Consider the following 60,948-nt stretch of genomic DNA (forward strand, 5'->3'; position numbering starts at 1 on the left):
CTGAATCCCATAAAAGACATCAGTGGGAAACTCTGACAGGCTTTCAAGATTCTGTTCTTGTACCCCACAAGGGGTGCATCGTAGCGCTCCAACAGGCTCTGTGGTGTCCAATTCCTGAAAGGCTTGCCTGAAAGGGCTGATGCTCTGCAAGTGCAGAGAGCCTTACAGGAAGCCGACGATTTGGCTCCTTGGCAATCGGTTTCCGGCCGGGATACAGGATGGAAATTGCATTGGTTGCACTTATGGATGACTTATGGAAAGACTAGGATTGGGGGAGTGCAACCCTCCTTGATCTTTCAGAGGCTTTCAGTTCCCCTGACCATGGCCTTCTTCTCTAACATGTCTGAGAGAATGCACTGTTTTGCAGTGGTTCTCCTCCTTCCTGAGGTCGTGATGGTGGAAGAGAGATCTGTGCAGAGATATCTATTCTGTGCATGCTCCAGGGATCTCTCCACTTACTGCTGCTTTTCAAGATCTACATGGAACTGCTGGAGGAGGTCATCCGTTGGCCTAGATTCTGGCATCCTCAATATGCTGGTGATACCCAGTTATTTTTCACATCCCCAGGCCAAACAGGTGATGTGGTGGAAGTGCTGAGCTAGCGGCTGTTGGAGTCTGAATGGGAAGGGAACAGACTGAGTGAATCTCTGCAAAATGGAGTTGTTTTAGGTTTGTGGACCTTGAGATTCCAGGGAAATTTTATTTTTGTCTTTGAACAGAGATGTACCAATGAATGACCCACAATTTGAGGTCTCTCTTAGACTCACTGAGAGGCCCTGCTCACAGTCACTCATTACCTAATCACAACAACGCAGTTCTCAATATAAGACAGGTTGTAGGAAGAAGGAAGGGGAAATTCATCTGAAGCGTCTCCTCTGTCTTTGGAGACATAGGCTAAAGAAAACTGGGAGACATATTGGTTGGAACTGGAATAAGCTTCTCAACGTGAGTGCAGCCTTCAAGCTATTACTTTTATTTGGTTATTTTAAAATCAAATTATAGCTCTTCCAGTGACCATCCTGGAATCATCTTCTTGATTCTCTCCATCCACTTTCTCTCCTGCCTTCCTCTTCATCTCCTCCTTCATCCATGCTAGGCACAATTCTTGCCTGCTAGTTACATGGCTGGAGGTCAGGACCAATGGGGGGAAGATGAATGACAGAGGGAGAATGCATGGCCTTCGTATACAACCGATGTGAGCTGACCTCCCGTCCCCCCTTCAGGGCATTTGCCCTATGTTTACAAACGGTGCTTTATAGCTTCCTGAGATATGCTCCTTGCTTTCCAGGCCTCCTAATCATCACAATCCAATCTTTGAGTTTGCCCCAAGCATTCACTGAGTGTCTGTACCTGTGCAGAGTGCAAACCTTGTGAGATTGAGATTGACCTGATAGCAGAGCTGCCGCTTCTTCCCTGGCTGTGCACCCAGGGGAAACTGACTGGGAATGACAAGGATTAAAAAGATAATTGGGCGAGGGGAGAAGGATTGGATGCTGAGGAAACCTGTACGTTGACAAGAATGACTGAAGCGTGCCTTCTTTTACCTCACAACTTTGAAAAATGAGAGCCACCATTGCATGCAAATAAGGAAAATATTCCAACAGGGGTAGAAGGAAAGGGCCCCTCTAAAGTACTGGCTGTCTAAGAAAGGGGGGGGGCATCTCCGGAACATCGCAGTTTGTAGATCTTCCTATTATTAATGTCTAGGAACTGTTTGTTATCTTGTGAAGATTGAGACACTCTCTGTGGAGGATGAAAACTCGCTTTCCTCAGCAACAGCCGCTCTGAGGGATCGCTAGAGATTTGAGGAGGCCTCAAAAACGAGCAAAGTCCTATCAGAAATGGCAGGGTGGTACGAAAAGAATAAGGATCGTCTCTTTGAAACACGGCTTGTGCCTTCCAGTTGTTTCCAGACTCAGGCCTGAAGCGTTGGAAGATGGAGGCCAGAAGGGACACAGGGAGGGAAGTGACAGGTTAGGAAAATCAAGGTTTGTACTGATTTTCATTTAGTATTTATGCAGCATTTATTGTATTGTTATTTATTTATACAGTATTTATACAATTTAGCCCCTTCATGGATCACTGCCTTGTTGTGGCGAAGGGGCTTGTGTAACTCAGTGAAGCCATGAGCTATACCGTGCAGGGCCACCCAAGACGGACAGGTCATGACAGAGAGTTCTGACAAAATGTGGTCCACTGCAGAAGGAAATGGCAACCCACTCCAGTATCCTTGCCAAGAAAACCCCATGGACAATGTTAAAAGGCTAAAAGATACGATGCCGGAAGATGAGCCCCTCAGGTCGGAAGGTGTCCAATATGCTACTGGGGAAGAGCGGAGGGCATTTCCAAGTAGCTCCAGAAAGAGTGAAGCGGCTGGGCCAAAGCTGAAAGGACGTTCAGCTGTGGATGTATCTGGAAGCGAAAAGAAGGTCCGATGCTGTAAAGAACAATATTGTATAGGTACCTGGAATGTAAGATCTATGAACCAAGGCAAGCTGGATGTGGTCAAACATGAGATGACAAGATTGAACGTCGACATCTTGGGAATCAGCGAATTGAAATGGACGGGAATGGGTGAATTTAATTCAGGTGACCATTATATCTACTACTGTGGCCAAGAAACCCTTAGAAGAAATGGAGTTGCACTCATACTCAATAAGAGAGTGGGAAAGGCAGTAATGGGGTACAATCTCAAAAACGACAGAATGATCTCAGTGCATATCCAAGGCAAACCATTCAACATCACAGTAATCCAAGTCTATGCCCCAACCACTGATGCCGAAGAAGCTGAAGTTGACCGGTTCTATGAAGACCTACAACACCTTCTAGAACTAGCACCAAAAAAAGATGTCCTTTTCATCATAGGGGATTGGAATGCTAAAGTAGGAAGTCAAGGAGTAATCGGAATAACAGGCAAGTTTGGCCTTGGAGCACAAAATGAAGCAGGGCAAAGGCTAATAGAGTTCTGTCAAGAGAACAAGCTAGTCATAGCAAACACTCTTTTCCAACAACACAAGAGACGACTCTACACATGGACATCACCAGATGGTCAATACCGAAACCAGATTGATTATATACTTTGCAGCCAAAGATGGAGAAGCTCTATACAGACAGCAAAAACAAGACCAGGAGCTGACTGTGGCTCAGATCATGAGCTTCTTACTGCAAAATTTAGGCTTAAATTGAAGAATGTAGGGAAAACCACTAGACCACTCAGGTATGACTTAGATTATATTCCTTGTGAGTACACAGTGAAGGTGATGAATAGATTTAGAGGATTAGATTTGGTAGACAGAGTGCCTGAAGAACTATGGACGGAGGTCTGTTACATTGTACAGGAGGCAGCAACTAAAACCATCCCAAGGAAAAAGAAATGCAAGAAAGCAAAATGGCTGTCTGATGAGGCATTACAAATAGCTGTGGAAAGAAGGAATGTGAAAAGCAAGGGTGAAAGGGAAAGATATAAGCAACTGAATGCAGATTTCCAGAGAATAGCAAGGAGAGATAAGAAGGCCTTCTTAAATGAACAGTGCAAAGAAATTGAGGAAAACAATAGAACGGGGAAGACTAGAGATCTCTTCAAGAAAATTGGAGATATCAAAGGAACGTTTAGTGCAAAGATGGGCATGATAAAGGACAAAAAAGGCAGGGACCTAACAGAAGCAGAAGAGATTAAGAAGAGGTGGCAAGAATACACAGAAGAACTATACAAGAAAGATCTTAATGTCCCTGATGTCCATGCTGGTGTGGTCACTGACCTTGAGCCAGACATCCTAGAGAGTGAAGTCAAGTGGGCCTTAGGAAGCATTGCTAACAACAAAGCTAGTGGAGATGACAGTATTCCAGCTGAGTTATTTAAAATACTAAAAGATGATGCTGTTAAAGTGCTGCACTCAATATGCCAGCAAGTTTGGAAAACGCAACAGTGGCCACGGGATTGGAAAAGGTCAGTTTACGTTCCAATTCCAAAGAAGGGCAACGCCAAAGAATGCTCAAACTATCGCACAATTGCACTCATTTCACATGCTAGCAAGGTTATGCTCAAAATCCTACAAGCTAGGCTTCAGCAGTACGTGAACCGAGAACTACCGGATGTACAAGCTGGGTTTCGAAGAGGCAGAGGAACTAGAGATCAAATTGCCAACATTCGCTGGATCATGGAGAAAGCACGAGAGTTCCAGAAAAACATCTACTTCTGCTTCATTGACTATGCAAAAGCCTTCGATTGTGTGGATCACAACAAACTGTGGCAAATTCTTAAAGAGATGGGGGTACCAGACCATCTTACCTGTCTCCTGAGAAATCTGTATGCGGACCAAGAAGCAACAGTTAGAACCAGTCACGGAACAACCAATTGGTTCAAAATAAGGAAAGGAGTACGACAAGGCTGTATACTGTCACCCTGCTTATTTAACCTATATGCAGAGTACATCATGAGAAATGCCAGGTTGGAAGAATCACAAGCCGGAATTAAGATTGCAGGGAGAATCATCAATAACCTGAGATATGGAGACGATACCACCCTAATGGCAGAAAGGGAAGAAGAACTAAAGGGTCTCTTGATGAGGGTGAAGGAGTAGTGCAAAAGCTGGCTTGAAACTCAACATTAAAAAAACTAAGATCATGGCATCTGGACCCATCAATTCCTGGCAAATAGAAGGGGTAGAAATGGAAGCAGTAACAGACTTCATTTATTTGGGCTCCAAGATCACCGTAGACGGAGAATGCAGCCATGAAATTAAAAGACACTTGCTCCTTGGGAGGAAAGCTATGGCAAACCTAGATAGCATATTAAAAAGCAGAGATGTCACCTTGCCGACAAGGATCCGCATAGTCAAAGCTATGGTTTATCCAGTAGTAATGTATGGCTGTGAGAGCTGGACCATAAAGAAGGCTGAGCGCCGAAGAATTGATGCCTTTGAACTGTGGTGCTGGAGAAGACTCTTAAGAGTCCCCTGGACTGCTAGGAGGTCAAACCAGTCAATCTTAAAGGAAATCAATCCTGATTGCTCATTGGAAGGATTGATAATGAAGCTCAAGCTCAGATACTTTGGTCACCTAATGCGAAGAGAGGACTCTTTGGAAAAGACCCTGATGCTGGGAAAGATTGAAGGCAAAAGGAGAAGAGGACGGCAGAGGATGAGATGGTTAGATAGCATCACTGAAGCAATGAGCATGAAACTGAGCAAACTCAGGGAGGCAGTGAAGGACAGGAAGGCCTGGCGCAATATGGTTCATGGGGTCACGAAGAGTTGGACACGACTTAACGACTGAACAACAACAATATACAATTTATACAGCTGCCCTTTTCAAATTCATGACTCTGGGCAGCTAATAAATGTTTGAAACACCAAGTAGCAGCCCATAACAATAATCCTGAAGATCCTGAAGAAAATTAAATTTCAAAAGAAAACAAGTCCAAAATTGAAGGAAAAGCTCAAAACTCATAGACATTCTAGAAATTTTACCTTAAAACAAGGTGCTGAGGTGGAGAAATTAAGAGTTATGTGATTCGAGAAAAGATGGAATTAGAAAATGAAGGCAAATAATGAAAAGTTAATATAATGCTGAAACACCATGAAGAGGAGGAGGAGGAGGAGGAGGAGGAGGAGGAGGAGGAGGAGAATTTGTTTTACTTAGGGGTTGAGTAAGGAATATGCCTCAGGAAATATGAGTAGGAAGCTTAAGACCTTTGGAGAATTTAAGGCAACCAGAATATCTTTACATTATGGATAAACATGAATAAAAAATTGTTTTAAAATTGTTCTAGCCACTCCACTGGTTTGAAGAGGTTCCTCTGCATCTGGAAGTGACAATGCAAGAAAAAAGAGATTTAGGTGGGAGAAACAAAGAATTTAAATGGGGGGGGGGGGGAGAAGCAGTTAAAAAGCCATTTGAATAGAACGCAGTTAACTGCTCACTCTTGCAGAAACCTTTTCAGCCCATTTCTTTTACCTATCAAGGTTCCTCAGCTTCAAACCAGCATGAGCCTCTGAAACCCTGAAGTATGGCCCTCCCCAAATCCTTGCAATTTTTTAGTCATTTTTATTACAACCAAGGAGAAAGAGAATTTAATGCATGTCTGAAAAATAAGCACACAACTGATGTTTAATTAATTTTATTTAAGTCAGATTTAGACTTTTTCCTAGCCCTTGTCACACCACAAGAACGCAAAAGTGGCCCTAATGCTTAAAAAAAAGTCTTTTCCACATGCATTTGGGGGGCTTCTCATCATTCTGGCTCCTTTTGTGAGAGGAATTCTTCATCTTGAAGCTCTTTCCATACATCCTACATTGATATGTATGTGACGATTCTCTCACATAATGAGAGGCCTTTGATGGAAAAATGTTCCATGCTTCTGCATTTATACTGGTTGACTCAGGTCTCAGTTCTACACCATAGAAATAAGTCTGATTATTCTTTGGTATCTTCACATCACAGAGGTGGTTCCCTTTCTCATTTCTGTCTGTTTGGTCAGGAGGAACTCAAGTCATTTCCTGAAGTAGCTTTTCTTAATTTCATATTATTTTATTTTGGTCCCCCTTGATTTCCTTTTTTTTTTTTTTAATATTTTTTTATTTTTACAACAAACACAAAACATACATGAACAAACAAAAACATAGAAAGGCATAAAAAAAGCATCTTCCATTTTATACCGTGTGTCAACCAGTTACCAACTCGTTGGTGCCCCTTTCATAATCTTAAATTCTCATATCATCTATTCAAAATATACTTGTATACTTATCAATTAACAATTATTAATCATTCATAGCTAATCTATAGAATCATTTTTTACAAGAAATTTTAACTTTCAATAGGATTAGTAATACATTTTCATCTATCGATTATATGTGTATATATATAATAATTAATATCAAATTTCTATTATAAAATTTCCTAATCCATTACATTACTATATTTTCTCAGTGTCATATAAAATTACTTATCTTCTTACTCTAATTTCAAATCTCAGTTTAACTCATCTCTGCACATTCCATAATTTTCAATAACTTCCTCCTGCATAAGTGCTTTTTAATTTTTCCAATTCTTAAAAGTTACAGTTCTAACCAATATCAGTTACAATATCAGTTACAGTTCTAACCGGGTTACAGTTCTAACCAGATTCTTCACTACATGTTTCAACAAAAATGTCTCTAGTTTAAAATCTGTATGTTACTATATTCAACCATGTATAAATTTTAGTCTAATCTCTTGAAACATTTACAATCAAATACAATTTTTAACTATATATCTCAGATTTATACTTTTATTCCAGCGCTTGCATAATTTTGAGTTCACCCTTTTCATTCAATATCCCAAAATATCTAGCTGTTTATTCCTTTTTCTATATTATTGGATAAGAGAAAGCAATAATAAATGTCCTTTCAAACATTCTGCTTTTTGAAGCTTCTGTCAGTTCCATCATTGTTGTATTCCCCTCGTTTTTTATTTAAACATCTGAAGTAGTTTCTTTCAATATTGTTTTACTTCTTCCTTTTTGTGCATTCTCTTAGTACGATTTTCCATTATAATCTTGTATAATCTTTTTCTCACCCTCAGTGCCAAGAACAAGTCTGTCCCTCTTCATTTATCAGTTGATTAACCCTTTTAATTCTCAGTTTATAAGCCTCAAAATAATTCTGTTTAATGTTTCTGATTTCTTGTGCTATTTCTTCCTTTTCCATTGATCCCGTTTTATGTTTAATTAAGTCCATTTTAGCTTTAATATCTTTTTTTCTTTTTTTTTTGCGGGAATTTCTGCAGCTCTTCTTCCAGTTTTTTATAGTCATCCTCAATAGTTTAAAGATCTTTTTCTGCATTGTGTTTCTCGTATAATTTATTATCTTGATAAACCTTTATTGAGTCAAAGGATTCTTTATCTTTGTTCTTGCCAAAAATAAAAAAAAAAAAAGCAAGAGGAGAAAAAAAAAAAAGAAGAGGAGGGAAAAGACTAAGTCTCTTTAAAAAAAATCCAACTGAGGGGGGAATGGAGAGCAAAGCAGAGCTTCTAGCAGAAAGAAGAGCTACTGCCACTAATCAGGGCTCTTGTGACTAGCTCAAACTTTCCATCTTGATATTTTCAAAATCGCTTTCAACTCCGCTTTCTTGTTTATAGTTACGGATGGCACCTGTATAAACATGCACATCCCACTATCTTTTTAGAAAGCACAGGGTCCTTGAGCATGCGTCACAATAGAAGAAAAAAAGCACTATGTCGAGCCTCTGGATGGCAGTGCAACTTTCATTTACTTTCTCTTAACTCCACTTTCCCCATTTCAAAATCAAAAAGTATAAATTTCTTATAACGATAAAGAAATCTTAGTCAAAAAAAAAGGCTTAAGATAAAGAGTTATTGAGTATTAAAAAGAAAAGGCCAATCCAGTTAAAAATATATTTTTTTAAGAGAAAAACATCTTGCCAATTCCACTAAAAAGGGAAAGTTGAAAAGAAAAAAAATTTCCCCCTTTTTTATAAGGCTCAATCTCGCCGCTTAATCCACTTTTCTTCACTTTTAAAAATCTCTTTAAGTTACTTAAGGTGTTCTCTAAGAATAGTTGAATAGTAAAAGTCCATCTCACCCAGTTGACACCCCTCTCTTCCTTCTTCCTTTGGAGCTGTCCCGGCTTTCGCAGCCATTTTCGCTGCCTCTCCTCCGCCGGCTTCAAGAGCTTCTCCCGGGATCAATCTGGGACTTGCGGCGTCCCTGAGATCCGCGGGACGCGCCCTTTGCGATCGCCATCTCTACGGGACGGCTTAGGTCCATCGGGACCGTCCAGGGGAGGAGATATCGGCTGCGGTCCTGGGAGCCCAGGATCGCCCGCCGTATCGCCGCGACGCCAGCTCCGCCCTCGGTCCCCCTTGATTTCCAAAGGTCTCCCTTCTGGCTTGATCCTTTGTAATGTCAGTTTGTAATGTTATTTTGATTCTCATTCTCCTGAGTAGCCCTAACTTGGGATGAAAGAAAGAAAGAGGGAGGGAGGGAGAAAGCGATTCATGAGAAATGTAAAGCACAAATCCAATTAGTTGTCACTTTTAATTCAATATCACAATTAGTCAATGGGACGATTCAATATCACATTCCATCTTTCTCTGTACAGTCTGATGGAACTTGAGTTCCCTTTGGATTATAATATTGCTTCAGACTGCAGAATCTCTCTGCTGCACCATTTCCAACTTTTTGGGAAGACAGAGAAGTGTAGGGTCCTTTGATAAACTGTGAGTGTAAGGAATGAGAAAGGGAGGGGGAAACAATTGTAAGAAGACCAGGCAAAAGAAGGAAAGCTTAAATTACGGGAAGTGATTGTGGATCAGTTGAATTTCTTGCTGCATATCTGCTATAGTGAAAGAAACACGAATGAAGCTTTGTCTTGAAGAGATGAAACAGGGAGATGCAGCACATTCTACAGCCTGAGGAAGCAGCACCTGTTAAATCTCTGCCTGTCCACATTTTTATTTATTTATTTATTTATTTATTGGATTTCTCCCCCGCCCATCTCCCCCATAATAGGGGACTCTGGTTCCCTTCCAGAACCAGGATCAACCAGAAACTGGTGTGAAAAGGAAATCAAATCTTCCCCCCCATGTCAGCAGGAAGTCCAAGCTTCCCATTTGTCTCACCCTACCATTCTTTATCTGAACAGCAATCAAGGCATATTATTAAATTATAGTAAGAATGGGCTCCCCTAAAACGATTAAGAAAGAAGCAGGAAGAATCAGGAGTCCTCTACCTCAGCCCAAAATTAAATAACTAAAGACCTGGCAGGAAGGGCCAACATTCCTTGAAGCCTTAACCAAATCATAAAACGATGTGTTCTCTGAAGGGATCTATGTGCCGATTAGACCATGCCAGGTAAGGGAACCACAGGAAACCCCAGCGCAGGAGGGCGCCTGCCCTCAGAAGGCTCCCTTCTAAAGATCCAACCAATCTCACCTCTCCCGGAATCCCGGCTAATCACTGTTTCCAAGAATTCCTCGAGGGCCGGGCATTACTTCGCGCCTTTCCAGGAACAAGAGGATCTGCCCTATAAAGGAACTCCTGGGGAAACCCTAGTATGGCTGCCCCATAGCTGATCCTCTTGGGTATCTGGCTCTCGGAAAATCAACTCTTCTCTCTGCTTCAAGCAACCGCCTGTGTGCTTATACCCGGCTGGGAGACGAACCTTGTAAGGTTTCTTTCTAACACTGGGATAAACATAAACTTAATAAAAAATAAATTTCTCTTATTGGTGTGCAATAGCATTGGCAATCTAAAATAGCAGTACATTCAAAAATCAAGTTCATAATTAAAATGGCCCATTTATTGTAATTGGTAAATTAATTTCCCTTGGGCTGCCGGTTGTGAGGGTCAGAAAAACAAAATCTTCCTTTCCCTGTTCAGTGTACACAAATAGAAAATGTATAGATGTAAACAACTAAATCTAGAATTTACATGGATTCTCACCCAAAGAGATCAGTGTATGTGAAACTAGGTCCTTCCTCCTCCTGAAGCACTTTCCATGCGCCACACATTTATACGGTTTCTTCTTTGTGTGGATCTTTTTATGGGAAGTAAGATCACTACTAGTAGTAAAGCTCTTTCCACACTCCATCCCATGGAGTGATTCATCCCGTGTGGATCCTTTCATAGGAAGTAAGATTACTGTTTTGAGTAAAAGTATTCCAAACTTCATGCATTTATATGGTTTCTCCCGTGTGGATCCTGTTATGGGAATTCAGATGACCCTTGTGAGTAAAGCTTTTTCCACACACCATGCACTTATATAGCTTCTCCCCTGTGTAGATCCTTTTATGTCTCATCAGGGATGTATTTTCACAAAAGCTCTTTGCACACTCAGTGCATTTATATGGTTTCTCCCCTGTGTGGATCCTATTATGGTAAGTAAGGGAATAACGATGACTGAAGCTTTCCACACTCCATATGGCTTCTCTCTAGCGGGAATCCTCTTACGGGAAATAAGTTGACTGCTTGTCCTGAACCTCTTTCCGCACTCCATGCATTTATGTGGCTTCTCCCCTGTGTGGACCCTTTTGTGTGAATTCAAATTATCCTTCTTTATGTTTCATAAGGGATCCATTTTCACAGAAGCTATCCGCCCTCCATGCATTTCTATGGCTTCTCCCCTGTGTGGATCCTTTTATGAGAAGTAAGATTACTGTTTTGAGTAAAAGTCTTTCCACAGTCCATGCATTTATATGGTTTCTCCCCTGTGTGGGTCCTTTTATGGGAAGTAAGTTCACTCCTAGTACGAAAGCTCTTTCCACACTCTGTGCACTTATATGGCTTCTCCCCTGTGTGGATCCTATTATGGTAAGTAAGGGAATTACTATGACTGAAGCTCTTTCCACACTCCATGCACTTAAATGGCTTCTCCCCTGTGTGTATTCTTTTATGGGAAGTAAGTTCACTCCTAGTACGAAAGCTCTTTCCACACTCCATGCATTTATATGGCTTCTCCCCTGTGTGGATCCTTTTATGGGAAGTAAGTTCACTCCTAGTATGAAACCTCTTTCCACACTCCATGCACTTATATGGTTTCTCCCCTGTGTGGATCCTATTATGGGAAGTAAGGGAATTACTACGACTGAAGCTCTTTCCACACACCATGCATTTATATGGCTTCTCTCCTGTGTGGATCCTTTTATGGGAAGTAAGTTCACTCCTAGTATGAAACCTCTTTCCACACTCCATGCATTTATATGGTTTCTCCCCTGTATGGATCCTGTTATGGTATGTAAGGGAATAACTATGAGTGAAGCTCTTTCCACAGTCCATGCATTTATATAGTTTCTCCCCTGTATGGATCCTTTTATGGGAAGTAAGTTCACTCCTAGTACGAAAGCTCTTTCCACACTCCATGCATTTACATGGCTTCTCCCCTGTGTGGATGCTTTTATGGGAATTCAGATTTTCCTTCTGAGCAAAGCTCTTTCCACACTCCATGCACTTATATGGCTTCTCCCCTGTGTGGGTCCTTTTATGGGAAGTAAGTTCACTCCTAGTACCAAAGCTCTTTCCACACTCCATGCATTTATATGGTTTCTCCCCTGTGTGGATCCGTTTATGGTAAGTAAGGGAATAACGATGAGTGAAGCTCTTTCCGCACTCCATGCATTTATATGGCTTCTCTCTTGTATGAATCCTTTTATGGGCAATAAGTTGACTGCTTGTCCTGAAGCTCTTTCCACACTCCATGCATATATATGGCTTCTCCCCTGTGTGGCCCCTTTTATGTGAATTCAGATTATCCTTATGAGCAAAGCTCTTTCCACACTCCATGCACTTATATGGCTTCTCCCCTGTGTGGATCCTTTTATGTCTCACAAGGGATGTATTTTCATAGAAGCCCTTTGCACACTCAGTGCATTTATATGGTTTCTCCCCTGTGTGGATCCTTTTATGGGAAGTAAGCTGGGTTCTGGTTGTAAAGCTCTTTCCACACTCCATGCATTTATATGGTTTCTCTCCTGTGTGGATCCTTTTATGAGACATAAGGGACCCATTTTCACAGGAAAGAGTGAAAGTCCAATTGGGTTTTTTTCCATTGCCTCTGCATATATAATCTTCTCCTTTGGTTTGGGTTGGAGAGTGTTCATTTACCACTAATTTGTCTTTTAATAGTCTTACACTTTTTCCCATATACTTTTTCTTTATTTTTCCTTGTTGGGCAAGAAAGCCTTGCGTCTCAGCATCCATGGAAGATGAGCTTTCCTGATTCCAACTATTTGACTGGTTTCCCTCATGCCTTTCTAGTTGCATCTCCAGTTCCTTGTCCCTTCCGCCTCCATCCCTGATCATTTGGAATTTTTCACTGGGATCTTTATTCTCACAGCGATGACCACCTGCAAAGGAAAAGAGAAATGAAAATTATAGCAAGGTTGGGAGAAAAGATCAAACTGTAGGATTTGCATGTTTGCATGGTTACAATGGCAGGGTATAGAATGGATAATTTCTATCTTCATGAGCCACAAAAGCTTTGAAAATATCTAAAGTATCCACTTTATTTACAGTTATCCCTATATAGTCAACCTTACCCAGAGTCAGTGTTGAGTTCAGGAAGAATCCGGGGAAACATCCAAGGAGGCATTAGGAGAAAACCTAACATTTATTGGAGGGGGGTCAATAACAGGAACGACCAGTGAGAACTAAATCAATTTTGAAATTCGTCCTTTTCTTCCTACCCAAACTACCTTCCATTTGCTATTCATTTTTGAAATGACAAAATCACATGGTTGCAGAGAAAAAAATTCTAGAGCTCTTCTCTTAACCCTAAATAGCACGTTTGCAATGGAAAAACAGCATCATTTTGCCCTTAACCCCAAGGCTCAGGATAGAAATCAAAAGGAAGACAAGTCATTAACCCAACAGCCTGAATAAATGAGAACCCTTCAGAGGACAGGGAAGCATCTGGGCTCAAATAAGTGTGATGGAGTTGAGCGTCTCCTCAAGCCAAGGAGTGAGTTTCTCACTGATACTTTTAAACAGAAATGGAAAAATTCACCAGATGAGAAATGCATCTAAGCAGAGAGCCAATGACCACTTTCCTTCCTCGGAGCAGGAGAAGGTCAGATCTTTTACTTCTCCCCCCAAAGAGATGGTTGGAGACTTTTTGAATAATTGATAGGTGATGGGATCTAGCTACAAATATCTTCCCAAACTCTCTGATGGGAGAGAAGCAAACCCTTACCCAGAGAGGCCACATTCCTACAATTTTCCACCATGACTTCCCAATGTAGTGCTTTTTGGTGAGGATCCAGCTGAGACCACTCCTCCTCAGAGAAATACACAGCCACCTCCTCGAAGGACACAAGACCCTCCTGAACAAGGAAAAAAAAAAAGAACAAAACAGGCCAGGAGGATTTTCAAGATCTGTCCTATTCTTCACAAATTCCCAGAGCAACGAAAAGATATGCACTAAGTTAAATGGCTATGCTTGGTGGGATTCCAAGGTTTAGGTGAGAAAATCGAAAGAGCCAAAAGCTTTTGACTGAAGAAGTATTTCTGGCAGGCTTGATCAACTTGATTGCTTCTGTAGGACATTCAGTGCCATTCAGTGAAAGCAGCCCCAATTTCCTTCTGGACTGATCCATCAGTTGATCCATTCACCCATCTTGAAAGGACTCTCACCTTCTTGAGAGAAGGAACTGGCAGATGGGCTACAGCAACCCCACCTATCAGTGTCTCCAATCCTTCCTGTATTTGCAGAACGGAATGGGGGGGGGATTCTTTATAGCATTTCAGCAAAGGGCTTACGGTGTCCCCAGAAGGACCGATCATGCCCATGCTCAACAACTTCATGAAAGTGCTGGGAGAGCACAGCCACGGATTTGGGTGGGGGGCCATCAATATCCAGAGGCACACAAGCTGGGTTCTTCTCCTCAAGGATTGCAAGAAAGGTGCTAGTAGTCCGAGCCATTGGCTGAATGGGAGACAAGATAGCGGAGGCAATTTTTTGGGAAGGACATTTCTCAGCCTTTGCCAAGCTGGATTCCTTGGCCTCCAAATCCATTCACAAATCAGAGGATTAGAAATTACTTTGCAAGTCAAAGGAGCCTTGATTATATTCTTTTTCAGTACAATTTCTACTTAGAGACTTTTCTCTCTAGCCACTTTCATTGGATTTTAATAACCTGGCTTATGTCTCAATCGGATGTGCTTATATTCCTTACCACTGGTTGGAAACTAGGCTTTTTAAAAATGGCAATGTGCCAATCTGCGTATTTAGTTATTTTTGAGCAGCCTTGCATCATTCCAAGTCAAAGACTTGAAAAAAAAGAAAAGAATGGGTGTCTGTTTAGTGACTGCTATGGCTGTAATAATATTATTCCTATCTCTTGAGGGACTTTTTAACAAATTAGTTATTGTAAAAATATAGTAGGAAGAGTAACTAGCAGAAGGAGAGTTATATACTGGTCTTAATATTTCCTAAGAAGAATCTCAGGGGAGAAATTACAAACCATTGTATCTGAACCACAGACATCAGGGGAAGCTAGGTTGACTGGGAGTAATGTGAATCTGCTATTCCACATTCCATGTTGCTCAAGGAAAAGAAAACACCCAGGCCCACAAAAGGGGGAAAAATGGAAGGAGAGAGTGCTATGTACACCAGCTTGACTGCCTGAAGGAAAGGGAGAATAGAAATCTAATAGATAAATTTCCTGCTCTTACTTCAGCTGGAGGTTCAGCCCCTGTTTCAGCTCCACCAGAAAGAGCAGACAACTTGGTTCGAGTCTTCCCTGTGAGGGAGAGAGAATTTTAAAGTGCAGAATTAACAAAATAGGAGGAGGCATTCTAAAGAAGAGAAGACATAGAGGAGACAGCTGGGATATCTATGGGGAATGGGAGGGCCTTCGATTACCTCTGAAGGTGACCTGACTTGGATCTTCCTGAGAGATCCTCCTGAAAAACAGCTCCTGAGGGGAACTGGATGGATTCCTCCTTCCCTCAGGATCTCTGATGTCCACAGCGAAGGACTTGAAATAGGAGGCAGGAGAAAAGAAGAATTAACAGACATCACATAACATGAAGTGGATTCTTGTTCTCTGAACACAACTTCAAAGTGTCCATCAGGGAGGCTGGAAAGTAATAAAGGAACGGCTCTCCCAAATCTTTCTTCTAGAATGGATAACGGAACAATGTCCTACAAGAAATAGTGAAACATCTCCACGTATTAGGAATGCCAGAGAACTCTAGTTGGGAGGGGTTAAGAATTGAAATTCATTGTTTATTCCATTCAGACCCCTTCTGGGCTCCTAAAATGAACGTCTCTCACCTGTAACTCGACCTGCTCCTTCTGCTCTTCTGCCTGGCTCAGGAGGAAGCCTTCCACCAGGGCCACTGCCTGGGAGCTGGTCTCTGCTCCACACTCCCGCACCCAGCTTGCCATCTGCAGGGGCAGAAGGGTCAGGAACTGCTCTAGAACAACCAGGTCCAGCATCTGCGCTTTTGTGTGCTTTTCTGGTCTCAACCATTGACAGCAAAAGTAGTGGAGACGGCTGCAAAGTCCTCGGGGACCCTCAGCCTCCTGGTCTTGGATGCTCCTGAACCTCTGGGGCTGAACTTCTGAATGGCTGACTTCCTCCTCCACGATCCTCTGCCTAGTTCTTGTGCAGACCACCCCACAACTCCCAGGCTGAACAGCAAAAGGGCCTTCCCCAGTTCCCTCACTTGCTAAGGGTTGTGTCTCCATTCTTTCTCTGTCCTGTAAGGCAACTCCAAAGGGGTCCGAGGAATCTTGTGGCTCTCCAAATGCCTTTTCATTCACAGGACTGTTCCTGTAGCCCAGGAATAACCAAAGCTGGCCATTCAGCCCTCTTTGCCCAAGAGAGAATTTTGTCTGTTCGCAAGGACCTACAAAAGGCTTCCAGGTTCTGTGTCTGAGATGGAAAAGAAAAGACATTCCAAGAATTAGAAAGTGATGGCTTTCACCATTGAACAACACTCATCCCCATGGAAGGCACTATTTTTCTGAGCTGGTATAGGATGGCAGTGGCACTGAGCAGATAAGTCCTATGTTTATTTGTGGGTGTTGCAACATAGGGGGTTTACATCACTCAAGTGATGAATACCCAATAAATGCATTTTGGAGCATTTTCTATTTCTTTTTCTCAGGAGGAAGGGTTTTTTAAAATCCTGTATCTACATTTTGCTACAAGCAGAATTCATACAACATGTGTGCCAAACCCCAAAAAGGTTAACAAACCATGAAAGTTCAGTTCAGGTAAAATGCAATGCCAGTGAAATGAGCCTGGCTTGGGATGTTCTACTTCCCTTTCTCCAGGGTTTGCTTTTAAGAGCCAAGTCACACCAGGACACGCAGGCAGGTTCAGACAACATGCCCTAAGCCCAAACACATCCCCCAACCAAAGGGGCAGAGTCCACACAAAGCACAGGGCGTGAAGGAACGAAGCTTAAGAGGATCTCCTGGTTCACTCACCCTCCTAAGACCTGTCGAACTGCAGGGGATCCAGCCCAATTTCAGCCTCATCAGCGCGTGGTGAGAATGCAGCACAATCTCTAGCCCTCCTTCCTTGCAGGGCTTTTCTTCTTCCCTGCTGGAGATTTGCAATGCAAACTCTCCCTGTAACCCCACTCAGAGGCTTCGCCCAGGAAATGGGGTGCGAAGGGCTCCCCCAGATCCCCTCCTCCTCCCAGGGGATCCTGGATTTTTTCCTGGGGGCAGCACGGCTGGTCTGGAGCTCTGCTTCCCCCCTGCCTGTTACGTGCATGGAAAGGGGTTGCAGGGGAACATGGGATTCAGGCTCAGCCACCCCCAGCACCTAGAAGATTGAACTCGCATGAGGACTTGGCCTGCGTCTCTCCCTTCTCCAGCCCCGGAACCCTCTGCCTCCCTTTCCATGGGAAGAGGCCCCTGCTCACCCAGGCCCTCCTTTGGATCTCTTCCCTGCAAGACTTTCCGGCAGCCTTTTTACCTCAAAGGGTTAAACAGAGAGCCCAAGTTCCTAGAGAGGCAAGACATACGAATGTCCCTCCTCTGGACAGCCAGCAGTGGCCGTCGCCCTCCAGTGGCCGAATGCTGACGTGCATGGTGTTCCCCTCTGCAGACGGCGCCCCCTGGTGGATGCTGTGTGCAATGGAAGACCTCATGCAAAGAGGCGAGAAAGGCTGTTATTTCCATGGGATCAGAAGGATGGGGGCTGTGGTGTCCCCCCTGAGCAGGAAGCCTTCTCGGTCCAGCTGCTTTTGACAACTTTAGAACATCTCCATTTTAAGAGAGGTTCTGGAGAAAGTTGCATCCCCAGGTAGAGGGGGCAGATGTAGAAAAGCAGCAGACAGGAAATGGAATTCAGCATTTTGCTTGCTTAAGAGAGTAAAAATAATCCTGTCTTGATTCTGAATCCCATAAAAGACATCAGTGGGAAACTCTGACAGGCTTTCAAGATTCTGTTCTTGAACCCCACAAGGGGTACATTGTAGTGCTCCAACAGGCTCTGTGGTGTCCAATTCCTGACCTGGCTTGCCTGAAAGGGCTGATGCTCTGCAACTGCAGAGAGCCTTAGAGGAAGCCGACGATTTGGCTCCTTGGCAATCGGTTTCCGGCTGGGATACAGGATGGGAATTGCCTTGGTTGCACTTTATGGATGACTTATGGAGAGACCAGGATTGGGGGAGTGCAGTCCTCAAAGATCTCTCAGTGGCTTTCGGTACCCCTGACCGTGGCCTTCTTCTGCAACGTGTCCGAGGGAATGCCCTGCTTTGCAGTGGTTCTCCTTCTTCCAGAGGTCCTGATGGTGGAAGTCTTCCCTCTCCTTCAAGCAACCACCTGTGTGTTTATTCCCGGCTCAGAGGTGAATCTCGTAAGCTTTCTTTCTAACAATTTGGCAAGCCACCCAGGAGCCCGAGACTAACCGGGTCAACGGACCGAGCGTGGGAACTTCACCCGGCCGGCACCGGACCATTTGTCCGCAGGGTGCCGTCCCAGACTCTGCCCGCTTCGACACTGGTAGTAAAAGTAGTTTTGGTTTTGAGCCAAAGCGTGGCTTGAACCTCCTGAGAACCTCTCTTGTCTCTATGGGGACAGCTTTGGATCTCTCAAGGTTAGTGACAAAGGCCTCCAGGCTGACAAAGTTCAGGAAGGAAACAGGATTCAGAAATCCTGTTTGCATTCTAAGACCCTTAATGTTTCAATACAGATATATGTGTGTGTATGTATGTGTAAATACTAAATATGAAATATATGTGTAGGTAATATATAAAATCTTCTGGCATAGCTAATACTCTAGTTGAAAACGTAAGGCTGCTCTTTTCCTTAACTCTGGCCTTCTGATTTATGTCTCCTCTCTGCCCCTGGTTCCTCCACAAATTCCTACTGAACCAAGCTGTGGGCGGGGGGAGGAAAAAGCACCACCAAGTATAGCAATGATCAATAAAATCTGAATGATGACTGGAATTCTATACTTGGTGGTGTGCATTCCGACATGCCACATACTGTATTTAATTTTTTTTTAAGTCCTTTCGTAGAGACCTCCTCTTGTATTTGATTTCTATGTATTTCTCTTTTGGAACAGACTTTTCTCCTTTTCATTTCTCTTCTTGAGGCATGTTTCCTCGTGTATGGTTTGGAAAGCCAAGTCACAACATTACCGGGTGAAGCAAAGCCATACATACTTGAGCCACTGGGGTGGTGTGGGGGTAGGAGACCTAACTGTGTTCCCCCCCTCCAACAGATCTGAGATTCTGGGGCCTTTTCATAGAGCTCTGGGTCAGAGGAGAGGAAATCTGCTCTCCGTGGAAAGGCCCAGGAGAGCTCCAGTGGTCAGGAAGTGGCAACCTTGAGTAGAGGAAGACGGAAGTCTGTGTGGACTGCTTTGAACTGCTGGGAGTGGGTCTCCGTGAAGGCGGAAGGGCTGGGCGATGTGCGAAACAAGCACCACAAATCTCTCTGGGTCAGTCAGAAGTAAAGTTTTATTGGAAGCGTTTGCAAAGGCTGGTGGGCTTCATTGCAAATAAGAACCCACACCCACATACACACTCCGGCCTAATTATATACATTCCCGATCGCAAGTCCCTCCCCTTTTCCCCATTGGCTAAGGTACTCAGGGTGTACAGTCTCTCCGGCCGCTCTATGATTTCTTGGTCCCTCCCACCTCATCCATTGCAAGTCTATGGTAATTTGCTCAAGGTTTCAGCTAATTGCATTATACTGATAAAGACTGCCCCAGGTTAAATTAGTTTTTATTTACATTGTCCCACACAAGGAGACAACTTCCTCTCCATCTGCCACTATTTGATAACCATAACACTTAACACTACTTCCTTCTCTCTCACACAGCTGCACTCTTAGCATGCTCAAGCTACTATTTCTTTGTCAATAATAACATATTTTGTCCATCTCTCACAGCGAGGTTGCAGAAGAGGGAGCGCGAAGGGGCGAGGTGGTCTTTTGAAGGGCATCAGACGATGCACCATGGATAGAAGCAAAACAAGCACATTGTATGTCGTAAGACGGTTTGTGAGGAGTTAGCGTGTTGGGAGTGGGGAAGATGAAGATGGACGTCTGCTTACTGGCAACTCTGTCTGAGGGGCTGATCTCAAGGTGGGAAGGCAGTTGATCTAAATGCAGAGTTGCAAAAAGCAGCTATAAGCTCTTTGAACGGCCCACCGGAAACGCTACCACGAATTGGCCCAGGAAGAAGTGAAGGAGTGCATGTTCCTCTGTTTCCCGTTTTTTTCTTCCTGGTGCAGGAGAACATCTGGCCAGAAGTGAGGGTAGGGCTAAAGGTCTGAAGGCTCAAATACTATTCTAATGGCAAACATCTTTGCAACATGCTCCAGTATTTTGTAGTTTATACATGCTGTTACAAAATAACTCCAGCTCCGTGGCATATGTTTTATTTGAGAAACATCAGGGGGAAACCCCAGTCCAATGTTTTTCAGGAGAATGTTATGAAAAGTCTCCTGCCCGTCTTATGGCTTTGGAGCATTATTTCCCTGAAGACAGAAGCCCCGAAGCAATCTTTTCCTTCCAGTCTATCACAGGAGAAGCTGGGGGGTGGGGGGCGGAGCTTGCTTCCCCTCTAATGTAAAAAAGGTGATTGCAGTAAATGGGCAATTTAAGTGTTTCTTTTTTAGGATAAAGATCTGCATTTCAAATGTTTTCTTTTGCAAATTTATTTTCTTCCAATTGCTACTGTTAGGAAAAAGTGGTCACTTCTCTCAAGAAGACCTGAATTGCTGGGCTGCCCCCAAGAGTGCTTTGCATTTCCACCTTTATCAGCAATCTCACTCTCTGCTTTGCAACAAAAATCCAGCCTTGGCCTCAAGGGGGTCTTCCTGTGTTTTACTTTTCAACTAAATGGGTTATGAGTGTCAGGTTCGGTCAGCACGGGGCTTCAGGGAAGCTCGCAGCCAGACCACGCGGAATCCACCGGCGGTAGCTAGCGGGGAAAAGAGGAACTGAAAGCGCCGCTAATTAACGGGCCACCTGCGCCCAGCCAAACCGGAAAACCGCAGCGGAAGCTTTTAACTATAAACTGATAACGGCGCGAGTCAGCAAGGAACGGGGCCGCAGGCAGCGAAACAAGATCGCAACGCAGCACAGAACCCGCGGCCTTGCACGTAAGGGGAGGAACCAACCCAGCCGGAGGGGGACTGGCAATCAAGGACAATAGACCCTGACCGATCCTGCCATCATGAACAATCAAGGGGGATTATTGGGGGCCAATAATCCGCAGCTGCAACCTGATCGCGGGGCGGGAAAAAAGCGCAGGAAGGGGGGAATATAACAAGTGATGCAATTGTACCAAGCCAGTCCTGGCTTTACTTGTGACTACTACGTTACGCATGAGTAAACCTTCTTTGTGAACCACACGTGTCACGAGAGTTTCTCTGTCGAACGGGGCAAACCTTACAATGAGGAGAGGTTTACTAGGTTTCATGTTTCTCCCTCAATATGGATATTATGAAAAAAAGGGAAACAACATTTAGGACAATCTTTGATAGAGCCTCCATGGACTGGTATAGTCTATCTGAAAACAAAACAAAATCTTTTTAACAACTTTTGGCTCTGGAAGCAATCAAGGCACTCTATACATTACTATGTCAATGTAGATTCCTTCTCTCCAGCTTTTCATGTTCTCATTCTAGAAAATTGTTGTTGTTGTTGTTTAGTCGTTAAGTCGTGTCCGACTCTCCGTGACCCCATGAACCATACTGCGCCAGGCCTTCCGGTCCTTCACTGCCTCCCTGAGTTTGCTCAGTTTCATGCTCATTGCTTCAGTGATGCTATCTAACCATCTCATCCTCTGCCGTCCTCTTCTCCTTTTGCCTTCAATCTTTCCCAGCATCAGGGTCTTTTCCAAAGAGTCCTCTCTTCGCATTAGGTGACCAAAGTATCTGAGCTTGAGCTTCATTATCGATCCTTCCAATGAGCAATCAGGGTTGATTTCCTTTAAGATTGACTGGTTTGACCTCCTAGCAGTCCAGGGGACTCTCAAGAGTCTTCTCCAGCACCACAGTTCAAAGGCATCAATTCTTCGGCGCTCCGCCTTCTTTATGGTCCAGCTCTCACAGCCATACATTACTACTGGAAAAACCATAGCTTTGACTATGCGGATCTTTGTCGGCAAGGTGACGTCTCTGCTTTTTAATATGCTATCTAGGCTTGCCATAGCTTTCCTCCCAAGGAGCAAGCGTCTTTTAATTTCATGGCTGCAGTCTCCATCTGCGGTGATCTTGGAGCCCAAATAAATGAAGTCTGTTACTGCTTCCATTTCTACCCCTTCTATTTGCCAGGAATTGATGGGTCCAGATGCCATGATCTTAGTTTTTTTAATGTTGAGTTTCAAACCAGCTTTCGCACTCTCCTCTTTCACCCTCATCAAGAGGCTCTTTAGTTCTTCTTCACTTTCTGCCATTAGGGTGGTATCGTCTGCATATCTGAGGTTGTTGATGATTCTCCCTGCAATCTTAATTCCGGCTTGTGATTCTTCCAGCCTGGCATTTCTCATGATGTACTCTGCATATAGGTTAAATAAGCAGGGTGACAGTATACAGCCTTGTCGTACACCTTTCCCTATTTTGAACCAATCGGTTGTTCCGTGACTGGTTCTAACTGTTGCTTCTTGGCCTGCATACAGATTTCTCAGGAGACAGGTAAGGTGGTCTGGTATTCCCATCTCTTTAAGAATTTGCCACAGTTTGTTGTGATCCACACAATCAAAGGCTTTTGCATAGTCAATGAAGCAGAAGTAGATATTTTTCTGGAACTCTCGTGCTTTCTCCATGATCCAGCGAATGTTGGCGATTTGATCTCTAGTTCCTCTGCCTCTTGAAACCCAGCTTGTACATCCGGTAGTTCTCGGTTCATGTATTGCTGAAGCCTAGCTTGTAGGATTTTGAGCATAACCTTGCTAGCATGTGAAATGAGTGCAATTGTGCGATAGTTTGAGCATTCTTTGGCATTGCCCTTCTTTGGAATTGGAACGTAAACTGACCTTTTCCAATCCCGTGGCCACTGTTGCGTTTTCCAAACTTGCTGGCATATTGAGTGCAGCACTTTAACACCATCGTCTTTTAGTATTTTAAATAACTCAGCTGGAATACTGTCATCTCCACTAGCTTTGTTGTTAGCAATGCTTCCTAAGGACCAATTGACTTCACTCTCTAGGATGTCTGGCTCAAGGTCAGCGATCACACAAGCGTGGACATCAGGGACATTAAGATCTTTCTTGTATAGTTCTTCTGTGTATTCTTGCCACCTCTTCTTAATCTCTTCTGCTTCTGTTAGGTCCCTGCCTTTTTTGTCCTTTATCATGCCCATCTTTGCACTAAACGTTCCTTTCATATCTCCAATTTTCTTGAAGAGATCTCTAGTCTTCCCCATTCTATTGTTTTCCTCAATTTCTTTGCATTGTTCATTTAAGAAAGCTTTCTTATCTCTCCTTGCTATTCTCTGGAAATCTGCATTCAGTTGCTTATATCTTTCCCTTTCACCCTTGCTTTTCGCATTCCTTCTTTCCACAGCTATTTGTAAAGCCTCATCAGACAGCCATTTTGCTTTCTTGCATTTCTTTTTCTTTGGGATGGTTTTAGTTGCTGCCTCCTGTACAATGTTACGGACCTCCGTCCATAGTTCTTCAGGCACTCTGTCTACCAAATCTAATCCTCTAAATCTATTCATCACCTTCACTGTGTACTCACAAGGAATATGATCTAAGTCATACCTGAGTGGTCTAGTGGTTTTCCCTACATTCTTTCAATTTAAGCCTAAATTTTGCAGTAAGAAGCTCATGATCTGAGCCACAGTCAGCTCCTGGTCTTGTTTTTGCTGTCTGTATAGAGCTTCTCCATCTTTGGCTGCAAAGTATATAATCAATCTGGTTTCGGTATTGACCATCTGGTGATGTCCATGTGTAGAGTCGTCTCTTGTGTTGTTGGAAAAGAGTGTTTGCTATGACTAGCTTGTTCTCTTGACAGAACTCTATTAGCCTTTGCCCTGCTTCATTTTGTACTCCAAGGCCAAACTTGCCTGTTATTCCGATTACTCCTTGACTTCCTACTTTAGCATTCCAATCCCCTATGATGAAAAGGACATCTTTTTTGGTGCTAGTTCTAGAAGATGTTGTAGGTCTTCATAGAAGCGGTCAACCTCAGCTTCTTCAGCATCAGTGGTTGGGGCATAGACTTGGATGACTGTGATATTGAATGGTTTGCCTTGGATACGCACTGAGATCATTCTGTCGTTTTTGAGGTTGTACCCCATTACTGCCTTTCCCACTCTCTTATTGACTATGATTGCAACTCCATTTCTTCTAAGGGTTTCTTGCCCACAGTAGTAGATATAATGGTCACCCGAATTAAATTCACCCATTCCCGTCCATTTCAGTTCGCTGATTCCCAAGATGTCGATGTTCAGTCTTGTCATCTCATGCTTGACCACATCCAGCTTGCCTTGGTTCATAGATCTTACATTCCAGGTACCTATACAATATTGTTCTTTGCAGCATCGGACCTTCTTTTCGCTTCCAGATACATCCACAGCTGAACGTCCTTTCGGCTTTGGCCCAGCCGCTTCACTTTCTGGAGCTACTTGGAATTGCCCTCCGCTCTTCCCCAGTAGCATATTGGACACCTTCCGACCTGAGGGGCTCATCTTCCGGCGTCATATCTTTTAGCCTTTTAACATTGTCCATGGGGTTTTCTTGGCAAGGATACTGGAGTGGGTTGCCATTTCCTTCTCCAGTGGACCACATTTTGTCAGAACTCTCTGTCATGACCTGTCCGTCTTGGGTGGCCCTGCACGGTATAGCTCATGGCTTCACTGAGTTACGCAAGCCCCTTCGCCACGACAAGGCAGTGATCCATGAAGGGGAGAAAATTGTTAGGAACCAGAAAATATTACTTGTTAGCAGTTGGCCTATATAATGATGTTTTCATCTAAATAGAAATTTGATGAGCACTCGAAGTTTTGCCTCAGGGCTGCTTGCATTCACCTACACCCTTTCACCGCAGGAGGGCCTGCTATCTGGGAATGCATTTCTTCCTGTTATTGTTCAGTAGTTGTGTCCGACTCTTCGTGACTCCATGAACCATATTGCGCCAGGCCTTCCTGTCCTTCACTGCCTCCCTGAGTTTGCTCAGTTTCATGCTCATTGCTTCAGTGATGCTATCTAACCATCTCATCCTCTACCGTCCTCTTCTCCTTTTGCCTTCAATCTTTCCCAGCATCAGGGTCTTCTCCAAAGAGTCCTCTCTTCGCATTAGGTGACCAAAGTATCTGAGCTTGAGCTTCATTATCAGTCCTTCCAATGAGCAGTCAGGATTGATTTCCTTTAAGATTGACTGGTTTGACCTCCTAGCAGTCCAGGGGACTCTTAAGAGTCTTCTCCAGCACCACAGTTCAAAGGCATCAATTCTTCGGTGCTCAGCCTACTTTATGGTCCAGCTCTCACAGCCATACATTACTACTGGAAAAACCATAGCTTTGACTATGCAGATCTTTGTCGGCAAGGTGACGTCTCTGCTTTTTAATATGCTATCTAGGTTTCCCATAGCTTTCCTCCCAAGGGGCAAGCGTCTTTTAATTTCATGGCTGCATTCTCCGTCTACGGTGATCTTGGAGCCCAAATAAATGAAGTCTATTACTGCTTCCATTTCTACCCGTTCTATTTGCCAGGAATGCATTTCTTAAATTGTGTTAACCTCTCAAGATTTGTCTTCCCTTTGGCAGTAAGAGTCAGTCACTGCATGATCAGGAAAATAATACTAACAAGGCTCAAGGATCCCCATGAAGGTGATCAAGTGGATCTGGGACTCGGCTACTCTCTGCACTGTGAGGCAAAGCCAATCTTTGGAGATCTCTTGGGATATTGGCGCTGGGCTTTCACAGGGAAGGCCTCCCAAGGCAGCCAGTCCACCTCCTCTCTGGCCACAAATGGTTGAAGGGGAGGAGACCACTATTGGACCAAGCCATCCTGAAGCTCCATCAACGCTTTGTTGACCCCCACCTAGTCTATGCCCAATATCAAAACCTCCCCCAGGAGAGAAGGTGCGCACGCTCCATATGTGGACGTCAGACCCTGATGCTTTACTGCTGGTGGTTGCAATGAGGAAGGTGCAGGAGCAGACCAAGAGTGCCCAGCGACATCAATGTCAATAAAGAACAACAGACTTGGCGCTACTGGCCATAGATGTACAGGGGGAGGATGCAGTAGACCCTGGGCACCAAGGAATGCTTCTTCAGCTAGGCCCAGAGAGACTTGAAGGGAGCCTCACAGCAGGAGAGAGAGCGACGCAACTGATCCTGCACAAAATCCCCTCCCCTCCTGTGACAAAGGGAACCCCCTGCCCAGAGGAAAGGAAAGGGGGAAAGACAGTTTGAGGCCACAGGAGCAAAAGTGTGGGTGAAGGGAGGCACCGGGCGTTTGAAAGCAGGCAAAGTATTCTGCCCTGCAGGAAAAAATGCTTCACATCTCCAAATAAGAGACTCCCTGACAAGAGTGGTGAAGGATTGTCCTTTTGTTCAGTGGACTGCAATAGGAACTCACCAGGAGGATTGCGGTCACCTCAGGAGGAGTCTCTCAAGCGCTTGAGTTGGGCGTGGATCTGTTTCAAGCAAAGGTCTCTGCACGGGCTGAAAACGCCTGCCTCTTCCTCCCGCTGACCGCTGCATACACGGACATTTCAACCGCCAGATTGCAATCACTGAACAGCAGTATGAATATTGGGTCTCCACTGTATTGTCGAAGGCTTTCACGGCCGGCATACGATGACTGGTGTGGGTCTTCCGGGCTGTGTGGCTGTGTTCTGGAAGTTTTGTTTCCTAACGTTTCGCCAGCACCTGTGACCGGCATCTTCAGAGTGCAGGAGCACAGACAGGAGCTGGGCACAGAGAGAACTGTTCCTGTCTGTGCTCCTGCACTCTGAAGATGCCAGTCACAGGTGCTGGCGAAACGTTAGGAAACAAAACTTCCAGAACAGGGCCACACAGCCCGGAAGACCCACACCAGTCATTGGGTCTCCACGTCTGTGCCTCATGACTGGCAAGGGAGATTCCCTGTCTACACAAAAGCCACTGATGACTCTAAAATTGGTGATGATTTTGACTTTGTGAGAGTGGATGCGAACTCAGCACTCTCTAATAATCAACCGAAACTCTAAATGTGCTTTTATTGTTGTCTACAATACATACGATGGGGAGGTAAAGCCCCTCAAGTGAAACTCAGGGCATCCTGCGGAGGGCTGGGCACACTGATTGCAAGAGAGAGCTCGCAGGGGTGGACTGACGAATAGAAGAGAATATGTGCGGCTCAGGGTTCAAATGTGGAGAACTTGGGGTCCTCGGAGCTTCGTTGTCTTCTTCCAAACGTTTCGTTACCTGGCTAGGTAACCTCTTCAGTGCAAGCAAGAAACGTTTGAAGAAAACAACTAAGCTCAGAGAGCCCTAAGGACTCCCCAGGGGTGGACTGCACAGTATTCAACTGCCTGAGCCATTTTCCTTCTCCCTCCGGGAGACATTTGCTCTTTTAATTCGGTTGATAATTTCAAATTGATAGAGGGAAGCATAGAGGATTTCAAAACTTTGGTTCAGAACATTGGCTACAGTCAGGGCTTCTCTGATTTCTCACGGCTTACCTCCTGGTTACCATACTTTGTCTGGCTGAAAACAACATTTCTGGGGATGATGGGCTTGGTGGTAATAGGAATATTTGTTTGCTGTTTTGCTCAGGGCTTACCCTCCTGCTTGGGGTGTTGTAGGGAATGCTCTTCTGTTCTCAAAGCAAGATCAACACCCTTTCCCCAAGGCAGGGATCCCTAATCTTGATGCAGAATGGCCAAAAATACGAATCTGAGTCACAGGATGATGTACAGCTACAAGATTCCCTGATTCTGCATAAAATATTCTGTTTTTGCACAAAAAGAAAAAGGAAGGATTGTGAGAAGGAAATCAAAGTCTCCCCCACCCCCATCATATCAGCAGGAAGTCAAAGCTTCCCATTTGTCTCACCCTTCCTTTCTTTATCTGAACAGCAATCAAGGCATAGGATCAAATTATAGTAAGAATGCTCTTAACTAAAAGGATTAAAAATGTAGCAGGAAGAATCGGGAGTACTCCACCCCAGCCCAAAATTACATAACTAAAGACCTGGCTGGAAGGGCCAACATTCCTTGAAGCCTTAATCAGATCATATGAAGATTTCCTCTCTGAAGGGATCTAGATCCCAATTAGACCATGCCAGGTAAGGGAACCACAGGAAACCCCAGTGCAGGAGGGCGCCTGGCCTCAGACCTCTCCCTTCTGAAGATCCAACCAATTTCACCTCTCTTGGAGTCCGGGAATCACCTTCTCCAAGAATTCCTCGAGGGCCGGCTTTCCTTCGCACCTTTCCAGGAACAAGAGGATCTGCCCTATAAAGGAACTCCTGGGGAAACCTGAGCATGGCTGCCCCACAGATGATCCTCTTGTGTATCTGGCTCTGGAAAATCAACTCTTCTCTCTCCTTCAAGCAACCGCCGCCGTGTTTATTCCCAGCTGGGAGAGGAACCTGGTAAGGTTTCTTTCTAACGCTGGGATAAATGTAAGCATAATAAAAAATAAATTTCTCTTATTGGTGAACATAGCATTGGCCACTTAAAATAGCAGTATATTCAAAAATCCAGTCCAAAATTAAAACGGCCCTTTTATTTTTATTGGTATATTAATTTCCGTTGGGCTGCCAGTTCTGAGGGTCAGGCTAAAAGAAAATATCTTTTCCCAGTTCAGTGTATGCAAATAGAAAATGCATAGATTTAAACAAAATCTAGAATTTACATCGATTCTCACCCAAACAGTTCTGTGTATGGGAAATTAGGTCATTCCTCCTCCTGAAGCTCTTTCCACGCTCCACACATTTATATGATTTCTCCCCTATGTGGATCCCTTTATGGGAATTCAGATGAGCCTTCTGAGTAAAACTCTTTCCACACTGTGCATTTATATGGTTCCTCCCCTGTGTGGATTCTTTTATGGGAAGTAAGTTTATCGTTTTGAGAAAACGTCTTTCCACAGTCCATGCATTTATATGGTTTGTCCCCTGTGTGGATCCCGTTATGAAAATTAAGACGCCTACTAGTACGAAAGCTCTTTCCACACTCCATGCATTTATATGGTTTCTCCCCTGTGTGGATTCTTTTATGGGAAGTAAGTACACTGTTTTGAGTAAAAGTCTTTCCACATTCCATGCATTTATATGGTTTCTCCCCTGTGTGGATCCATTTATGGGAATTCAGATGACCCTTCTGAGTAAAGCTCTTTCCACACTCCATGCATTTATATGGTTTCTCCCCTGTGTGGATTCTTTTATGGGAAGTAAGTTTATTCTTTTGGGTAAAAGTCTTTCCACACTCCATGCATTCATATGGTTTCTCCACTGCGTGGATCGCTTTATGGGAATTCAGTTGACTCTTCTGAGTAAAGCTCTTTCCACACTCCAAGCACTTATATGGTTTCTCCCCTGTGTGCATCCTATTATGGTAAGTAAGATATCTGCTAGTAGTAAAGTTCTTTCCACACTTCATGCATTTATATGGTTTCTCCCCTGTGTGGATCCGTTTATGGTAAGTAAGGGAATAACGATGAGTGAAGCCCTTTCCACACTCCATGCATGTATATGGTTTCTCCCCTGTGTGGATCCATTTATGGGAGGTAAGTTGACTCTTCTGAGTAAAGCTCTTTCCACACTCCATGCATTTATATGGTTTCTCCCCTGTGTGGATTCTTTTATGGGAAGTAAGTACACTCTTTTGAGTAAAAGTCTTTCCACATTCCATGCATTTATATGGTTTCTCCCCTGTGTGGATCCATTTATGGGAAATCAGATGACCCTTCTGAGTAAAGCTCTTTCCACACTCCATGCATTTATACGGTTTCTCCCCTGTGTGGATTCTTTTATGGGAAGTAAGTATGCTCCTAGCACGAAAGCTCGTTGCACACTCCAAGCATTTATATGGCTTCTCCCCTGTGTGGATTCTTTTATGGGAAGTAAGTTTACTCTTTTGGGTAAAAGTCTTTCCACACTCCATGCACTCATATGGTTTCTCCACTGCGTGGATCGCTTTATGGGAATTCAGTTGACTCTTCTGAATAAAGCTCTTTCCACACTCAGTGCATTTATATGGCTTCTCCCCTGTGTGCATCCTATTATGGTAAGTAAGATAACTGCTAGTAGTAAAATTCTTTCCACACTTCATGCATTTATATGGCTTCTCCCCTGTGTGGATCCATTTATGGGAGGTAAGTTGACTGCTATTACTAAACTTCTTTCCACACTCCCTGCATTTATATGGTTTCTCTCCTGTGTGGATCCTGTTATGGGAATTCAGATAAACCTTCTGAGTAAAGCTCTTTCCACACTCAGTGCATTTATATGGTTTCTCCCCTGTGTGGACCCTTTTATGGGAAGTAAGATCACCCCTAGAAGTAAAACTCTTTCCACACTCCAGGCATTTATATGGCTTCTCCCCTGTGTGGATCCATTTATGGGAGGTAAGTTGATTGCTATGAGTAAAGTTCTTTCCACACTCCATACATTTATATGGTTTCTCTCCTGTGTGGATCCTGTTATGTGATTTCAGATGACCCTTCCGAGTAAAGCTCTTTCCACACTCAGTGCATTTATATGGCTTCTCCCCTGTGTGGATCCATTTATGGGAAGTAAGTTGACTGATATAAGTAAAGCTCTTTCCACACTCCAGGCATTTATATGGTTTCTCTCCTGTGTGCATATTTTTATGTCTGACAAGGGATATATTTTGAGGGAAGCTCTTTCCACACTCCATGCATTTATATGGCTTCTCCCCTGTGTGCATCCTATTATGGTAAGTAAGATAACTGCTAGTAGTAAAGTTCTTTCCACACTCCATGCATTTATATGGTTTCTCCCCTGTGTGGATCCTTTTATGGGAATTCAGATTAGACTTCTGAGCAAAGACCTTTCCACACTCCATGCACTTATATGGTTTTTCCCCTGTGTGGACCCTGTTATGGGAAGTAAGTTGTATCTTAGTACGAAAGCTCTTTCCACACTCCATGCACTCATATGGCTTCTCCTCTGTGTGGATCGTGTTATGAGACATAAGGAACCCATTTTCACAGGAAACGGTGAAAGTCCAATTGGGTTTTTTTCCATTGCCTCTGCAGATATAATCTTCTCCTTTGGTTTGAGTTGGAGAGTGTTCATTTCCCACTAATTTGCCTTTTAATAGTCTTATACTTTTTCCCATATACCTTTCCTTTATTTTTCCTTGTTGGGCAAGAAAGCCTTGTGTCTCAGCATCCATGGAAGATGAGATTTCCTGATTCCAACTATTTGACTGGTTTCCCTCATGCCTTTCTAGTTGCATCTCCAGTTCCTTGTCCATTCCGCCTCCATTCCTGATCATTTGGAATTTTTCACTGGGATCTTTATTCTCACAGCGATGACCACCTGCAAAGGAAACGAGAAATGAAAATTATAGCAAGGTTGTGGGAAAAGATCAAACTGTAGGATTTGCATGTTTGCATGGTTACAATGGCATGGTATAGAACTGATAATTTCTATCTTCATGAGCCACAAAAGCTTTGAAAATATCTAAAGTATCCACTTTATTTACAGTTATCCCTATATAGTCAACCTTTCCCAGAGACAGTGTTGAGTTCAGGAAGAATCAGGGGAAACATCCAAGGAGGCATTAGGAGAAAACCTAACATTTATTGCAGGGGGGTCAATAACAGGAACGACCAGTGAGAACTAAATCAATTTTGAAATTCGTCCTTTCCTTCCTACCCAAACTACCTTCCATTTGCTATTCATTTTTGAAAGGACAAAATCACATGGTTGCAGAGAAAAAAATTCTAGAGCTCTTCTCTTAACCCTAAACAGCACGTTTGCAATGGAAAAACAGCACCATTTTGCCCTTAACCCCAAGGCTCAGGATAGAGATCAAAAGGAAGACAAGTCATTAACCCAACAGCCTGAATAAATGAGACTCGTTCAGAGGACAGGGAAGCATCTGGGCCCAAAAAGCTATGATCAGCGTGATGGAGTTGAGCATCTCCTGAAGCAAAGGAAATAATTTTTTACTGATATCTTTAAAAAGAAATGGAAAAATTCCCCAGATCAGAAATGCATCTAAGCAGAGAGTCATTGACCTCCTTCCTTTCTTGGAGCAGGAGAAGGCCAGATCTTTTCCTTCTCCCTCCCAAGTGATGACATCTGGTTGGAGATTTTCTTAATAAGATATAGCTGATGGCATCTAACTACAAAATGTCTTCCCAAACTCTCTGATGGGAGAGAAGCAAACCCTTACCCAGAGAGACCACGTTGCGATAATTTTCCAGCATGACTTCCCAATGCAGCGCTTTTTGGGGAGGATCCAGCTGAGACCACTCCTCCTCGGAGAAATACACAGCCACCTCCTCGGACACAAAACCCTCCTGAAGAAAGAAAAAAAAAACAACAGAAGAGGCCCGGGGGATTTGCAAGATCTGTCCTGTTCTTCACAAATTCCGAAAGCAAAGATTTGCACCAAGTTGAATGGCTGGGCTTGGTGGAATTCCAAGGTTTAGGTGAGAAAATGGAAAGAGCCAAAACATTTGAATAAAGAAATATTTGAGGCAGGGCTGTTCAACTCGATTGCTTCTACAGGACTTTCAGCGCCACTCAGTGATTGCAACCCCAATTTACTTCTGGATCGATCCATCAGTTGATCCATTCACCCATCTTTAAAAGATTCTCACCTTCTTGAGCGAAGGAACTGGAAGATGGGCTTCAGAAACCCCACCTATCAGTGTCTCCAATGCTTCCTGTGTTTGCAGAAGAAAATGGGGGACGGGGATTCTTCCTAGCATTTCAGCAAAGGGCTTACAGTGTCCCCAGAAGGACCAATCGTGCCCATGCTCGACAACTCCATGAAAGTGCTGGGAGAGCACAGCCAGGGATTTGGGTGGGGGCCATCAATATCCAGAGGCACACAAGCTGGGTTCCTCTCCTCAGACTGCAAGAAAGGTGCTAGTAGTCTGAGCCTTTGGCTGAATGGGAGACAAGAAAGCAGAGACAATTTTCTGGGAAGGACATTTCTCAGCCTTTGCCAAGCTGGATTCCTTGGCCTCCAAATCCAGGCACAAATTAGAGGATTAGAAATTACTTTGGAAGTCAAAAGGGCCTTGATTATATGCTCTTTCAGAACAATTTCACTTACATACTTTTCTCTCTGGCCACTTTCATTGGATTTTAATAGCTTGTCTTATGTCTTTGATGTGCTGATATTTCTTATCACTGGTTGGAAACAAGGCTTTTTAAAAATGGCAATGTGCCAGTCTGAGTATTTAGTTATTTTGAGCAGCCTTGCACAATTCCAACTCAAAGAATGAAAAAACGAATGGGTCTCTGTTTAGCGGGTCCTAAGAATATTATTCCTATCTCTTGAGAAAGTTTTCCATAAATTATTATAGACTAATAGTAGGAAGAGTAAGTAGCAAAAGCAGAGTTACATATTGGTCTTTTAAAAAAAAGATATCCTAATAACAATCTCCGGGAGAAAGTACAAACCAATTTTTATCCCAACCAAAGACTTCAGGGCAGGCTGAGCTGACTGAGAGCAACCTGAATCTTCCATTCCCCATCCCATATTGCTGAAGGACAAGAAAACACCCAGGCCCAGAAAAGGGGGAAAAATGGAAGGAGAGATTCCTACGTACACCAGCTTGACTGCCTGAAGGAAAGGGAGAACAGAAATCTAATAGATAAATTTCCTGCTCTTACTTCAGCTGGAGGTTCAGCCCCTGTTTCAGCTCCACCAGAAAGAGCAGACAACTTCGTTCGAGTCTTCCCTATGAGGGAGAGAGAATTTTAAAGTGCAGAATTAACAAAATAGGAGGAGGCATTCTAGAGAAGAGAAGACATAGAGAAGATGAGACAGCTGGGATCTCTCTGGGGAATGGGAGGGCCTTCGATTACCTCCTGAGGTGTCCTGACTTGGATCTTCCTGAGAGATCCTCCTGAAAGACAGCTTTTGAGGGGGACTGGATGGATTCCTCCTTCCCTCAGGATCTCTGATGTCCACAGCGAAGGACTTGAAATAGGAGGCAGGAGAAAAGAAGAATTAACAGACGTCACACAACATGAGGTGGATTCTTGTTCTCTGAACACAACTTCAAAGCCCCCAGTGTCCATCAGGGAGGCTGGGGAGTGAGAAAGGAATGGCTGTCCCAAATCTATCTTCTAGAATGGATAATGGAACAATGTCCTACAAGAATTAATGACACGTCTCCACATATTACGAATGCCAGAGAACTCTTCTCCGGACTGGGTTAAGAATTCAAATGCATTGTTTATACCATTCAGACCCCTTCTGGGCTCCCAAAATGAAGGTCTCCCACCTGCAACTCGACCTGCTCCTTCTGCTCCTCTGCCTGGCTCAGGAGGAAGCCTTCCGCCAGGGCCATGGCCTGGGAGCTGGTCTCTGCTCCACATTCCCGCACCCAGCTCTGCATCTGCAGGGCCAGAAGGGCCAGGAGGTGCTCCAGAACAACCAGGTCCAGCATCTACGTTTTTGAGTGCTTTTCTGGTCTCAACCACTGACTACAAAAGTAGGGGAGACAGCTGCAAAGCCCCCGGGGCCGTCACCCTCCTGGTATTGGACGCTTCTAAAGTTCTGGGGCTGAACGTCTGAACGGATGGTTTCCTCCTCCAGGATCTTCTGCCCAGTTCTTGCCAAGATCTCCCCACAGCTCCCAGGCTGAACAGCAGAAGGGCCTTCTCCACTTACCTCACTTGCTAAGGGTTGTGTCTCCATTCTTTCTCTGTGCTGTAACGCAACTCCAGAGGGGTCTGAGGAATCTTGTGGCTCTCCAAATGCCTTTTCATTCATTGGGCTGTTCCTGTAGCTGAGGAACGACCACAGCAGGCCATTCAGCCCTCTTTGTCCAAGAGAGAATTTTGTCTGTACGCGAGGACCTACAAACGGCTTCCAGGTTCTGTGTCTGACATGGAAAAGAAAAGAAATTCCAAGAATTACAAAGTGATGGATTTTACCACTGAACAACACTCATCCCCATGGAAGGCACTACTTTTCTGAGCTGGTATAGGATGGTAATGGCATTGAACAGATACGTCCTATGTTTATTTGTGTGTTTGTGTGTGTGTGGTAAAATATGGGATTGACTTCCATCAAGCATTTGGAATGCCCAATAAATGCTTATTGGAGCATTTTCTATTTCTTTTTCTCAGAAGGAAGGGCTGGCTTTTTAAAAACCCATATCTACGTTTCCCTACAAACGGGAGTCACATAACATGGCAAACGCCAAACAGGTTAACAAACCACCAAAGTTCAGCTCAGATAAATGCAATGCCAGTGAAATGAGCCTGGCTTGGGATGTCCTCATTCCCTTTCTCCAGGGTTTGCTTTTAAGAGTGTGAGAGATGGTTAAAATATGTTATTATTGACAAAGAAATAATAACTTGAGCATGCTAAGAGTGCAGCTGCAATACTAAGTACCTAGCTGCCAAACGCTCTACCTCAAACTAGGGAGAGATCAGGAGACATCGCCATGGTCACCAAAGAGCCTCCAAGCAGCTCCCAGGGGCACAGGAAATAGGGAGGGGGGAAATCTCTCTGGAGTAAGATAAGGTAAGACAGAGCCAGTTTAAGGTGGCTTGACCTGTCCAAAGTGATACTTAGAAGAGATCTTGTAGGAATGAGTGAACTCTTGCCCTCCCAGCCTTCATTACCATTACAAAAACCACACCCCGCATAGCTAATCACCTATTTACCATGAACATGTGATGTATGTAGTATGTAGTACGTAGGGGTCTGTAGGAGGGGGTTAATATGAAATAGGCGGTCGTGTAGAGTATAACTTGGAGTACTTGGACCAATGAGGAAACAAGAAGGGATTTACGGCCGGGGGTAGAGATGTTTAAAAATTGCTGAGATCTGTGTTTCGGTGTGGACTCCAGCTTGCAGCTTTTGAGTTCCACCAGCCTTTGCAAACGCTTCAATAAACTTTACTTCTGACTAACCCAGAGAAAGACTAGTGAGTGCTTGTTTCGCACAATTGGGGGCTCGTCCGGGATCCCAACGGTCTCCGGGTAGCCTGGGGGCACCCCAGAGAAGGAAGGCATGCCCTGCTGAGTTCAGCAGTCCTTCAACAGGATTTGCTACAGGTCCGGTACCCGTGAAGTATCCCAGGATGCTAAATAGAGGTTGGTGAAGAAGTAAAGTAAAGAGACCCCCCTGGAAAAGAGAGCCTCGGAGAAATCAACCGGGCAACTTTGTGCACAAACCCAGGTGAGAAATTGCAAACGGCAAAAGAAAGTACCTCCTGGGCGGTTGGGGGGTTGGGTAATCCTGTGGGGGGACCTGAAGGGTGAGATGCACCTAGGGATGGTGAAAATCCTGGTAAAGTGCAAAGAAAGCGTGAAAGCGAAGCGGAGTGTGTAAGTCTCTGTAGAAGTGGAATGGTTGGTCTTTAAAAGTAGCCAGCGCGGGCTGGGAGACTAAGAGTGAAAGGCAGCCGTAAAAGTGGGCCCCTTAAACTCACTAATGGTGAATCCAACATCTGTTGGAGGTGCTCAAACGGGAGGGCAATATGAAGAAGGTCTGCAGAGGGTGTGATTTCAGGTCCAGGAAGGTGCCTAGCAAACTACGGTAAAGCACTGTGGGGGAAGTGCCTAGTAGTTTGTGGTAAAGCACTCCACAGTAACCAACCCGTGTGCCTAGCAAACTGTGGTGAAGTAACCAGAGGTTTGTGGTATAGCACTGTGGAAGGAGGCTAGAGTAAGGAAAAATGTGTTAAGAGGATCCAGAAAAACCCTGAATTTAAGATTGATCAAGAGGGCCCTTTAGGGAAATTATTACGAGGCTGGACCTCTTCCCCTTATAAGGAAATAATAATAAAACAATTGAAATTGAATAAAGAGGACATGGTAAATTTGTGCTGTTATGTGTGGTGGGGAGACAAACAAGTTGCATGGCCCCGGGATGGGTCTAACGACTACTTCCAGTGCCATGCTTTATATGAATATGTAAAACAAAAAGAGTGTAAGTCACTAGAAAATGAATTGAATTATGCTTTAATCTGGACTCCTGACCAGTGGCCTGAATCGAGCAATAGGAGGAATAGTGAGTCCCTCATGTGGCTCGATGAGGTAGTGGAGGAGGAGAGAAGACTTCTACCACCACCATACAATCCAGAATATACCCAGGCCAATAACCAGTACCCTAAGCTCAGGAGAGAGCTTGACCAGTGTCAGAGAGATCTCAAAGATTTACCCTTTCATAACAAAGAAATTGAAACAGATAGGAGCAGGAGGCAGAAAAGGAGAGAGGAAGAGAATTCGAGCATGTTCCCCTTGCGGGAAATGACCTCGGGACTGAATCAACAAGGAGTCCCAGTAATCAGTTACATCCAAGATCCATTAAAAAGTTCGGAAGTAAGAGTATTTAAAAGAGAATTTAAAAGTTTAATAGAGGATCCTTTAGGAGTGGCTGAATTTCTCCAGATACAGTTGAGGGAATCGTAACACAACCCTTTCCAAAAACTAAGAGAGAACTAAGAAAATTTTTGGGACTAGTAGGATACTGCAGGCTGTGGGTAGACGGCTATACAGACCTAACTAAACCCCTTTATGCTAACTTATTAGAGGAAGAACCTGACTACTTAGAGTGGCAGGAAAGTGAAAAACAAAATTTTGAAAATTTGAAGGAGGCCCTCCAGCGGGCCCCAGTCTTAAGTCTGCCCAACTTAGATAAACCGTTTCATCTGTATGTAAATTCTGAAAATGGAATAGCAAAGGGGGTATTGACTCAGAAGTGGGCTGGACAGAGAAAGCCAGTGGCTTTCTTATCCAAAATTATGGACCCAGTAATCAGAGGATGGCCAGTTTGTGTACAGGCAGTTGCGGCCACTGCTATTTTGGTGCAGGAGAGCAGAAAGCTAACATTTGGGGGAGCTTTAATTGTAAGCACCCCTCACCAGGTCAGGGCTATTCTGCATCAGAAGGCAGGGAGGTGGCTGACTGACTCAAGGGTCCTAAAGTATGAAGCCATTTTGATGGAAAAGCCAGACTTGATTCTTGACTACAGATCTAAATGTGAACCCAGCCTAGTTCTTAGCCAATGAACATGAAAATGAAAGGGAACTAGAACACTACTGTGTAGATGTAATAGAATTACAAACAAAAGTCAAACCAGACCCTGTAGAGGAGGGATGCCACCTATTTATAGATGGATCTTCTAGAGTAATAAAGGGGAAAAGGCAGAATTGATATGTTGTAATAGAGGGTAGAGAGAGAGTGGTACTGGAAGCGGGAAGTTTGCCAAAGCATTGGCCAGCCCAGACTTGCGAATTGTATGCACTTAAACGGTCTCTCTGTCTTCTAGATGGGAAAATAGGGACTGTGTATACAGACTCCAAATATGCATTTGGAGTTGTACGAACATTTGGGAAAATCTGGACAGAAAGAGGGTTAATGACAAGCAAAGGAAAAGGGTTAGCACATGATGAGCTGGTAAAAAGGTGAGGCAGGCATTAATGGTGCCTGGGGAGATGGCGTTTGTGTATGTGAAAACTCTCAGAAAAGGAAGGGGGGGCTGATGATAAGAAAAAAGATGATTCATTATTGTTGTTTTGTGTGAACTAAAGAAAGTATCAGACCCCTGGCTGTGTTTTGGCCAAAGTTTGGGGTCAGATGAAGATTGAGTATGTCAGACTTTAAATATATACGTGAATCACAAGAAACTTTGGTCCCAGGAGGAATTAGACTATGCCTCCTGTTGGGTAGGGAGTTCTAATGGAATATTTGTGGTAAAAAGTAAAACTGAAGAGAAACAAGTGGGAAAAAACGGAAATGAAGAATCTCATAGAGGATCCAGTAGGATTGGCAGAACCATTGGATCAGTTTTGGGGACCAAATTTATATACTTGGTCCTTAATGTCTGTTATGAGTATTCTGTTCAGAGGAGAAGAGAGGGGATTAATTAGACATGCAGCTATTGTAGAATGGGATAGGAGAAATCCCGCAGGGGAGGGAATAGTAGCAGGAGATCAGAAGTTCCCAAGTATGGACCCTAACTGGAATAACAGCAATCCAAATGGGAGAAATAACATGAAAGATCGAAGAAACCTGATGATTCAAGGCATAAGGAATGCTGTGCCTGAGTCTCAAAATTTTAATAAAGCATTTGAAATCCAACAGGAAAAAGGAGAGGCACCCTCAGTGTTTTTATAGCGTCTGAGAGATCAAGTGAGAAAATATTCTGGTATGAATCCAGAGGACCCAGTAAATCAAAGTTTGTTAAAAGTCCATTTTGTTACCAAAGCATGGCCTGATATTCAGAAAAAGATTCAGAAAATAGATGCTTGGAATGAGAAACCATTTGAAGAATTGTTAAAAGAAGCTCAGAAAGTATTTGTTAAAGGGAGGTGTTACACACGCTGCTCCCAGATTCAGCTTATGGCCACTCACTCGCACACTCACAGCCTGTTGAGACACGTGGATCTTGTCAGCCCCCCTTGCTTTCCACCTGGGTCTTCCAGATAGGTGCGGCTGGAGCAGGCAGACACACAGCCCTGGTCAACAGCCGGGAAATAATTGGGGATACACACAAATCACTCCCAACCGAACACTGAGGCACAAGAGGTTCTTTGTAATACACGGAGACCCAGTGAATTTAAAGTAACAGCAAAACTTTACTGGTTGCAAGATACATTTGCTTTTTCTCATACACACACACACTTATCCACACTTACCCACATCCTTCCCAACTAGGCTGCCAGGCACTAGCTGGAGGGACTGAAACAGCCAAGTCTGGATCCAAAGGTGACTCAGAGTGGGCGGGCTTTGGGACTCCTTTTATCCCCAGAAGCCCTTGCTGGGCTGATTTACAAATTGATGGGATTGGGGTGAGGGTTTCCATGTGATCAGGCCCAACTTTTTTTTCTGGTTCAGGTCCTTTGTTTCCTTAACGACTTGCTTCCTTCTTATCTGCCTCCCATTTTGGATCTCACAGACAAGATCCCTGGCTTTTTCCTCTCTACTTACGTGCCTGATTCATCTTTAGGTTATGGTAGCTTCAGCCTAGTCTCACAGATGTTGGGAGAATAGAGGCAGAGAGATGGGAATGAGAAGTAAGGGAGGAGACATGAGATGGGGAAATCGAACAGGGCCCGTTCGACCCCCAGCAGAATGTTTCCATTGTGGGGAGCCAGGGCATTTTATGCGGCATTGCCCTAAATTACAGAGGGAAGAGAAAGTCATTCCATTGATGACATTTGGGGATGGTGAATAAGGAAGTCAGGAGTTTCTTAACTTAAGGTCCCACCAAGAACCCTTGAAAAATTTAAAGGTGGGACCTCAGGAGGAAGAATTGGTGCATAATTTAAAACAAAGTTTGATTACTGCCCTCATGTTGGCTTTACCGTCCCCAAACAAGCCCTTCCATCTGTTTGCCATGGTGAACAGAGGAACAGCTTTAGGAGTCTTCTCAAAAATAGGGAGGTAAGTGACAACCGGGGGCCTATTGGTCTAAAGCAGAAAGTTAACTTTTGGAGGAGCATTGGTGGTAAGCACCTCTACCAGGTCAGAACAATTCTAACTCAGAGGGCAGGCAGGTGGGTTACAGATTCAAGGATTCTGAAATATGAGGTGATTCTGATGACTGATTCCTGCCTCAATCCAGCCGCCTTCCTGTGGAGAGGGGAAATAGAGAACCAAGATCTTGAACATGATTGTTTATATGCAATTGTTAATGGGGAAATGGGTTCTCCTAGACGGAAGAGAAATGGTAAATAAACAGATTATGAGAGAGTTAATGGCAATTTTACATCAAGGAAACCAAAGGGGGGGGGCACAAGCAATGGATGATCTAATGCTTAGGAAATATGGCTGTGTTGGAATATATACTGGGGTTGTCCTCTTCATTATCTTTTCTCAGAAATAAAGGACTTCTAGCACAAACACCCCCCTTGGAATTTGCAGTCCACAATATCCAACCAGGAAACTGGGTCCTGATAAAAAGTTGGAAAGAAGAAAAACTCCAACCACAGTGGGAAGGACCGTACCAAGTTCTCCTCACTACTGAGGCTGCAGTGAGGACAAGAGAAAAAGGGTGGGCTCACTGCACCAGAGTCAAGGGCCCAGTGGAAGAGCCAAAACCTGAGTGGACAATCCAAACTTAAGAGGACCCGATGGACCTGAAGTTCCAGAGAAAATAAAGTCATGCTGGAGTATGGTGTTCTGGGGATGGGGGGTTTGTACTATTTGTCATTATCGGGTTGATTGTAGTTTGCTGTGCGAAACGTCAGTTCTTCTGTGAGGAAGAAGTGAAAGGGGAAACAGATCGTGTGGAAATGACCAATGTGTAAGAATGTGTGTGTTTTGTGATTATAAGTGTATAACTAATTGTGCTCATTGTATGGATTGTTGTGTAGTACATGCTGAGTGTACAAAGGGGAGTGTGATAATATAGATTTAAGTATCATCATTGTGGAGAAAAATGAGAATTGGGAACATGTGGAATTATTTGATACTTCCTCTGAGCCTGATGTTGAGTCAAACTCAGGGTAAGAAGGGGAATGAAGGGATAAAGTTTATGGTGCGGATATAGGAAACCAGTAACCCCCAGGTAATTCAATTTGATGCTTGCAAAGTACTGGAGTGTACTGGTCTTGAAGGGGGTCTTATTACTCACAGAGGGCTCAGAACCTTAGATAAGATTCTATGTGTTGTGGAAGATAAATTGGGTTGTCCATGGGAAACCAAGTCCACATATGCCCCGGGAAAGGGGGAACTAACTGCAGAGCTTTATAGAAAACCTGCCAGTCCCCGGTGTGAGAAATATGAGTGTAACCCTGTGATAATATCTATCATGTTAGACCCTGAAAGTTCATCTAAATCTAACGGCACACTTCTGGGGATGGAAGTATGGATGTCCTCAAGGTTACACAGGACAACACTAGTGCAAGGTTGTTGTTTCCAGCTAATCATAGAACAGAGGCAGACAGCTGGACAACCAGACCCAAGATCTAAGGTAAGATTAAATACTGATCCAGTAGTAGTAAGAATAATTGAGGTAACTGATCTGCGACAAACTATTGAAATAGAGACAGAGTATGGAGATGCAAATGTCTGGGTAGAATGGGTCAAATATACAGTAAAAAGCTTAAACAAGAGCAATTGCTATGCATGTGTCTCTGGTAAATCTGTAGCCCAAGTGGTCCCCTTTCCCTTGGGATGGAAACAGAATTTAAGAGGAAAATGCCACCCTCATTCTCTGCAGCGTATGGAAACCACATGGCATGCCTTACCAGGTGGGGTATAGGATTCACCACAGCTGCAGGAGAATTAGAAGCATGCACTGATGTTCTGAGTGTAAGTAAAATAATTGGTGGACATGGGAATTACTCTAACCTGAAAATTCCCAGGGCTGATCTATGGTGGTATTATGGGGGGGAAGACCTTGAGATCCACACTTCCTCCCTTATGGACAGGCACCTGTGCAATTGTACAATTGGCTATTCCATTTACCCTGACATTTGAAAAGGAAACAGTAGCTAGAAAGGAACTTAGAGTAAAAAGAGATGTTATAGCAACATCTTTTGATGACAGAATTTATATTGATGCTATAGGGGTACCCAGGGGAGTTCCTGATGAGTTCAAAGCTAGGAATCAAATAGCTGCAGGATTTGAATCATTCTTGTTTTGGTGGGTAACCATAAATAAGAATGTGGACTGAATAAACTACATTTACTACAACCAGCAAAGATTTATAAATTATACCAGGGATGCCATAAGAGGAATAGCAGAACATGCCACTAGCCGGATAGCCTGGGAGAACAGGATGATTCTGGATACGATATTGGCAGAAAAAGGGGGAGTTTGTGTAACGTTGGGAGGTAAGTGCTGTATATTTATACCCAATAACACCGCTCCTGATGGAACAATAACTAAAGCCTTGCAGGGGCTAAGCACTTTGACAGAGGAATTAGCTGAGAATTCAGGGATAGATATTTCCCTGACAGGATGGCTAGAATCTTGGTTTGGGAAGTGGAAGGATATGGTGGTATCAATACTAGCTTCCCTGATAGTAGTGATAGGGATTTTAACTGCATTGGGACGCTGTATAATTGTTGTGTTAGGGGCCTAGCCCAGAGGCTGATGGAAACAGCTATATCCAAACAAATGCCTCTGAAACCATCACCTTACAGTGAGAGTGTGTTCCTCTTAGAGGATTTAGCAGAGAACCCCAGAGAAAGGGAATGTGAAAATAGGCTTTCCCAATTGGAGGGGGGTTGGAACCAGTGTCAATAATAAAAGAATAAAAAGAAAAAAGGTGGAATGTGAGAGATGGTTAAAATATGTTAAAAGAAATAGCAACTTGAGCATGCTAAGAGTGTAGCTGCAATACTAAGTACCTAGCTGCCAAACGCTCTACCTCAAACTAGGGAGAGATCAGGAGACATCGCCATGGTCACCAAAGGGCCTCCAAGCAGCTCCCAGGGGCACAGGAAATAGGGAGGGGGGAAATCTCTCTGGAGTAAGATAAGGTAAGACAGAGCCAGTTTAAGGTGGCTTGACCTGTCCAAAGTGATACTTAGAAGAGATCTTGTAGGAATGAGTGAACTCTTGCCCTCCCAGCCTTCATTACCATTACAAAAACCACACCCCGCATAGCTAATCACCTATTTACCATGAACATGTGATGTATGTAGTATGTAGTACGTAGGGGTCTGTAGGAGGGGGTTAATATGAAATAGGCGGTCGTGTAGAGTATAACTTGGAGTACTTGGACCAATGAGGAAACAAGAAGGGATTTACGGCCGGGGGTAGAGATGTTTAAAAATTGCTGAGATCTGTGTTTCGGTGCGGACTCCAGCTTGCAGCTTTTGAGTTCCACCAGCCTTTGCAAACGCTTCAATAAACTTTACTTCTGACTAACCCAGAGAAAGACTTGTGAGTGCTTGTTTCGCACAAGAGCCAAGTCACACCAGGACAGGCAGGCGGGTTCAGACAACATGCCCGAAGCCCAAACACATCCCCCAACTGCAGGGGCCGTGTTCACACAAAGCACAGGGGTTGAAGGAAAGAAGCTGAAGAGGATCTCCCGGTTCACTCACCCTCCTAACATGTGTCGAAGTGCAGGGGATCCAGCCCAATTTCAGCCTCATCACCACATGGTGAGAATGCAGCACAATCTCTAGCCCTCCTTCCTTGCAGGGCTTTTCTTCTTCCCTGCTGGAGATTTGCAATACAAACTCTCCCCCTCCCCTCTCCCCCTCCCCCAGTGAGTGAAACACATGGTGTTCCCCTCTCTTTGCAGACGGGGCCCCCTGGAGGATGCCTTGTGCAATGCAGGACCTCATGCAAAGAGGGGAGAAAGGCTGTTATTTCCATGGGGTCAGGTGGAAGGGGGTGCGGTATCCCCCCCCCCCAATCAGGAAGCCTTCTCCATCCAGCTACTTTGGACAACTTTAGAACATCTCCAACCTTGCATTTTTAAGAGAGGTTCTGGAGAAAGTTGCTTCCCGGGTAGAGGGAGCAGGTGGAACAAAGCAGCAGACAGGAAATGGAATTCAGCATTTTTCTTGCTTAAGAGAGTAAAACTAAACCTCTCTTGATTCTGCATCCCATAAAAGAGGTCAATGGGAAACTGACAATCTTTCAGGCTTCTGTCCTTGTGCCCTACAAGAACATTGCAGAGCTCCAACAGGCTCTGTGGTCTCCAGTTCCTGACCTGGCTTGCCTGAAAGGGCTGATGCTCTGCAATTGCAGAGAGCCTTAGAGGAAGGAGACGATTTGGCTCCTTGGCAATCGGTTTCCAGCTGGGACACAGGATGGGAATTGCATCCATCGCACTTGTGGATGACTTATGGAGAGACCAGGATTGGGGGAGTGCAGTCCTACTAGGTCTCTCAGTGGCTTTTGGTACCCCTGACCGTGGCCTTCTTCTGCAACGTGTCCGAGGAAATGCCCTGCTTTGCAGTAGTTCTCCTCCTTCCTGAGGTCCTGATGGTGGAAATCTTCCCTCTCCTTCAAGCAACCGCCTGCCTGTTTATTCCCGGCTCAGAGGTGAATCTCGTAAGCTTTCTTTCTAACAATTTGGCAAGCCACCCAGGAGCCTGAGACTAACCGGGTCAATGGACCGAGCGTGGGAAGTTCACCCAGCCGGCACCAGACCATTTGTCCGCAGGGTGCCGTCCCAGACTCTGCCCGCTTCGACATTCGTAGTAAAAGTAGTTTTGGTTTTGAGCCAAAGAGTGGCTTGAACCTCCTGAGAACCTCTCTTGTCTCTATGGGGACAGCTTCGGATCTCTCAAGGTTAGTGAAAAAGGCCTCCGGGCTGACAAAGTTCAGGAAGGAAACAGGATTCAGAAATCCTGTTTGAATTCTAAGACCCTTAATGTTTCAATACAGATATATGTGTGTGTATGTACGTGTAAATACTAAATATGAAATATATGTGTAGGTAATATATAAAATCTTCTGGCATAGCTAATACTCTAGCTGAATACGTAAGGCTGCTCTTTTCCTTAACTCTGCCCTTGTGATTTATGTCTTCCTCTCTGCGCCTTGTTGCTCCACAAATTTCTACTGAACCAAGCTGGGGGGGTGGGGGGGGGAGGAAAAAGCAACACCAAATATATCAATGATCAATAAAATCTGAATGATGACTGGAATTCTATACTTGGTGGTGTGCATTCCTGACATGCCACATATTTAATTTTTTTTTACCAATTGTTGTTGTTTAGTCGTTAAGTCGTGTCTGACTCTTCATGACCCCATGAACCATGTTGCGCCAGGCCTTCCTGTCCTTCACTGCCTCCCTGAGTTTGCTCAGTTTCATGCTCATTGCTTCAGTGATGCTATCTAACCATCTCATCCTCTGCCGTCCTCTTCTCCTTTTGCCTTCAATCTTTCCCAGCATCAGGGTCTTCTCCAAAGAGATCTCTCTTCGCATTAGGTGACCAAAGTATCTGAGCTTGAACTTCATTATCGATCCTTCCAATGAGCAATCAGGGTTGATTTCCTTTAAGATTGACTGGTTTGACCTCCTAGCAGTCCAGGGGACTCTCAAGAGTCTTCTCCAGCACCACAGTTCAAAGGCATCAATTCTTCGGCGCTCGGCCTTTTTTATGGTCCAGCTCTCACAGCCATACATTACTACTGGAAAAACCATAGCTTTGACTATGCGGATCTTTGTCGGCAAGGTGACGTCTCTGCTTTTTAATATGCTATCTAGGCTTGCCATAGCTTTCCTCCCAAGGAGCAAGCGTCTTTTAATTTCATGGCTGCAGTCTCCGTCTGCGGTGATCTTGGAGCCCAAATAAATGAAGTCTGTTACTGCTTCCATTTCTACCCCTTCGATTTGCCAGGAATTGATGGGTCCAGATGCCATGATCTTAGTTTTTTTAATGTTGAGTTTCAAGCCAGCTTTTGCACTCTCCTCTTTCACCCTCATCAAGAGGCTCTTTAGTTCTTCTTCACTTTCTGCCATTAGGGTGGTATCGTCCGCATATCTGAGGTTGTTGATGTTTCTCCCTGCAATCTTAATTCCGGCTTGTGATTCTTCCAGCCTGGCATTTCTCATGATGTACTCTGCATATAGGTTAAATAAGCAGGGTGACAGTATACAGTCTTGTCGTACACCTTTCCCTATTTTGAACCAATCGGTTGTTCCATGACCGGTTCTAACTGTTGCTTCTTGGCCCGCATACAGATTTCTCAGGAGACAGGTAAGGTGGTCTGGTACTCCCATCTCTTTAAGAATTTGCCACAGTTTGTTCTGATCCACACAATCAAAGGCTTTTGCATAGTCAATGAAGCAGAAGTAGATATTTTTCTGGAACTCTCGTGCTTTCTCCATGATCCAGCGAATGTTGGCAATTTGATCTCTAGTTCCTCTGCCTCTTCGAAACCCAGCTTGTACATCCGGTAGTTCTTGGTTCACGTACTGCTGAAGCCTAGCTTGTAGGATTTTGAGCATAACCTTGCTAGCATGTGAAATGAGTGCAATTGTGCGATAGTTTGAGCATTCTTTGGCATTGCCCTTCTTTGGAATTGGAACGTAAACTGACCTTTTCCAATCCCGTGGCCACTGTTGCGTTTTCCAAACTTGCTGGCATATTGAGTGCAGCACTTTAACACCATCATCTTTTAGTATTTTAAATAACTCAGCTGGAATACTGTCATCTCCACTAGCTTTGTTGTTAGCAATGCTTCCTAAGGCCCACTTGACTTCACTCTCTAGGATGTCTGGCTCAAGGTCAGTGACCACACCAGCGTGGACATCAGGGACATTAAGATCTTTCTTGTATAGTTCTTCTGTGTATTCTTGCCACCTCTTCTTAATCTCTTCTGCTTCTGTTAGGTCCCTGCCTTTTTTGTCCTTTATCATGCCCATCTTTGCACTAAACGTTCCTTTGATATCTCCAATTTTCTTGAAGAGATCTCTAGTCTTCCCCGTTCTATTGTTTTCCTCAATTTCTTTGCACTGTTCATTTAAGAAGGCCTTCTTATCTCTCCTTGCTATTCTCTGGAAATCTGCATTCAGTTGCTTATATCTTTCCCTTTCACCCTTGCTTTTCACATTCCTTCTTTCCACAGCTATTTGTAATGCCTCATCAGACAGCCATTTTGCTTTCTTGCATTTCTTTTTCCTTGGGATGGTTTTAGTTGCTGCCTCCTGTACAATGTAACAGACCTCCGTCCATAGTTCTTCAGGCACTCTGTCTACCAAATCTAATCCTCTAAATCTATTCATCACCTTCACTGTGTACTCACAAGGAATATAATCTAAGTCATACCTGAGTGGTCTAGTGGTTTTCCCTACATTCTTCAATTTAAGCCTAAATTTTGCAGTAAGAAGCTCATGATCTGAGCCACAGTCAGCTCCTGGTCTTGTTTTTGCTGTCTGTATAGAGCTTCTCCATCTTTGGCTGCAAAATATATAATCAATCTGGTTTCGATATTGACCATCTGGTGATGTCCATGTGTAGAGTCGTCTCTTGTGTTGTTGGAAAAGAGTGTTTGCTATGACTAGCTTGTTCTCTTGACAGAATTCTATTAGCCTTTGCCCTGCTTCATTTTGTGCTCCAAGGCCAAACTTGCCTGTTATTCTGATTACTCCTTGACTTCCTACTTTAGCATTCCAATCCCCTATGATGAAAAGGACATCTTTTTTTGGTGCTAGTTCTAGAAGGTGTTGTAGGTCTTCATAGAAGCGGTCAACTTCAGCTTCTTCGGCATCAGTGGTTGGGGCATAGACTTGGATGACTGTGATATTGAATGGTTTGCCTTGGATACGCACTGAGATCATTCTGTCGTTTTTGAGGTTGTATCCCATTACTGCCTTTCCCACTCTCTTATTCACTATGAGTGCAACTCCATTTCTTCTAAGGGTTTCTTGCCCACAGTAGTAGATATAATGGTCATCCGAATTCAATTCACCCATTCCCGTCCATTTCAGTTCGCTGATTCCCAAGATGTTGACGTTCAATCTTGTCATCTCATGTTTGACCACATCCAGCTTGCCTTGGTTCATAGATCTTACATTCCAGGTACCTATACAATATTGTTCTTTACAGCATCGGACCTTCTTTTCGCTTCCAGATACATCCACAGCTGAACGTCCTTTCGGCTTTGGCCCAGCCGCTTCACTCTTTCTGGAGCTACTTGGAATTGCCCTCCACTCTTCCCCAGTAGCATATTGGACACCTTCCGACCTGAGGGGCTCATCTTCCGGCATCATATCTTTTAGCCTTTTGACATTGTCCATGGGGTTTTCTTGGCAAGGATACCGGAGTGGGTTGCCATTTCCTTCTCCAGTGGACCACATTTTGTCAGAACTCTCTGTCATGACCTGTCCGTCTTGGGTGGCCCTGCACGGTATAGCTCATGGCTTCACTGAGTTACGCAAGTCCCTTCGCCACGACAAGGCAGTGATCCATGAAGGGTTTTTTTTTTTTATCAATACCAATACTTTAATGGCCAAGTATAAAACATACACAAGGAATTTATCTCCGGTGATAACAGCAAAATCAACGGTGCGTTTGGATAAGAGCAAAAAAAAATCACATGGTATTCAGCAAAGCAATGGCATGAGGGAAAAAACTATTCTGATGTCTGGATGTTTTAACATAAGGAGCTCTATGGCACCGTCCTGAAGGAAGAAGTTGGAACAGATTGTACCCAGGATGAGAAGAGTCTGCAGATATCCTCTCTGCCCTCCTTTTGACCCTCACAGTATATAGTTCTTCTACAGAAGGCAGATGGATTGCAATGATCCTTTCTGCAGACTCAACTATTCGTTGGAGTCTGAGTCTGTCCTGTTTGGTTGCAGCACCAAGAGCTCCTGGGATAATTTAAACTTCCAAAGTTGCCGCAGGAAAAACACCCTTTGCTGTGCCTTTTTAATAATGGCTGTAATATTATACATCCATTTCAGGTCTTGGGAAAGTATAGTATATATTTTATATTTATATTTATGTATTTATATATATATATATATATATATATATATATATGTGTGTGTGTGTGTGTGTGTGTGTGTGTGTGTGTGTGTGTGTATATGTATGTATGTATATGTATATATATATATATATATATATATATATATATATATATATATAGTATATATTTTTTAAAGTCCTTTCATAGAGACCTCCTCTTGTATTTGATTTCTATGTACTTCTCTTTTGGAACAGACCTTTCTCCTTTTCATTTCTTTTCTTGAGGCATGTTTGCTGGTGTATGGTTTGGAAAGCCAATTCAGAACGCTACCGGGTGAAGCAAAGCCATACATACTTGAGCCATTGGGGTTGTGTGTGGGTAGGAAAGCTAACCGTGTTCCCCCCTCCAACAGATCTGGGATTCTGGGGCCTTTTAACAGAGCTCTGGGTCAGAGGAGAGGAAATCTCCTCTCTGTGTAAAGGCCCAAGCGAGCTCCAGTGGTCAGGAAGTGGCAACCTTGAGTAGAGGAAGACTGAAGTCTGTGTGGACTGCTTTGAACTGCTGGGAGTGGGTCTCAGGGAAGGTGGAAGGGCTGGCGAGGCTGCAGAAGAGAGAGGGCGAAGGGGCGAGGTGGTCTTTTGAAGGGCATCAGACGATGCACCATGGACGGAAGCAAAAAAAGGACATTGTATGTCGTAAGAGGGTTTGTGAGGAGTTAGTGTGTTGGGAATGGGGAAGATGAAGATGGACGTCTGTTTACTGGCAACTCTGTCTGAGGGGCTGATCTCAAGGTGGGGAGGCAGTTGATCTAAATGCAGAGTTGCAAAAAGCAGCTATCAGCTCTTTGAACGGCCCACCGGAAACGCTACCACGAATTGGCCCAGGAAGAAGTGAAGGAGTGCATGTTCCTCTGTTTCCCGTTTTTTTCTTCCTGGTGCAGGAGAACATCTGCCCAGAAGTGAGGGTAGGGCTAAAGGTCTGAAGGCTCAAATACTATTCTAATGGCAAAGATCTTTGCAACATCGTCCAGTATTTTGTAGTTTATACATGCTGTTACAAAATAACTCCAGCTCCGTGGCATATGTTTTATTTGAGAAACATCAGGGGGAAACCCCAGCCCAGTGCTTCTCAGGAGAATGTTATGAAAAGTCTCCTGCCCTTCCTATGGCTTTGGAGCATTATTTCCCTGAAGACAGAAGCCCCGAAGCAATCTTTTCCTTCCAGTCTATCAGACCTGAAGCTGTGGGAGGGTGGTGATGGGGGGACTTGCTTCCCCTCTAATGTAAAAAAGGTAATTGCAGCAAATGGGCAATTTGAGTGTTTCTTTTTTAGAATAAAGATCTGCCTTTCAAATGTTTTCTTTTGCAAATTTATTTTCTTCCACTGCTACTCTTAGGAAAAAGTGGTCACTTCTCTCAAGAAGACCTGAATTGCTGGGCTGCCCCCAAGAGTGCTTTGCATCTCCACCTTTATGAGCAGTCTCATTCTCTGCTTTGAAACAAGAATCCAGCCTTGGCCCTCAAGGGGGTCTTCCTGTCTTTTACTTTTAAACTAAAGGGGATATGAGGAGAGGTTTCCTAGGTTTCATGCTTCTCCCTCAATATGGATATGATGAACAAAAGGGAAACAATGTTTAGGACAATATTTGATAGCGCCTCCATGGACTGGTATGGTCTAGCTGAAAACAAAAGAAAATTTTTTGAAGAACTTTTGGGTCTGGAAGCAATCAAGGCACTTCATAAATTCCTATGTCAATGTAGATTCCTTTTCCCAGGTTGTCAAGTTCTCATTCTAGAAAATTATTAGGAACAAGAAGATATTAGTCCTTAGCAGTTACGGTATATAACGTTTTCATCAAATTAGAAATGTGATGAGCAGCCCACGTTCTGCCTCAGGGCTGCGTGCATTCATCCACACCCTTTCACAGCAGGAGGGCCTGCTATCTGGGGATGCATTTCTACAATTATGCTAACCTCTCAAGATTTGTCTTCCCTGTGGCAGTAAGAGTCAGCCTAGCAGCTTCATCTTCCACTGCATGATCAGGGAATTCATCCAAACAAGGCTCAAGGATCCCAGGAAGGTGATCCACTGGATCTGGGATCGGCCACTCTCTGCCCTGTGCGGCAAAGCCAATCTTTGGAGATCTCTTGGGATACTGGCACTGGGTTTTCACAGGGAAGGCCTCCCAAGGCAGCCAGTCCACCTCCTCTCTGGCCACAAATGGTTGAAGGGGAGGAGACCACTACTGGACCAAGCCATCCTGAAGCTCCATCAATGCTTTGTTGAGCCCCACCTAGTCTTGCCCAATATCAAAACCTCCCCCAGGAGAGAAGGTGCGCATTCTCCATGTGTGGACGTCAGACCCTGATGCTTCCTGCTGGTGGTTGCCATGAGGAAGGTGCAGGAGGAGACCCAAGAGTGCCCAGCGACATCAATGTCAATAAAAAACAACAGACCTGGTGCTACTGGGCACAGATGTACGGGGGTGGGGGGGATATGTGATAGACCCTGGGCACCAAGGAATGCTTCTTCAGGTAGGCCCAGAGAGACCTGAAGGGAGCCTCACAGCAGGAGAGAGAGCGGCGCAACTGATCCTGCACAACATCCACTCCCCTCCTGTGACAAAGGGAACCCCCTACCCAGAGGAAAGGAAAGGGGGAAAGACAATTCGGGGCCACAGGAGCAAAAGTGTGGGTGAAGGGAGGCACCAGGCATTTGAGAGGAGGCAAAGTATTCTGCCCTGCAGGAAAAAAAAACTCTTTCCCATCTCCAAATAGAAGAAGATTCCCCTACAAGAGTGGCGAATGATTGTCCTGTTGCTCAGTGGACTTCAATAGGAACTCTCGAGGAGGATTGCGGTCACCTCAGGAGGAGTCTCCCAACTCTTGAGTTGGGCACGGATCTGTTTCAAGCAAAGGTTGCTGCGCTGGCTGAAAACGCCTGCCTCTTCCTCCCGCTGACCGCTGCATACACGGACATTTCAACCGCCAGATTGTCATCGCTGAACAGCCGTGCTACTGTTAGGTCTCCATATCTTTGCCTCATGACTGCCAAGGGAGATTCCCTGTCTCCACAAAGCCATTGAATGACTCTAAAATTGGTGACTTTTTCGACTTTGTGAGAGAGTGGTTGCGAACTCAGCAGTCCCTAATAATCAACCAAACCTCTAAATGTGCTTTTATTGTTGTCTACAATACATAAGATGGGCAGGTAAAGCCCCTCAAGTGAAACTCGGGGCATTCTGCGGAGGGCTGGGCACCCTGATCGTAAGAGAGAGCTCGCAGGGGTGGACTGACCAATAGAAGAGAATATGTGCGGCTCAGGGTTGAACTGTGGAGTCCTTGGGGTCCTCTGAGCTTCGTTGTTTTCTTGAAAACATTTCATTACCCGGGTAGGTGACACGTTTAGTGCTAGCAGGAAATGTTTGCAAGAAAACAACCAAGCTCAGAGAGCCCCAAGGACTCCCCAGGGGTGGACTGCACAGTATTCACCCGCCTGAGACATTTTCCTTCTCCCTCCGGGAGACATTTGCTCTTTTAATTCGGTTGATAATTCCAAATTGATAGAGGGAAGCATAGAGGATTTCAAAACTTTGGTTGACAACATTGGCTACAGTCAGGGCTTCTCTGATTTTTCACAGCTTACCTCCTGGTTACCATACTTTGCCTGGCTGAAGACAACATTCCTGGGAATTATGGGCTTGGTGGTAATAGGAATATTTGTTTGCTGTTTTGCTCAGGGCTTACCCTCCTGCTTGGGGTGTTGTAGGGGATGCTCTTCTGTTCTCAAAGCAAGATCAACACCCTTTCCCCAAGGCAGGGATCCCTAATCTTGATGCAGAATGGCCAAAAATACGAATCTGAGTCACAGGATGATGTACAGCTACAAGATTCCCTGATTCTGCATAAAATATTCTGTTTTTGCACAAAAAGAAAAAGGAGGGATTGTGAGAAGGAAATCAAAGTCTCCCTCACCTCCATCATGTCAGCAGGAAGTCAAAGCTTCCCATTTGTCTCACCCTTCCTTTCTTTATCTGAACAGCAATCAAGGCATAGGATCAAATTATAGTAAGAATGGGCTTATCTAAAAGGATTAAAAATGTAGCAGGAAGAATCGGGAGTCCTCCACCCCAGCCCAAAATTACATAACTAAAGACCTGGCTGGAAGGGCCAACATTCCTTGAAGCCTTAATCAGATCATATGAAGATTTCTTCTCTGAAGGGATCTAGATGCCAGTTAGACCATGCCAGGTAAGGGAACCACAGGAAACCCCAGTGCAGGAGGGCACCTAACCTTAAAACGCTCTCTTCTAAAGACCCAACCAATTTGACCTCTCTTGGAATCTGGGAATCACCTTCTCCAAGAATTCCTTGAGGGCCGGCTTTCCTTCGCACCTTTCCAGGAACAAGAGGATCTGCCCTATAAAGGAACTCCTGGGGAAACCCAAGCATGGCTGCCCCACAGATGATCCTCTTGTGTATCTGGCTCTGGAAAATCAACTCTTCTCTCTCCTTCAAGCAAGCGCCGCCGTGTTTATTCCCAGCTGGGAGAGGAACCTGGTAAGGTTTCTTTCTAACCCTGGGATAAATGTAAACGTAATAAAAAATAACTTTCTCTTATTGGGGTGCATAGCATTGGCCACTTAAAATAACAGTACATTCAAAAATCCAGTCCAAAATTAAAATGGCCCTTTTATTTTTATTGGTACATTGATTTCCCTTGGGCTGACAGTTCTGAGGGTCAGGCTAAAGGAAATCATCTTTTCCCAGTTCAGTGTACACAAATAGAAAATGTATAGATTTAAACAACTAAATCTAGGATTTACATGGATTCTCACCCAAACAGATCTGTGTATGGGAAATTAGGTCATTCTTCCTCCTGAAGCTCTTTCCACACTCCATGCATTTATATGGTTTCTCCCCTGTGTGGATTCTTTTATGGGAAGTAAGTTTATCATTTTGAGAAAAAGTCTTTCCAGAGTCCATGCATTTATATGGTTTGTCCCGTGTGGATCCCGTTATGAGAATTAAGACACTTACTAGTACGAAAGCCCTTTCCACACTCCATGCATTTATATGGCTTCTCCCCTGTGTGGATCCTGTTATGGGAAGTAAGTTTACTGTTTTGAGTAAAAGTCTTTCCACACTCCATGCATTTATATGGCTTCTCCCCTGTGTGGATCCTGTTATGGGAATTCAGATGACCCTTCTGAGTAAAGCTCTTTCCACACTCTGTGCACTTATATGGTTTCTCCCCTTTGTGAATCCCGTTATGAGAAGTAAGTACACTCCTAGTACGAAAGCTCTTTCCACACTCCAAGCATTTATATGGCTTCTCCCCTGTGTGGATCCTGTTATGGGAAATAAGTACACTGTTTTGAGTAAAAGTCTTTCCACATTCCATGCATGTATATGGTTTCTCCCCTGTGTGGATCCATTTATGGGAGGTAAGTTGACTCTTCTGAGTAAAGCTCTTTCCACACTCGGTGCATTTATATGGTTTCTCTCCTGTGTGGATCCTGTTATGGGAAGTAAGTACACTCCTAGTACGAAAGCTCTTTCCACACTCCATGCATTTATATGGTTTCTCCCCTGTGTGGATCTTTTTATGAGAGGTAAGTTGACTGCTATTAGTAAAGTTCTTTCCACACTCCATGCATTTATATGGTTTCTCCCCTGTGTGGATCCATTTATGGGAGGTAAGTTGACTGCTAGTAGTAAAGCTCTTTCCACACTCCAAGCATTTATATGGCTTCTCCGCTGTGTGGATCCATTTATGGGAGTTAAGTTGACTGCTAGTAGTAAAGTTCTTTCCACACTCCATGCATTTATATGGTTTCTCTCCTGTGTGGATCCTGGTATGGGAATTCAGATGAGCCTTGTGAGTAAAGCTCTTTCCACACTCAGTGCATTTATATGGCTTCTCCCCTGTGTGGACGCTTTTATGGGAAGTAAGATCCCTGCTAGCAGTAAAGCTCTTTCCACACTCCAGGCATTTATATGGCTTCTCCCCTGTGTGGATCCATTTATGGGAGGTAAGTTGACTGCTATTAGTAAAGTTCTTTCCACACTCCATGCATTTATATGGTTTCTCTCCTGTGTGGATCCTGTTATGTGAATTCAGATGATCCCTCCGAATAAAGCTCTTTCCACACTCAGTGCATTTATATGGCTCCTCCCCTGTGTGGACGCTTTTATGGGAAGTAAGATCCCTGCTAGTAGCAAAGCTTTTTCCACACTCCAGGCATTTATATGGTTTCTCTCCTGTGTGCATATTTTTATGTCTGACAAGGGATGTATTTTGAGGGAAGCTCTTTCCACACTCCATGCATTTATATGGCTTCTCCCCTGTGTGCATCCTATTATGGTAAGTAAGATAACTGCTACTAGTAAAGTTCTTTCCACATTCCATGCATTTATATGGTTTCTCCCCTGTGTGGATCCTTTTATGGGAATTTAGACCAGACCGCTGAGCAAAGCCCTTTCCACACTCCATGCACTTATATGGTTTTTCTCCTGTGTGGATCCTGTTATGGGAAGTAAGTTGTATCTTAGTACGAAAGCCCTTTCCACACTCCATGCACTCATATGGCTTCTCCCCTGTCTGGATCGTTTTATGAGACGTAACGGACCCATTTTCAGAGGAAACAGTGAAGGTCCAATTGGGTGTTTTTCCGTTGTCTCTGCAGATATAATCTTCTCCTTTGGTTTGGGTTGGAGAGTGTTCATTTCCCACTAATTTGTCTTTTAATAGTCTTATACTTTTTCCCATATACCTTTCCTTTATTTTTCCTTGTTGGGCAAGAAAGCCTCGCGTGTCATCATCCATGGAAGATGAGATTTCCTGATTCCAACTATTTGACTGGTTTCTCTCATGACTTTCTAGTGGCATCTCTAGTTCCTTGTCCATTCCGTCTCCATGCCTGATCAGTCTGGATTTTTCATTGGGATCTTTATTCTCACAGCGATGACCACCTGCAAAGGAAACGAGAAATGAAAATTATAGCAAGGTTGGGAGAAAAGATCAAACTGTAGGATTTGCATGTTTGCATGGTTACAATGGCAGGGTATAGAATGGATAATTTCTATCTTCATGAGCCACAAAAGCTTTGAAAATATCTAAAGTATCCACTTTATTTATAGTTATCCCTATATAGTCAACCTTACCCAGAGTCAGTGTTGAGTTCAGGAAGAATCCGGGGAAACATCCAAGGAGGCATTAGGAGAAAACCTAACATTTATTGGAGGGGGGGTCAATAACAGGAACGACCAGTGAGAACTAAATCAATTTTGAAATTCGTCCTTTTCTTCCTACCCAAAATACCTTCCATTTGCTATTCATTTTTCAAATGACAAAATCACATGGTTGCAGAGAAAAAAAATTCTAGAGCTCTTCTATGAACCCTAAACAGCACGTTTGCAATGGAAAAACAGCACCATTTTGCCCTTAACCCCAAGGCTCAGGATAGAAATCAAAAGGAAGACAAGTCAACAGCCTGAAGAAATGAGAATCCTTCAGAGGACAGACAGGGAAGCATTTGGGCCCAAAGAGCTGAAATCAGTGTGATGGAGTTGAGCATCTCCTCAATCCAAGGGAATAGTTTTTCATTGATACGTTTAAACAGAAATGGAAAAATTCCCCAGATCAGAAATGCATCAAAGCAGAGAGTCATTGACCTCCTTCCTTCCTTAGAGCAGGAGAAGGCCAGATCTTTTCCTTCTCCCTGCCAAGAGGTGACATCTGGTTGGAGATTTTCTTAATAAGATGTAGCTGATGGCAGGTAACTAAGTCATCCCAAACTCTCTGATGGGAGAGAAGCAAAACCTTACCCAGAGAGATCACGTTGCGATAATTTTCCAGCATGACTTCCCAATGCAGCGCTTTTTGGCGAGGATCCAACTGAGACCACTCCTCCTCGGAGAAATACACAGCCACCTCCTCGAAGGACACAAAACCCTCCTGAAGAAAGAAAGAAAAAAGAACAGAACAGGCCTGGAGGATTTGCAAGATCTGTCCTGTTCTTCACAAATTCCCAAAGCAAAGATATGCACCAAGTTGAATGGCTGGGCTTTGTGGGATTCCAAGGTTTAGGTGAGAAAATGGAAAGAGCCAAAACTTTGGACTGAAGAAATATCTGAGGCAGGGCTGTTCAACTCGATTGCTTCTACAGGACCGTTCAGTGCCATTCAGTGACAGCAACCCCAATTACTTTCTGGATCGATCCATCAGTTGATCCATTCACCCATCTTGAAAGGACTCTCACCTTCTTGAGAGAAGGAGCTGGCAGACGGGCTTCAGAAACCCCACCTATCAGTGTCTCCAATCCTTCCTTGGGGGGCAGGGGGATTCTTTCTAGCATTTCAGCAAAGGGCTTATGGTGTCCCCAGAAGGAGCAATCGTGCCCATGCTCAACAACTCCATGAAAGTGCTGGGGGAGCACAGCCAGGGATTTGGGTGGGGGGCCATCAATATGCAGAGGCACACAAGCTGGGTTCTTCTCCTCAGACTGCAAGAAAGGTGCTAGTAGTATGAGCCGCTGGCTGAATGGGAGACAAGAAAGTGGAGGCAATTTTCTGGGAAGAAATTTCGCAGCCTTTGCCAAGCTGGATTCCTTGGCCTCCAAATCAAGGCACAAATCAAAGGATTAGAAATTACTTTGCAAGTCAAAAGGGCCTTGATTATATGCTCTTTCAGAATTTCACTTACATACTTTTCTCTCTGGCCACTTTCATTGGATTTTAATAGCCTGTCTTATGTCTTTGATGTGCTGATATTTCTTATCACTGGTTGGAAACAAGGCTTTTTAAAAATGGCAATGTGCCAGTCTGAGTATTTAGTTATTTTTGAGCATCCTTGCACAATTCCAACTCAAAGAATGAAAAAACGAATGGGTCTCTGTTTAGCGGGTCCTAAGAATATTATTCCTATCTCTTGAGAAAGTTTTGAATAAATTAATTATTATAAACTAATAGGAAGAGTAAGTAGCAAAAGGGGAGTTACGTACTGGTCATTAAAAAAAAAGATATTCTAATAACAATCTCAGGGAGAAAGTACAAACCAATTTGTATCCCAACCAAAGACTTCAGGGCAGGCTGAGCTGACTGAGAACAACCTGAATCTTCCATTCGCCATCCCATGTTGCTGAAGGATAAGAAAACACCCAGGCCCACAAAAGGGGGAAAAATGGAAGGAGAGAGTCCTACGTACACCAGCTTGACTGCCTGATGGAAAGGGAGAATAGAAATCTAATAGATAAATTTCCTCCTCTTACTTGAGCTGGAGGTTCAGCCCCTGTTTCAGCTCCACCAGAAAGAGCAGACAACTTGGTTTGAGTCTTCCCTGTGAGGGAGAGAGAATTTTAAAGTGCAGAATTAACAAAATAGGAAGAGGCATTCTAGAGAAGAGGAGACATAGAGAAGAGGAGACAGCTGGGATCTCTCTGGGGAATGGGAGGGCCTTCGATTACCTCCTGAGGTGTCCTGACTTGGATCTTCCTGAGAGACCCTCCTGAAAGACAGCTCCTGAGGGGGACTGGATGGATTCCTCCTTAGGTCAGGATCTCTGATGTCCATAGCAAAGGACTTGAAATAGGAGGCAGGAGAAAAGAAGAAGAATTAACAGACATCACACATGAAGTGGATTCTTGTTCTCTGAACACAACTTCAAAGCCCCCAGTGTCCATCAGGGAGGCTGGAAAGTGAGAGGAACGGCTGTCCCAAATCTATCTTCTAGAATGGATAACGGAACAATGTCCTAGAAGAATTAATGACACGTCTCCACATATTACGAATGCCAGAGAACTCTTCTCAGGACTGGGTTAAGAATTCAAATGCATTGTTTATTCCATTCAGACCCCTTCTGGGCTCCCAAAATGAAGGTCTCCCACCTGCAACCCGACCTGCTCCTTCTGCTCCTCTGCCTGTCTCAGGAGGAAGCCTTCTGCCAGGGCCACTGCCTGGGAGCTGGTGTCTGCTCCGCACTCCTGCACCCAGCTCTGCATCTGCAGTGGCAGAAGGGCCAGGAACTGCTCCAGAACAACCAGGTCCAGCATCTGCGCCTTTGTGTGCTTTTCTGGTCTCGACCACTGACTACAAAAGTAGTGGAGATGGCTGCAAAGCCCTCGGGGCCCTCAGCCTCCTGGTCTGAACGGGTGGTTTCCTCCTTCAGGACCTTCTGCCCAGTTCTTGCCCAGATCTCCCCACAACTCCCAGGCTGAACAGCAGAAGGGCCTTCTCCACTTACCTCACTTGCTAAGGGTTGTGTCTCCATTCTTTCTCTGTTGTGTAACGCAACTCCAAAGTGGTCCAGGGAAGGTTGTGGCTCTCCAAATGCCTTTTCATTCATAGGACTGTTCCTGTAGCTGCAGGAATGACCACAACAGGCCATTCAGCCCTCTTTGCCCAAGAGAGAGTTTTGTCTCTATGCGAAGACCTACAAAAGGCTTCCAGGTTGTGTGTCTGAGATGGGAAAGAAAAGAGATTCCAAGAATTAGAAAGTGATGGATTTCACCACTGAACAACACTCATCCGCATGGAAGGCACAATTTTTCTGAGCTGGTATAGGATGGCAGTGGCATTGAGCAGATGAGTCCTGTGTTATTTGTTTGTGTGTGTTGCAAAAAGGGGTGGACATCACTGAAGGTTTTGGAATACCCAATAAATGCTTATTGGAGCATTTTCTATTTCTTTTGCTCAGAAGGAAGGGCTGGCTTTTTAAAAACTGATATCTGCGTTTCCCTACAAGCAGGATTCACACCACATGGCAAACACCAAACAGGTTAACAAACCACCAAAGTTCAGTTCAGATAAAAAGCAATACCAGTGAAATGAGCCTGCCTTGGGATGTCCTCGTTCCCTTTCTTCAGGGTTTGCTTTTAAGAGGCAAGTCACACCAGGACAGCCAGGCGGGTTCAGACAACATGCCCGAAGCCCAAACAGATCCCCCAACCGCAGGGGCAGAGTCCACACAAAGCACAGGGCGTGAAGGAACGAAGCTTAGCAGGATCTCCTGGTTCACTCACCCTCTTAAGACCTGTCGAACTGCAGGGGATCCAGCCCAATTTCAGCCTCAACAGCGCATGGTGAGAATGCAGCACAATCTCTAGCCCTCCTTCCTTGCAGGGCTTTTCTTCTTCCCTGCTGGAGATTTGCAATACAAACTCTCCCCCTCCCCTCTCCCCCTCCCCCAGTGAGTGAAGCACATGGTGTTCCCCTCTCTTTGCAGACGGGGCCCCCTGGAGGATGCCTTGTGCAATGCAGGACCTCGTGCAAGGAGGGGAGAAAGGCTGTTATTTCCATGGGGTCAGGAGGAAGGGGGCTGTGGTCCCCCCCCCCCCCCCCGATCAGGAAGCCTTCTCCATCCAGCTGCTTTGGACAACTTTAGAACATCTCCAAACTTGCGTTTTTAAGAGAGGTTCTGGAGAAAGTTGCATCCCGGGTAGAGGGAGCTGGTGGAGCAAAGCAGCAGACAGGAAATGGAATTCAGCATTTTTCCTACTTAAGAGAGTAAAAAGAATCCTGTCTT

General features: G+C 44.3%; 1 protein-coding gene across 11 annotated transcripts; it reads right to left on the minus strand.

Annotated features, from left to right (window-relative positions):
• Positions 1 to 10,781: 10,781 nt before the first annotated feature.
• LOC112543262 (uncharacterized) lies at positions 10,782 to 60,547 on the minus strand. 11 transcript variants are annotated; one of them, XM_088129431.1, is made up of 7 exons: positions 16,935 to 17,457; positions 16,166 to 16,374; positions 15,771 to 15,884; positions 15,357 to 15,471; positions 15,167 to 15,234; positions 13,686 to 13,815; positions 10,782 to 12,840 (listed from the first exon to the last, which is right to left on the minus strand). In XM_088129431.1, exons 3-7 carry the CDS (start codon positions 15,882 to 15,884, stop codon positions 11,108 to 11,110), a joined length of 2,160 nt encoding a protein of 719 aa, XP_087985557.1. In that variant the 5' UTR covers positions 16,166 to 16,374; positions 16,935 to 17,457; the 3' UTR covers positions 10,782 to 11,107. The 11 variants fall into 11 exon arrangements, with proteins under 11 accessions (XP_087985557.1, XP_087985555.1, XP_087985554.1 ...); XM_088129429.1 differs by having other exon boundaries at positions 15,771 to 16,374; positions 16,935 to 17,277; positions 17,378 to 17,431; XM_088129428.1 differs by having other exon boundaries at positions 15,771 to 16,374; positions 16,935 to 17,455.
• Positions 60,548 to 60,948: the final 401 nt, after the last annotated feature.

This window comes from Python bivittatus, unplaced genomic scaffold, assembly GCF_059951505.1.
Source record: "Python bivittatus isolate LINGU-HERP-01145 unplaced genomic scaffold, Pbiv_v1 ctg000810_np1212, whole genome shotgun sequence".
Classification (NCBI taxonomy): domain Eukaryota; kingdom Metazoa; phylum Chordata; class Lepidosauria; order Squamata; family Pythonidae; genus Python; species Python bivittatus.

Bases quoted from the DNA above. Each gene is read 5' to 3' on its own strand.
- LOC112543262 (XM_088129438.1), bottom strand. From the start codon at position 31,378: ATGATCAGGAATGGAGGCGGAATGGACAAGGAACTGGAGATGCAACTA. The intron at 12,468-28,937 runs ATATAAATGCAC...AAGGATCCACAC, and splicing joins ATCCACACAGGGGAGGAACC to AGGAGAGAAACCATATAAAT.